Source organism: Suncus etruscus, chromosome 15, assembly GCF_024139225.1.
Source record: "Suncus etruscus isolate mSunEtr1 chromosome 15, mSunEtr1.pri.cur, whole genome shotgun sequence".
Classification (NCBI taxonomy): Eukaryota; Metazoa; Chordata; class Mammalia; order Eulipotyphla; family Soricidae; genus Suncus; species Suncus etruscus.
The window spans coordinates 22,590,195-22,662,010 of NC_064862.1; the positions used below are offsets into that span (position 1 = coordinate 22,590,195).

General features: G+C 44.6%; 1 protein-coding gene across 1 annotated transcript; it reads right to left on the bottom strand.

Annotated features, from left to right (window-relative positions):
- Nucleotides 1–18,670: 18,670 nt before the first annotated feature.
- Nucleotides 18,671–49,067, bottom strand: TMEM233 (transmembrane protein 233). The gene is made up of 2 exons (XM_049787777.1): nucleotides 48,873–49,067; nucleotides 18,671–18,811 (listed from the first exon to the last, which is right to left on the bottom strand). The coding sequence occupies exons 1-2, from the start codon at nucleotides 49,065–49,067 to the stop codon at nucleotides 18,671–18,673; spliced, it is 336 nt and encodes a 111-aa protein (XP_049643734.1).
- Between the last annotated feature and the right edge of the window lie 22,749 nt (nucleotides 49,068–71,816).

Genomic DNA, 71,816 nt, shown 5'->3' on the forward strand with positions numbered 1-71,816 from the left:
AAATCTTGACATTGTTCCATGGATGTGTCTTTAGAGTCTGACCTACGGAACACTCAGATAATAGAGTTGGATTGCTCTGAAGCCACTGGTAGAATATGTCCTGGCATCTGTCAAAGGCAGATACCCAGAGAGCCCTTTCAACGAGCTACTCTTCTGGTTTAAATGAGCTTCTGCCATGGCTCTGGATTTCTCAGGAGGAGACAGAGGAAGCTCCGAACTTTATTTAGGGATTTATTTTTGGGTTTGTGGTCATACCCAGCAGTACTCAGAAGCTCCTCCCAGGCCTGTGGTCAGGTATCACATTTGGAGGTGCTCAGGGGACCAAGCAGAGTTGGTCATCAGGCGTGGGCCTTCTACTTGCACTGCTATGCTAGATGTGTTTTACTTTCCGTCCCCAGGAGGTGTTACGGGTCTGTATTAAATCACTCTTTTGTGTTGGCCCTGCAGCCATTTGGTTACCTCCACAGAAGCAGGCGCTGGCCTTTGAAGAGTTCCCTGCAAAAAGCACAGCTAGTTCCCATACCTGGGATTCTGTGTCCTGAGGAGGGAAATTGAACACTTGTCTGGGGGAGTTCCAGGAGCAGAGAGCTTGGGAAGTGGCTCAGGGAGTTGGTATTTGGTTGTCCTGGGGACAGTGGCGCCTGGACCGGAAACGGAAAAAGGATGGCAGTAGCGACTGGACCATTGCCTACCCAAGGGTTGGCAACAACTCCTTGTGACACTCGGAGGCTGGAGAGACAACATGCATAATGATATCTTTCTCCTGCCCACCCACCAAATCCATGTCAGTGAGAACAAAAAAATTAACCACTTCTATGGAAAAAAATTCTTTCCATAACTTCTCTGGGGTTAGAGGTAGGTAGGGGTGAAAGGGATTCAGTCATTCTTTGACCTCTTTGTATTTGTCAAAACTGTATTTTACCTATTTTTAAAATATTTTATATTTATATTTTATATACATTTATATTTTAGATTTATGTAAGATGACATCCAGCTATTAACCCTAAAAACTGAAGCATTCCCCATTTTTCTCTTTCCTTTAAATCTAGCACTTTGATTTGTAAAAAGCTCATCTGGATCACTCTACCCTGCCCCGCCATGGTGGATTTTGTTCTGGGATAATAAAGAAAAGTCAGTTCTGGCTCTTAGCTGAGGCAGAGAGACGTCAAGGTGAAAGCAGACTGGCTTCATGGTCCTTTCCCTACTGGCTTGGTTTGTTATTTCTTTGCCTTAACCCTGTTTCTTCAGATCTGTCTGCCTAATAAGGGGTTAGAAACATGGTGTGTCATGGATTTTTATGTTATAGATTTATATTTATTTTAGATTTAAAAAATTACTTTATTTAAACACCATTGTTTACACAATTCATGCTACAGTTATTTTTTATTCTCCCACAATTACAAAGTTGTTCATGATTGAGTTTCTACTTTACAACTTTTATAGGGTAATACCCCAGGCTTCATTATTTTGCATCTGTAAAGTGTTTTCACTTTTTTTTTTTTTATAAAAGTCTAAGTGGTAATTAATGAATGTGAACATATCATTCGAGTGAAGAGAAAAAAAAGAGAGAGATGACCCCAAACTGTCTCTTATTTTTAGAAACTCTGATCTAGGGTTACGTATCAAGATTCAGGCCTAATACTGTTTTGCTGAAGGCAGCTGTCCTGGAAGAGGCCAAAATAGTTTGCTGAGCCAGGAGCTGAGGCCAGCGATTTTACATCAGCATCTGCTTCTGCTCATAACTTGTGGGAAAAGACAGGCCGACTTCAGGAGCACCAGGTACCTCAGCTTTGCCCCATTGGTGGGGCAGGCTTTGGGCATCCCGGGATGGAGCCAGTGGCCTCTCTCTCCCTGCCAAGTGATGGCCGTGCGCCATCTTGGTTCTGCTTCTGTCAGCTGCCACCCATTCCTTCCTCATTGTTTGCATATTTGCTTGGCCAGAATGGGCCAAGAGCCCTTCAAAGGCCTCCTTCAAGTCCCAATTCAGTTTCTGGGGTTGACTAGGGAGAATGACTCATCAATGGAGAGACTGGTTTGAAAGTTAGGAAAGAATTTGAGTGGAAGCCTGAGGTAGCGATAGGCATAAAAGGGAGCTGCAGACTTGAGGTTGTTTTGTTCTGTCCTTCAGGCAAAGGTACTTAGGCTTTTTTTTTTTTTTTGTGGAAACTTTCTAGACTCTCAAGCTAGTAATGTTTTAGGCTGGGGCTGTCTTCTCCCTCAACTTCCTTAGCTGACTTTGTTTTTATTTATTTTTATATTTTTGTTTTGTGGGGGGCACACCGTCGGTACTCAGAAATCGCTCCTGGCAGGCTTGGTTGACTATATGGGATGATGGGATCGAACCCAGTCAGGCCCGTCCTGGGTCATCCTTCGTGCAAGGCAAATGTCCTACTGCTGTGCTATTGTTCCAGCCCCTGACTTTGTTTTTAATTTATTTATTTAAACACAGTGGTTTACAAAGTTAGTTGTAAGACAGTTGTTTCTGGCATTCGATGTTCCAACACTGATCCCTCCACCAGTGTAATATCCCCACCATCATTGTCCCCAGCTTCCCACTCACCCTTCAAGATTACCCTCTTGGCTGGCACAGAATTTATTTTATATTGCTTGTTACAAGTAAATGATAAGAGAATTAGTTTTTTTTTTTTTACATTTTTTTTTTGTTGTTGTGGTTTTTGGGTCACACCCGGCAGTGCTCAGGGGTTATTCCTGGCTCCAGGCTCAGAAATTGCTCCTGGCAGGCACGGGGGACCATATGGGACACCGGGATTCGAACCGATGACCTCCTGCATGAAAGGCAAACGCCTTACCTCCCTGCTATCTCTCCGGCCCCGAGAATTAGTTTTTTTTAAAACCTTTCTCTCTTTCTTTCTCTCTCTCTCTCTCTCTCTCTCTCTCTCTCTCTCTCTCTCTCTCTCTCTCTCTCTTTCTCTCTCTCTCTTTTCTTTCTTTCTTTCTTTCTTTCTTTCTTTCTTTCTTTCTTTCTTTCTTTCTTTCTTTCTTTCTTTCTTTCTTTCTTTCTTTCTTTCTTTCTTTCTTTCTTTCTTTCTTTCTTTCTTTCTTTCTTTCTTTCTTTCTTTCTTTCTTTCTTTCTTTCTTTCTTTCTTTCTTTCTTTCTTTCTTTCTTTCTTTTTTTTTTTTTTTTTTAGTTTTTGGGTCACACCCGGCAGTGCTCAGGGGTTACTCCTGGCTGTCTGCTCAGAAATAGCTCCTGGCAGGCACGGGGGACCATATGGGACACCGGGATTCGAACCAACCACCTTTGGTCCTGGATCGGCTGCTTGCAAGGCAAACACCGCTGTGCTATCTCTCCGGGCCCTCTTTCTTTCTTTCTTTCTTTCTTTCTTTCTTTCTTTCTTTCTTTCTTTCTTTCTTTCTTTCTTTCTTTCTTTCTTTCTTTCTTTCTTTCTTTCTTTCTTTCTTTCTTTCTTTCTTTCTTTCTTTCTTTCTTTCTTTCTTTCTTTCTTTCTTTCTTTCTTTCTTTCTTTCTTTCTTTCTCTCTCTCTCTCTCTCTCTCTCTCTCTCTCTCTCTTTCTTTCTTTCTTTCTTTCTTTCTTTCTTTCTTTCTTTCTTTCTTTCTTTCTTTCTTTCTTTCTTTCTTTCTTTCTTTCTTTCTTTCTTTCTTTCTTCTTCCTTTCTTTTCTTTCTTTCTTTTTTTTTTTTTGTGGTTTTTGGGTCATACCCGGAAGTGCTCAGGGGTTATTCCTGGCTCCAGGCTCAGAAATTGCTCCTGGTAGGCAGAGGGGACCATATGGGACGCCGGAATTCGAACTGATGACCTCCTGCATGAAAGGCAAACGCCTTACCTCCATGCTATCTCTTCGGCCCCCCTTCCTTTCTTTTTTTTTTCTTTCTTCTTTTTGTAACAAAGCAATTATTTTTTTTTTTAAATTTTATTGATTGATTGATTGATTGTTTTTTGGGCCACACCTAGTGGTGCTCAGGGTTTACTCATGGCACTACACTTAGAAATCGCCCCTGGCAGTATGGGGTACCATATGGAATGCCAAGAATTGAATGGGTCCCTCCCGGGTTGGGTTGGCTGCATGCAAAGCAAATGCCCTACCACTGTGCTATCTCTCCAGCCCACTGAGTACAAAATTCAACCGGTGGGAGAGGGTGGAGTAAGATCCAAGTGGACTTTTATTTTTATTTTATTTTATTTTATTTTATTTTATTTTATTTTATTTTATTTTTGGGTTTTGGGCCACATGCAGCAGCGCTCAGGGGTTACTCCTGGCTCTGCACTCAGAAATGGCTCCTGGCAGGCTCAGGGGACATATGCGAAGCTGGGAATAGAACCCCGGTCTGTCCCAGGTCAACCACACGCAAGGCAAAAGCCCTAATGCTGTACTATCACTCTGCCACCTAGATGGACTTTTACATATCAAAGGGCTAGGCTGAAAGGAAAGAGGAAATTGGGGGAATGCTTTTGTTTTGGGCTAGTAGCTGGGTGTCATTTTGCATTTACTAACAAATCAGACTCTGCCAGGTTTCTGCTGCCTTCCAGGGACCCCATGCTATGACATTCAGGGGACCTCCATTTCTAGTATCTTCACGAAGGGCGTTGCAGGTGGTTTATTGGGGTATTCCTGCCCCTCAAAGAAAGATCCTTCTTGTAGGCTGGGCCTGGAGACTGAAAGCTGGGAACACAGAATACCTGTTCATCCACAGGTTTACTTCAAATCACTATTTGTGTGTGTGTGTGTGTGTGTGTGTGTGTGTGTGTGTGTGTGTGTGTGTGCGCGTGTGTGTGTGTGTGTGTGATATTTGGGCTGCACTCAGGGACAGCACCCGGGGGTTACTCCTCGCTCTTTGCTCAGAAATCAGGCTCTTGGGACCATGTAGGATGCCAGGGATCGAACCCAGGTCTACCATATGTGGGCACAAAGTCTCTGCTGTGCTATTACTCCGGCCCTTCAAACCACTTTTATTTAGCCTCTCAGCAATATATTCCACTGAATCTGGTTTGTTAATTCTAAGCACAAACAGACAAAGATCAAGATGTCAGAAACAGAAACTGGAGTCTGAGAAACTGGAATAATGATACTGGGAGCACTGGATGGATTCATATCCCCAATTCTGTGTTGGCTCATGACAGACTTTGGGGTGAGAGGACAAAAGGAAACTTCTGTGCAGTGATGTTTTTTTCTTTCTTTTTAAAATGTGTCCAGAGTGACAATCCAACAGGGAGGGTGCTGGCATTGCCACCCATACAGCAGAATCGGGTTCAATCCTCAGTATATCAGATGGTCTCTGGAGCCCACCGGGGGTAATTCCTGAGCACAGAATCAGGTGTATTGTAAGCCCTGAGCACAGGTGGGTGTGGCCTCACCAAAATTAACCAACAAGAGTTTTTAGGAGAAGGATGTGGGTCCTGCCAGGTGGCGCTCATGCCACACTCCTAGCTCTGTACTCAGGAATCAGTTTGGGCAGTGCTCAGGGGACCATAGATGGCTTCAGGGATTGGACCAGTCTTGGCCACACAAGGCAAGACCCTTATTCATGTACTGTTCCTTCTACCCCTAGGGACTTTTTTTCTATAGTGTTTAATTGGTTTTATTTGGGGGTGGGTGGGTTTTGGTGCCATACCTGATGGCACTCAGGGGATACTCCTGGCTCAGTGCTCAGAAATCACTCCTGACAGTCTCAGGGGACTGTATGGGATGCCAGGGATTAAACTTGGGTTGGGGGGTCGGAGAGATAGCATGGAGGTAAGGGGTTTACCTTGCATGCAGAAGGACAGTGGTTGAATCCCGGCATCCCATATGGACCCCCGAGCCTGCCAGGAGCGATTTCTGAGTGTAGGGCCAGGAGTAACCCCTGAGTGCTGCTGAGTGTGACCCAAAAACAAAAAACAAAACAAAACAAAACAAACAAAAAAATAAAACTGGGTTGGCAACTTGCAAGGTAAACACTCTACCCACTGTGCTATTGCTCTGGAACCATCAATGGTTTTTTTTTTTTTTTTAAATAAAAGCCTGGGGTTCATAATAATCCAGAAACATGCATCACAGGGGTGTTGAGTGTCCAATTTTCCTCCAGGATCACCCATATCATTCTTTTATCAGGCTCAGCAGTAAATAGGGAGGAATTCTTTTTATTGGGGAGGGGGGTACACCAAGCGATGCTCAGGGGTTACTCCTGGCTCTGCACTCAGGAATCACTCTTGGTGGTACTCAGGGGACCACATTGGATGCTGGGTTGGCTGTGTTCAAGGCAAGAGCCTTACCACTGTGCTATCTCTCCATCCTGCAGGCAGGAAGTCCTAACCCAGTATTTTTTTTTTTTTCTAAACCAGTATATTTATATGAAGAAATTTGAGTCTCAGAGAGGTTAAGAAATCTGCTCATAGGGCCGGAGAGATAGCACAGCGGTGTTTACCTTGCAAGCAGCCCATCCAGGACCTAAGGTGCTTGGTTTGAATCCCGATGTCCCATATGGTCCCTCATGCCTGCCAGGAGCTATTTCTGAGCAGATAGCCAGGAGTAACACCTGAGCACCGCTGGGTGTGGCCCCAAAACAAAACAAAACAAAACAAACAAACAAACAAAAAAGAAATCTGCTCATGTTTCTGCCAACTACCATTCCCAGATACCTTGAGGGATGTGAATAGCAAGAGGCAAAAATCAGGTCTCCTCAATATTCTGATATTTCTTTTTTTTTCAAACTTCCCCCTGATATTTCGATATTTCTTAAAGAACTGAAACTCAGAGGTAATAGTGATTAATTATTAGCAAACAATCATAAATAACTGAAAATTTATGGTTGATAGCTTGTCATATTTGAAAATCAGAGAGTTATTCTATTTTTTTTTTTTTTTGGTTTTTGGGCCACACCCTGTGACGCTCAGGGGTTACTCCTGGCTATGCGCTCAGAAGTTGCTCCTGGCTTCTTGGGGGACCATATGGGATGCCGGGGATCGAACCGCGGTCCGTCCTAGGCTAGCGCAGGCAAGGCAGGCACCTTACCTCCAGCGCCACCACCCGGCCCCAGAGTTATTCTATTTTATACATAGTGTTGGAGGCTACTTGGAATGACAAACAACATGATTTTAGGCAGAAATGGCATAATTATGCTCAAACATGTCAGAAAGTTTATGCTCTTCGTTCTTGCAAAACTTCAGTTAAATCAAACAGAAAGTTGGAGGGATCCTGGGAAGTCAGAGGGACTCTCAGGGATTAGCTTTTACTCATGTTTATTTATGAGGAAGAACGTAATTTAGACTTAGATCTTTCAGCAACCAGAATTTAAATTAAAACTCAAAAAATCAAGTAAATGGTATTATTGTAGACATAGAGATATGCCAAAAATAAAGAGGGAGAGCAAAAACCTTTTTTAAAAAAAGAAAAGAAATTTTCTTTAAAAATCATCTTACCTAGCTAGAGGAAGAAGAAAAGGAAGAAAAGAGAGAAAGGAAGGAAAGATGAAAGTTTGGAAAGAAGGAAGGCAGGAAAGAAGGGAGGAAGGAAAGAAGGAGGGAAGGAGAGCCCGGAGAGGTAGCACAGCGGCATTTGCCTTGCAAGCAGCCGATCCAGGACCAAAGGTGGTTGGTTCGAAACCCGGTGTCCCATATGGTCCCCCGTGCCTGCCAGGAGCTATTCTGAGCAGACAGCCAGGAGTAACCCCTGAGCAATGCCAGGTGTGGCCCAAAAACCAAAAAAAAAAAGAAAAAGAAGGAGGGAAGGAAGGGAAGAAAGAAGGGCGGAAGGAAAGAAGGAAGGAAGGAAGAAAGGAAGGACAGAACAGAAAGAGCAAAAGACCAGAAAGACAGATATTAGAATTAATTGTTCTGCCTGATTCTTCTTTGCTCCTTGTTCATTCCCTTAGGTAGGATCTCTGCTTAGGAAATTTCACTATGGTTGTGTTCTTCCAGAATATTCCTTTTTTTTTTTTCTTTTTTGGGGAAGTCGCAGGGGTTAGCACATCCGGAATGCAATGGATAAGCCTTGTCCTGGGGAAACCACCTTGATGATCATGGTATCTCCCCTGCTAGCTTAGTATCCAGAATATTCCTGAAGTGACTCAGTTGTAGATACATATCACCCATGGCATAAATTTCTTGATAGTTCTTTCCAAATCTATTTAACTATTCTTAAGTTTATTTGAACAGAAAATTATATTATATGACAAAAGCCATAAATAGAAGATAATTGGTGAATACATTGAGAACAAAAACCAAGTTACTCAATTCTTTCTGTACAGAAGACTTTGAACTTGAGGCCCGCTCTTTCTTTGTTAAAAGGTGGGAAGACATCAGGATATAAGAAGGACCTACATGCACTAAACAGAGACTTTTCTAGATATCACCAGGATTGGAATCGAACAGAAAACATTAGGAAGCATTAGTAGGGAAGGGGGCTCAGGCCAGAAGAGCAATTGGCTTGCTTGCGCAAGACCCATACTTGAACCCTGATACTGCAAGGGAAAATAAAAAGCACATTCTGTGATTCTGCATCTTTTTTGGGGGCCACGCTCAGCTGTACTCAGGGCTTACTCCTGGCTCTACACTCACTGACCTTTGCTAGTGGACTTGGAGAACACTATGAAATGCCTAGGATAGAACCCCAGTCAGCCATATGCAAGGCAAACACCCTACCTGCTGTGCTATTGCTCCAGTCCCAAAGTTCTGCATCTTTTTATAAAATATATATTTTAAACTTTATTAATTCATTGATTGATTGATTTGTTTCTAGGTCACACCCAGTGGCGCTCAGAATTTACTTCTGGCTCTGAATTCAGAAATCGCCCCGGCAGGCTGGGTAGGGGGACCATATGGGGTGGTGGGAATCGAACTGGGTCCCTCCCCAGTCAGCCACATGCAAGGCAAATGCCCTACTACTGTGCTACCTCTCCGGTTCCAGATTCTGCATCTTTAAGCTGTGTCTGTGAAACCACCCCCAAAATGCACACTCTGCATTTCTGCAAACACTGGGTGTTCTGGCAGGCAGAATAATGACTTCATCAAACAAATTCATAGGGCAGAAATCTAAATGGGTAATATTTTTGGGTGACAACAAGGAAAAGCAAGGATCTTGCCTGAGACTTTGCTTTAAAAAAATAAAAGGAATAAAAGGAAAAAAGAAAAGATAGAGTTTGAGGAAAACCATATCTCTTAAACACAGACAAATTCTTCCTAGGGCTGAGATAAGGAAGGTTCTGGAACACCAAGATCTGACTGCTCAGAACCTGCCCAGAATGACTTTTAGCTCTCCAGGTCCTGAGGAAAAAGTTGGGAAGTTACTTTCCTTTGGGCTTCTGGTGAGTCAGTAAACTCTGGGGTGACATAGGGGGAAGTCAGACACTTTGCAGGCCAACATAAGAATTTGACTCTACTAGACAACTGTAAACAAACAGGCTGCAGAAATCTGCACTCAACATGCCAACGGCAGAGTTTCTGCTTCTTTTTATAACCCTCCTTCTCCTGGGCCTGCTCTCTCCCTTTTCTCCCCCCAGCCCCCAAAATGGAAAAGTTCCCAACATGAACCAGAATGGGCTTCTTAAAGGCTCAGCTCGGGTGCAAACCCTGGGCAAGGCTCTTTGTTTAACGCGAGGACTCGGGCACTGCAATTTGTGTTAATGGAACCATATTCAAGTGATTCAATATTCAACCATATTCCAGGAGCCATTTGTGTGGAGATCTACTAATTTTTTTTCTTCTCTTAAAAAGAAGGAAAAGACAAACAAGCAACGACTGGCAGATCTGTCGGAGTTGTTTGCTGGATTTTGCATTTTGAACTTTTGCATTTTGAGTTCATTGGCCAGGGTCCTGCCTCTGGAGAGAGAGTCCTTCCTGGAGGAAATGGGGACATCAGGTGCCGTCAGCATCGGGTGCTCCATGTCTTGGGAGGTGCTGGGATGCCGCCATCCTCTGTGCTGGATCGATTGCTGGCTCTCAGGGGCTGGGATGGGAGCACAAAGCAATAGTGAGTAAGGTATTAGGGTATAAGGTATTAGGGCATCCATCCCTGCCCTCTGCACACACCTCATACTTTTTTTTGTTTGCTTTGGTTTTGGGGCCACATCCAACAGTGCTCCTGGCTCTGCCCTCAGGCTTTGTGACTATATGGGATGCCAGGGATCAAACCCGGTTAGGCCTCTTGCAAGGCAAATGCCCTCTGCTCTGTGCTATTGCTCTGGTCGCTAATACTGGTTCTTTGCCCCTTTTTCCACTGTTTACACTCTGGGGAACAGGAAACAAGTGATGATATGCTAACAGGACTGTGCACTTTGTCTTTTTTAGGCTTTTCTTATTTTGGGGTTTTTGGCCCTCAGAGGTTACTCCTGGCTCTACGCTCAGAAATCACTCCTGGTAGGCTCAGGAGACCATATGGGATGACTGGGATTGAACCCAGGTCCTTCTCAGGCCTGCAGCATGCAAGGCAAGTGCCCTACCATTGTGCTATCACTCCAGCCCCCCCCCCCTTTTTTTTTTTGGTTTTTGGGCCACACCCGGCGTTGCTCAGGGGTTACTCCTGGCTGTCTGCTCAGAAATAGCTCCTGGCAGGCACGGGGGACTATATGGGACACCGGGATTTGAACCAACCACCTTTGGTCCTGGATCGGCTACTTGCAAGGCAAAGGCTGCTGTGCTATCTCTCTGGGCTCCAGCCCCTTTTTTCAGAAACTTCATTTGGTCATGATTGGGACATCGAACAAGGGATAGCTTTTGGGGTCTCCAATACTGTCCTAAGAGGTGTTTTGGAGGCTGTGTGATGCTGGGGAGTGAATATGGGGCCCCATGTATGCCAGAAATGAGCTTCTGTCTTTGATTTACCTCCCTAACCCTGAAAAATGTTATTTTTGTTTGTTTTGGACCATACCTGGTGGTGCTCAGGGTTTGTTTACTCTTGGTTCTCCACTCAGGGATCACTCCTGGTGGTGCTCAGGGGACCATACAGGATGCCAGGGATTGAACCCTGGTCAGCTGTGTGCAAGGCAAACACCCGATCTACTGTACTATCACTGGCCCAACGCTACATTTTTTGCATCTAATCCCAGGGAATTTCTCACAGGTGACACTGAGACCAGTTTTGTGAACTGTCCCATTAGATTTGTCACCATCCGGCCAGGGAGGGGCTTTGTGAGACAAGAGTTTTATTTTGGGGGGGGGTGTCACACCAGCAATGCTCAAGCAAGATACTTTTTTTTTGGTTTCGGTTTTTGGGTCACACCCAGCAGTGCTCAGGGGTTACCCCTGGCTCTACGCTCAGAAATCGCCCCTGTCAGGCTCAGGGACCATATGGATGCTGCGATCTGGAACCACCATCCTTCTGCATGGAAGGCAAATGCCCTACTTTCACACTATCTCTCCAGCCCCACCAAGATACTTTGTTTGTTTTTGTTTGGGGGTCATACCTAAAAGTGCTCAGGAATCATCTCTGACAGTGCTCAGGGAACCTTATGGGATGCCTAGGATCGAACTTAGGTTGGTTGTGTGCAATGCAGGGGGATGACTTTGTATTTGGGAGAGCAAATTCTATTTCTGGTTTCATCCCTGGGACTGCACAGTGCCCTGTGCATAGTTGGGCATACTCCATCTCCCCCAAAAAGGGACTAGCTGGAGCTGGGGTGAAGCTCAAGGTACTGAAAGCACAAGCCAACAGCCATGTAGCTTGTGGTTTCATCAGTTGTGGGTCACAACTTCATGTGGAGTCATCTAACTTTTTATTTTATTGCATTTGCTTTTGGGCCACACCCAGCAGTGCTCAGTGGTTGCTCCTGGATCTGCACTCTGAAATCACTTCTGGCAGGGTTGGGGGACCATATGGGATGTCAGGAATTGAACCTGGGTTCGTCATGGGTTGGCCTCATGCAAGGCAAATGCCCCACTGCTGTGCTGCCTCTCCAGTCAGTTGCTAACTTTTATCTTTAAAAAAAAATTAATGAAGGGCCTGAGTTATAGGACAGAGGGTAGGTAGGGTTCTAGACTTGCACTTGGCTGACCAGGTTCAATCCTTGACATCCTGTATGGTCCCCTGGATCCCTCCAGGAGTAATTCCTGAGTGCAGAGCCAGAGTAATCCCTGAGCATCATAGTGTGGTCCAAAACTCCCCTAAAAAAGGGGGGTGGGCAGAGAGATAGCATGGGGGTAGAGCATTTGCCTTGCATGCAGAAGGATGGTGGTTCGAATCCTGGCATCCCATATGTTCCCCGGAGCCTGCCAGGGGTGATTTCTGAGTGCAGAGTCAGGAGTAACCCCTGAGCACTGCCAGGTGTGACACAAAAGCAAAAAAAAAAAAAAAGATTGTTTTTGTGGCTGGAGAGATAGTACTGGGTAAGGCACTTACTTGCCTTACATGTAGTCAATCTGGGTTAAATCCTGGACATCTCATATGGCCCCCAAGCACTTCAAGGAGTGATTCCTGAGGGCAGAGCCAGGAATTAGCCCTGAACATGGTGGGTGTGGCCCCCCAAAATCCAAAGAAATTAATTTTGGTTATGTTTTAGTTTTGGGACATACCAGAAGATCTCAGAGCTCATTCCTGTCTCTATGCTCAGGGATCACTTCTGGTGAGGTTCAGGAGAACGCATGTAACATTAGGTATTGAACCCAGGAAGGCTGCTTGTGAGGCAAATGCCCTACCCACTGGTATTGTGGTCCTGGTCCCTCTGCTTGGATATCCTATAAAATCAGGATTTAATGAGGCCTTTCTGTGGATTCTAGAGAGATGACAAAGAACTAAGTTTTTTCTAAGAAAAGGAAACATCCTGGAATTCTGTCTTTTGCCAGGCAGATGGGATTGGCTAGAGTTTTCTGGAAAATAATAAAGACTCATTTCAGGTAGGACTTGACAGTCTTTTAAAGGCATTTGTTGGGCCTGGAGAAATAGCACAGCGGCGTTTGCCTTACAAGCAGCCGATCCAGGACCTAAGGTGGTTGGTTCGAATCCCGGTGTCCCATATGGCCCCCCATGCCTGCCAGGAGCTATTTCTGAGCAGACAGCCAGGAGTAACACCTGAGCACCTCCGAGTGTGGCCCAAAAACCAAATAAATAAATAAATAAATAAATAAATAAATAAATAAATAAATGCATTTGGTTTCTTTGGGCTATTATTATTATTATTATTATTATTATTATTGTTATTGTTATTTTTGGTTTTTGGTTTTTGGGTCACACCCGGCAGTGCTCAGGAGTCACTCCTGGCTCCATGCTCAGAAATCGCTCCTGGCAGGCTCGGGGGACCATGTGGGATGCCGGGATTTGAACCACCATTCTTCTGCATGAAAGGCAAACGCCTTACCTCCATGCTATCTCTCCGGTCCCTCTTTGGGCCATTATTATTTAAAAATGAAATTGGAACGAGGTGCCAGAGTGATAGCCCAGCAGTAGGACATTTCCCTTGCATGTGGCTGACCCTGGATGGACCTGAGTTCGATCCCCGGCATCCCATATGGTCCCCCAAGCCTGCCAGAAACAAGTTCTGAATGCAGAGCCAAGAGTAATCCCTGAGCATCACCGGGTGTGACCCCAAAACAAAACAAAAAGAAGCGGGGAAAAAAATAAGAAATTTGGAACAAACTCTCCCATCTTAAAGGAGTTTGGGTTGAAGCTACAGGCTGTGGGGTTTGTGAGCAGACACCTTTTGGGTTATTATAAAGGAGTAGCCCTGTGTGTGTCTCCTTAGCAGGGAATATGACTCTTTGGCAAAACCTTGGAGGAGACACACGAGGGTAAGTTTGCTGATGCCAATGGAAATGGGCCACTTGTTTGCAAATGGTTTCTAGTTCCAGGTACTTCCTCTTGGATTAGGGAGGGAGGAAGTTGGTCAGAACTTGGATCAAAAGTGTTTCCTGTGAGGCTGAAGAGATAGCACAGCGGTAAAGCATTTGCCTTGCATGCAGCCAACCCAGGATGGACCCGGGTTTGATTCCCAGCATCCCATATGGTCCTCCGAGCCTGCCAGGACCAATTTCCGAGCTCAGAGCCAGGTGTAACCCTGAGCGCTGCCGGATGTGACCCCTCCCCCCCCCCCAAAAAAAACAAAAACAAAAACGAAAAACCCAGACTGGACTAAGGGAGCTGGAAAATGCAGATTATCGGGCCCCACTTAGCATGAGTGGGAATCCTTTGAGGTGAGACTTGAACGTCAACTTCTCAAAGACTTCCCCAGGGTATTAGGCTGGAGTGATGGCACAGTGGGTAAGGTGCTAGTTTTGCATACATCCAATTGGGTTTGACTCATGGCACGATATATTGCCCCCCGAGACCTGCCAGGAGTAATTACTGAGCATGGAAATAGAGGTAAGCCCTGAGCACTACCATATGCAGCCCCCCACAATTATCCTGGGAATTATTACTATTATTTTGTTTATTTTATTTTTAAACATTTATTTATTTATTTAGGTTTTTGGGTTATACCCAGTGGTGTTCAGGGGTTACTCCTGGCTATATGCTCAGAAAACACTCCTGGCTTGGGTGACCATGTGAGATGCTGGGAATCAAACCCAGGTTTCATCCTGAGTTGGCCATGTGTAAGGCAAAGGCCCTACTGCTGTGCCCTACTCTGGCCCTGATTTTATTGACTTTTGTTTGGGGTCTAGGGGTCACTCTTTTTGTGCTGCTTTGGGGTTGTTCCTGTCTCTGTGCTCAGGAAAGACCTGTTGGCGGTCCTCACGGGATTATCTGTGCTGCCAGGAATCAAACAACAGTCATGGGTATCACAGTTAACATGCATGGCAAACATCTGACTCATGAATTTAGCCTCTCCAGGGAACTCTTACTCAATGCAGTTTGAGCACCTTAACAGTAACACATTTCTTTTTCATTCCTTCCAGGGCTGGGATTTTTTTTTTTTTTTGGGTGGGTGGGGGAAGGCATGCTCAGGGCTCATTCCTGATTCCTGACTCTGCCTTGAGGATCAGTTCTGGAGGCACTCAAGTGACCATATGAGATGCCGGGATCAAATCGGAGTTGACATGTTCAAGGCAAATGCTCTCCCTGCTGAATGATCACTGTGGTCCCTGAGATATTTTTTTCTCCAAAAGATTACTGAGAAATGGGTTTTCTTTTTGGTCTTGACAGAGGATAGACCTTTTTATTCATTTATTTATTTATTTATTCATTTATTTATTTATTTATTTATTTTTTGGTTTTTGGGCCACACCCATTTGATGCTCAGGAGTTACTCCTGGCTATGCGCTCAGAAATCGCCCCTGGCTTGGGGGACCATATGGGACACCGGGGGATCGAACCGCTGTCCGTCCTATGATAGCGCTTGCAAGGCAGACACCTTACTTCTAGCGCCACCTTCCCGGCCCCTATTCATTTATTTTTTTACTTTTTTTTTTTTTTTGGTTTTTGGGTCACACCCGGCGGTGCTCAGGGGTTACTCCTGGCTGTCTGCTCAGAAATAGCTCCTGGCAGGCACGGGGGACCATATGGGACACCGGGATTTGAACCAACCACCTTTGGTCCTGGATTGGCTGCTTGCAAGGCAAACGCCACTGTGCTATCTCTCCGGGCCCTACTTTTTTTTTTTAACTTTGTTGATTGATTGGTTGCTTTTTGGGCCACATCTGGTGGTGCTCAGGGGTCACTCCTGGCTCTGCACTCAGAAATCGCCTCTGGGGGCCGGGAAGGTGGCGCTACAGGTTAGGTGTCTGCCTTGCAAGCGGATGGACCTCTGTTCAATCCCCCGGTGTCCCATATGGTCCCCCCAAGCCAGGGGCGATTTCTGAGCGCATAGCCAGGAGTAACCCCTGAGCTTCAAACGGGTGTGGCCCAAAAACCAAAAAAAAAAAAAAATAGAAATCGCCTCTGGCAATCTGGGGGACCATATGGGATTCCTGGAATTGAACCAGGTCTCTACTGGGTTGGCCACATGCAAGGCAAACGCCCTACTGCTGTTATCTCTCTGGCCCCAAGATAGAACTATCTCTCTCTTTCTTTCTTTCTTTCTTTCTTTCTTTCTTTCTTTCTTTCTTTCTTTCTTTCTTTCTTTCTTTCTTTCTTTCTTTCTTTCTTTCTTTCTTTCTTTCTTTCTTTCTTTCTTTCTTTCTTTCTTTCTTTCTTTCTTTCTTTCTTTCTTTCTTTCTTTCTTTCTTTCTTTCTTTCTTTCTTTCTTTCTTTCTTTCTTTCTTTCTTTCTTTCTTTCTTTCTTTCTTTCTTTCTTTCTTTCTTTCTTTCTTCTTTCTCTCTTTCTCTCTCTCTCTCTCTCTCTCTTTCTCTCTTTCTCTCTTTCTTTCTTTCTTTCTTTCTTTCTTTCTTTCTTTCTTTCTTTCTTTCTTTCTTTCTTTCTCTCTCTCTCTCTCTCTCTTTCTTTCTTTCTTTCTTTCTTTCTTTCTTTCTTTCTTTCTTTCTTTCTTTCTTTCTTTCTTTCTTTCTTTCTTTCTTTCTTTCTTTCCTTTCTTTCCTTTCCATCTTTCCTTTCTTTCCTTTCCTTCTTTCCTTCTTTCCTTCTTTCCTTCCTTCCTTCCTTCCTTCTTTCCTTCTTTCTTTCTTTCTTTCTTTCTTTCTTTCTTTCTTTCTTTCTTTCTTTCTTTCTTTCTTTCTTTCTTTCTTTCTTTCTTTCTTTCTTTCTTTCTTTCTTTCTTTCTTTCTTTCTTTCTTTCTTTCTTTCTTTCTTTCTTTCTTTCTTTCTTTCTTTCTTTCTTTCTTTCTTCCCTCCTTCCCTCCTTCCCTCCCTCCCTCCTTCCTTCCTTCCTTCCCTCCTTCCCTCCTTCCCTCCTTCCCTCCCTCCCTCCCTCCCTCCCCCCTTCCTTCCTTCTTTCCTTCCTTCCTTCCTTCCTTCCTTCCTTCCTTCCTTCCTTCCTTCCTTCCTTCCTTCCTTCCTTCCTTCCTTCCTTTCTTTCTTTTCTTTCTTTCTTGGTTTTTGGGCCACGCCCGGTGATGCTTAGGGGTTACTCCTGGCTCTGCATTCAGAAATAGCCCCTGGCTTGGGGGATTGTCTGTTCTAGGCTAGCATGCGTGTGGCAGATGCCTTACGCCCTGTGCCACCATTCCGACCCTAAGAACTTTTTAAATTAAAAAAATTTTTTGGCTTTTGGGACATATATACAGTAGTGTTCAGGGGCTACTCTTGGCTGTGTGCTCAGGAAGTATTCCTGGCAGTCTCAGGGGACTTTATAGGATGCCCAAGAACCTGGGTCAGTTGTGTGCAAGGCAAATGCCCTCCCCATTGTACTATCACTTCAGGCCCCCAGTTCCCTCCATTTTTTAAACTCTCTTACATTTAGGGGAAACCACATGACTGATCTTAGCCACTAATTGTGAACTTATGTGATTTTTTGTCTCTCCTGGACCAAACCAGTGAAAACCCTTGTGCAATACCTTTCTCTCTCTGTGCTTTAGCTTGAGGCCACCTCATGTTCTAGATGTAGGAAGATTACAGCCTCTGGGGTGGGACCAAGTAACTGTTTTTGTAAATAAAGTCCTATTTTTTAACATGGACATGCCCTTTCACTTACATAATTCATATGGTTGTTTCTTTTCTAGAATGGCAGAGTTAAGTAGTTTTTCTGAAAAGGTGGTCAAGGCCGGAGTGGTGGTGCAGTGACAGTGTATTTGTCTTGTAAATGGCTAACATAGACTCGGCAGGTTCAATCCCCCCGCGTCCTATATGGTCCCCCAAGCCAGGAGCGATTTCTGAGTGCAGAGCCAGGCGTAACCCTTGAGCATCACCTGGTGTGACCAAAAACCAAAAAAAAAAAAAAAGTTTACTCAGTCCTAGCTGGGTTTCAGATTGACAGGGACTGGCAGGAAACCTACATAGCCTATGTAAAACAGAAAAGAAAAGCACCAAATTGCTTTTATTTGGGGTAGTTTACTGCCAGAGTGTAACTAAAAAATGAATAGATTCTTGTTTTGTTTTGTTTTGTTTTGGGGCGCCACATTCAGCAGCGCTCAGGGGTTACTCCTGGATCTGCACTCAGAAATTGCTCCTGGCAGGCTCTGGGGACCATATGGGATGGCAGGGATGGAACTCAAGTCTGTCCCAGAACAACCTACTGCTGTGTTATCACTCTGGCCCACTAATAGATTCTTGGGACTGGAGAGATAGTCCAGCATGTAGAACTCTTGCCTTGTACACAGTCAGTTTGGGTTAGGTTCCTGGAACCTTCTATAGTTCTTCGAGTACCGCTAGTAGTGATTCCTGATTGTAGAGCCAGGAGTGAACCCTGAGCACCACCAAACAAAAACAACTTGCCTCCCCCAAGAAAGAAAAGAACAGAAAGTAGGATCTAGGTCCAGGGTGTAGCTCAGAGGTTGAGTGCAAAGTGCAAAGCAAAGTCTTTTAGGAGAGCCAAAGATGGGCTGGAGAAAGAGCACAGCGGTAGGGCATTTGCCTTGCATGTGGCTAACCAGGACGGACTCTCGGTATCCCATATGGTCCTCTGAGCCTGCCAGGAGTGATTTCTGAGCACAGAGCCAGGAGTAGCCCCTGAATATCACTGGATGTGGCACCAAAACCAAAGTCAAAACAAAACAAAACAAAACAAAAAGTCTTTAGGGGCCAGAGCAATAATAGCATAGTGAGGAGGGCATTTTCCTTGCATGCAGCTGACCTGGGTTCAATCACCAGTATTCCCATATGCTCCCCTGAACCTGCCAGGAGTGATTCCTGAGCACAGTCCTGAATGTCACCAGGTATGGCCAGAACAGCAAAATTCCAAACTCAGTCCCCCCCTCAAAAGCATTCATATTTGTGAGGGAATAAAAAAGCTCACTTAATTTTTCATGAAGTGAACTACGCAAGAGACGCCAATGATGACGAGGCCAATGATGATTGAGGCGATGGCAATCCACTTGGCATTCCGCCCCAGCTGTCTGGATCCTTCCACGTCCCCATTGTTGTAGCTGTTCAGAGACTGGAGGGCACAAGGGAAGAGCTGGTGAGGACAGGAAGCTGCCAAGGACTAGAACCTCCTCCTTGCAGGGGGCCACCTAGTTCTCCCCTCCGCCTATCAGCCTTCCTGGCTTCTCCCTCTGCATTTCTTCTTCTTTGATTTTTGGGCCATATCCAGCAGTGTTTGGGGTTTGTTCCTGGCTCGGTGCCAGGAATCATTCTAGGGGTTACTCAGGGACCTTCTGGGTACAGAGTCAGCATACCAATCCTTTAGGCCTGCACTTAAAATCCTTTTTTTTTTTTTTAAAATTTTTGGGTCACACCTGGAAGTGCTCTGTGGTTACTCCTGGTTCTGTGCTCAGGAATCACTCCTGGCAGGCTCAGGACTGGGATGCCGAGGATTAAACCCGGGTCATCCACATGCAAGAAAAATGTCCTACCCACTGTTGTTAATGCTCTGGTCCCTTGAGGCTCCATTATTATTATTATTATTAATTATTATTATTAATTTTGTGCTTTTTTTGGGGGGGGTCACAACCCCTGGCAGCGCTCAGGGGTTACTTCTGGCTCTAAGCTCAGAAATCGCTCCTGGCAGGTACGGGGGACCATATGAAATGCTGGGATTTGAACCACCGACCTTCTGCATGAGAGGTAAATGCTTTACCTTCATACTATCTCTCCGGCCCCATTTTTGTGCTTGTTTTTTGGGACATTCTTGGCTCTGCTCAGGGATCACTCCTGGCAGTACTAAGGGGACCATATGGGATGCCTTCTAATCCACTCTTTTTGGAAAACAATATGGATATTCCTCAAGAAACTGGAAATTGAGCTTCCTTATGATCCAGCATACCACTCCTAGGGATATACTCTAGGAACACACCAACACAACATAGTAATGCCCTCTGCACTCCTATATTCGTTGCAGCACTATTTACAATAACCAGAAGCTGAAACAACCCAGATGCCTGGCAACAGATGAGTGGCTAAAGAAACTGTGGTACATCTACACAATAGTATTCTATGCAGCTGTTAGGAAAAATGAAGTCATGAAAATTGCTTATATATGGTTGGACATGAAGATTATTATGCTGAGTGAAATGAGTCAGAGGGAGAGGGATAAACAGAATAATATCACTCATATGTGGGATATAAAGAAAATAAAAGACAGTGAGGTGACGCTATCTAGAGACAATAGAGACAAGGACCAGGAGGATCAAGTCATGGTAGGAAGCTTGCCACAAGAGTGGAGAGAGCAATTAGAGTAGAAGAGGGTCCGCCATGAAAGTGATAGTTGGGACTGATCGCTCTGGACAAGAACTGGGTACTGCAGGGGGATAAAGTGACATGCAAGGCATCCCTTTATTAATAGTAGTGTAAACCACAGTGTCAAAAAATGAAAGAGAGAGAGAGAGAGAGAGAGAGAGAGAGAGAGAGAGAGAGAGAGAAGTAAATGCCTGCCCCAGAAGCAGGAGGGGGAGGGGGGTGGGAGGGAAGAGGGCATCAGGGAAGGTGAGAGGGAAACTGGGGACAATGATGGTGGGAAATGTGTACTGGTGAAGGTTGTTGTACATTGTATGACTGTAACTCAATCATGAACAACTTTATCTGTGAAAAAAGAAAACTATATTATAAACAACCTTATAACCATGGTGTTTAAATAAAATAAAGTAGTTGCATGCAAGGCAAGTGGCAAACTTGCTGTACTGTCTCTGTGGTCCCAAGCCCTATTTTTTTTAGAAGCTTAATTGATCATTTGGGCAGTGTTTTGAGCAGTGTTTGGGGTGCCTGGGGACCCCTCTCAGTGAGACTCAGTCAACAGGGCCAGATGGTTCAATGCCAGGGTCCAAGGATGAGATATGGCACTTGGGATGCTCCAGACCCACAGTCAGGGGAGTGCAGGGCCTATGACAGGCTAGACTTCAAACTCTGGTCCTGACACATGGAAACTAGAAGCCCCAACTGCTGAATTCCTTCTGCAGGGACAGAACTTCCCTTCTTAGCAAGCCTGGGTACTGTTGGATTTTTCCATGTATTTCCCCTAAGCTTCTCAAGATCAAACATTCAATTCATGCAGATATCCTTTTATTGTTTTGTTTTGGGTATTTTGGGAATGCACCCAGGAGTCCTCAGGGCTGACTCCTGGCTCTGTGCTCAGGGATTTCTCCTAGTGGACTCTGGGGACCATCTGCGATGCTGGAATCAAACCCAGGTCAGCTGCATGCAGTGTCAGTTCCCTACCCACTGTACTATTCTCCCTGCTCCCTCAAGCAACTATTCTTTTTTTTTTTTGGTTTTTGGGCCACAACCGGCATTGCTCAGGGGTTACTTCTGGCTGTCTGCTCAGAAATAGCTCCTGGCAGGCACGGGGGACCATATGGGACACCGGGATTTGAACCAACCACCTTTGGTCCTGGTCGGCTGCTTGCAAGGCAAACACCGCTGTGCTATCTCTCCGGGCCCAAGCAACTATTCTTAATGCTCCACAGATCATCACTTTAAGATCCATTGTGAGGGACTGGAGTGATAGCACAGCAGTGGGGCATTTGCCTTGTACTAGGCTTACCCAGGATGGACCTGGGTTCGATCCTCAGAGTCCCATATGGTCCCCCGAGCCAGGTGCAATTTCTGAGTGCATAGCCAGGAGTAACCCCTGAGTGTCACTGGGTGTGGCTCAAAAACAAACCAAAAGAGAGAAGGATCCATCGTGAAGAAGTGCAAGACAGACCATGAGTCTAAAACTCACAGACTGCAGAGTCCAAATTCCATGCCTGAGCAACTGCAAGAACTTGAGCAAGTTGCCACATCCTCTGAGCTTCAGTGTAGCCAACTTTTCAAGTGGGGGGCAATTATTTGCAGGACCTTCTCCACACCGAAGGAATTGATGAGTTGATCAGTGCATTGGGCCAACACATGTAGCTTTGGCTGTGACTTGCAGCCTTGTTTCTCCTTGTTATTCTTTTAAAGACACCACCTTTGGTACAGCTGCATTTTCTGGACTACTTCTCAGAATTACACCTGGCCAATCTCTACCCCAGGGGTCCTCAAGTTTTTTAAATGCCAGTTCACTGTCTCTTAGACCATTCATTGGAGGGCTGGACTAGAGTTAAAATACACACACACACACAAACACACACACCCATGAACAAATTCCTATGTACAGATCTTATTTAGAAATTAAAAAACAAAAGGAAAACAGATACAATATTTAAAATGAAGAAAAAGTAAAGATAAGGAGCCAGAGTGATGGTGCAGCAGTAGGGGGTTTGCTTTGCACACGGCTGACTCAGTATGGACCTGGGTTCAATGCCCCCGGTATCCCATATGGTCTCTCAAGCCAGGAGCAATTTCTGAGCACATAGCCAGGAGTAATCCCTGAGCATCACCCGTGTGGCCCCAAAACCAAACCAAAACAAAAAATAAAAGTAAAGTTAAATCAACAAACTTACCAGTGAGGTTTTTTTTTCTTTGTTTTTTTGGGCCACACCCAGTGGTGCTCAGGGGTTACTCCAGACACTCAGAAAGCACCTCTGGCAGGCTCAGGGGACCATATAGGATGCCAGGAATAGAATCTGGGACTGTCCTGGGTCAGCCATGTGCAAGGTAAATGTCCTACTGTAGTCTTATTACTTTAACCCCAAGGTTAAATATCTGAACCCCTGGACTATATTTCCCTGGCCCTCCATATGAAGTGTAGAGAAACTTCACTAAGTCAGTCCATAGATAGATCTTTAGAATGCCAAATTCTATCCTCATGATCCAATTTACAATGATAGAAATCCAAAACTTTCCAAGTAGATTATTATTCTAGAGTTTCTGCTTTGTAAATCCAGCTCCAAGATGAATCAGTGACAGACTTGTATTGCTGTAAAAAGAGGAAAAATGAAACTCTTTCCCCAAAACATTGTCAACTTTCAGCTTTCTGGATGAAAACCTTTTAATATTTTTAGTTGGCAGGCACACAGAAAAGGGAAAAGCCATCCTGTGCCTTGTTGAAGAGTACAGCTCATTGGGGCTTCGCCCTTGAGCACAGGGAGATGAAGGCTGGTTTCTGGGCCACTGAAGTGACTTGCAGCAGGTCAGCAGAGCCAAGCTGGTGGCAGGCTGAGGGAGATTTAAATGCAGAACATGGGCCAAATTTGCCAAACCTTTATGCCTTGCTGCTGGTCGCCATCTTGGATGTAATGCTTCTCTCTGCAGACTGTTATCCCTTTGTGTCTAGTAAGATGTATTGAGTCTGTTCAATGTTGGTTGATGAAAAGAATCTCAAAGCCAACAGTGCTCTCTTCTGCAGTAACATCTCTGTGACTCCTGGCTTTGTGTTCAGGAATCACTCCTGATGGGTGTGGGGGACCATATTGGGCACTGGAGATTGAATCTGGGTTGGCTGTGTGCAAGGCAAGAATTATCATTCAACCCCATGATAGTAGTACTCTTCTTATTAATTTTTTGTGCCACACCCAGCAGTGCTCAGTGGTTATTCCTGGCTATGCGCTTGAAAATTACTTCTGGTAGGCCCAGGAGACCATAAGGAATGCCAGAAATTGAACCTGGATTGGCTATGTGCAAGGCAAACACTCTACGCACTGTGCTATCACTCAGCCCTTATTATTATTATTATTTTATATTTATTTATTTATTTTGTTTTTGGGTCACACCTGGCAGTGCTCAGGGGTTATTCCTGGCTCTCTGCTCAGAAATCGCTCCTGGCAGGCTCAGGGGACCACTCAATATGAAATGCCAGGATTCAAACCACCGTCCTTTTGCATGCAAAGCAAATGCCTTACTCCATGCTATCTCTCTGGCCCTTTAATATTATTATTATTATTATTATTATTGTTATTATTATTGTTTTGTTTTTGGGTCACAGCTGGCAGAGCTCAGGGGTTACTCCTGGCTGTATGCTCAGAAATTGCTCCTGGCAGGCTGAGGAAACCATATGGGATACTGGGATTCGAACCACCGACCTTCTGCATGCAAGGCAAATGCCTTACCTCCATGCTATCTCTCTGGCCCCATTATTTTTTTAATCACAAATTAATTCGCCATGTAATTGGGAGTCACACCTGGCAGTGCTTAGGGCTATCTCCTAATTCTGTGCTCCGGGACAGTCTTGGTGGTATTTGGGAGATCAAATGTGGTGTCACGGACAGAATCAATAGTAGCAAGACAGAAAGGATCTTAAACCCTGTACTATCTCTCTAGCCCCTTAAATACATTTTTTTTGTTTTTGTTTTTGAGTCACACCCAATGGCATTCAGGGGTTACTCTTTTTTTGGGGGGGGTCACACCCGGCCAAAGCTCAGGGGTTACTCCTGGCACTATGCTCAGAAATTGCTCCTGGCAGGCTCAGGGGACCATATGGGATGCTGGGATTCGAACCACCATCTTCCTGCAAGCAAGGCAACCGCCTTATCTCCATGCTATCTCTCCGGCCTCAAGGGTTACTCTTTTTTTTTTTTTTTTGGTTTTTGGGCCACACCCGGTGACGCTCAGGGGTTACTCCTGGCTATGCGCTCAGAAGTTGCTCCTGGCTTGGGGGACCATATGGGACGCCGGGGGATCGAACCGCGGTCCGTCTCCTAGGCTGGCGCAGGTAAGGCAGGCACCTTACCTCGAGCGCCACCGCCCGGCCCCTCAAGGGTTACTCTTGACTTTTCACTCAGAAATTGCTCCTAGCAGGCACAGGGGACCACATGGGATGCCGGGATTTGAATCACCATCTCTCCTGGATTGGCTGCATACAAGGCAAACACCCTACCGCTGTGCTATTTCTCTGGTCCCAACCCTTAAATAAAAAATTTTTAATATATAAAGCATTCAAATGTTTAGAAACATATACAATAAGTTGGGTTTTTTGGTTGTTGTTGTTTAGTTTTGGGACCATACTCAGGGGGGGTTACTCCTGGCTCTGCACTCAGGAAACATTTTGGCCAGCTCAGGGGACTATATGAGATGCCAGGGATTGAACCTGGGTAGGCCATGTGCAAGGCAAATGCCCTACCGGCTCAGGCCCCATAATAAGTAGTTTTCTTACTAAATTCAGTAAGTTTTTTTTTTTTTTTTTTTTTGGTTTTTGGGCCACACCTAGTGATGCTCAGGGGTTACTTTTTTTTTTTTTTTTTTGGTTTTTGGGTCACACCCGGTAGTGCTCAGGGGTTACTCCTGGCTGTCTGCTCAGAAATAGCTCCTGGCAGGCATGGGGGACCATATGGGACACCGGGATTCGAACCAACCACCTTTGGTCCTGGATCGGTTGCTTGCAAGGCAAACACCGCTGTGCTATCTCTCCGGGCCCTCAGGGGTTAGTTTTGATTTTAATATCAGAGATCACTCTTGGAGATGCTGAAATAAAATGGGATCCTCTGAGTGCAAGGTCCTCTGCCTTACCCACGGTGGCAGTGTTTTGTCTTTATAGTGGTCTGTAGTCACTTGAGTGATTGTGCTGTGCCAAAAAGACACTTCAGTGATGTGAAGTTTGCTGCTATTTCACCACAGGCTGCAGTGGACATTTTCTTTCTTTTTTTTTTTTTTGGTTTTTGGGCCACACCCGGCGGTGCTCAGGGGTTACTCCTGGCTGTCTGCTCAGAAATAGCTCCTGGCAAGCACGGGGGACCATATGGGACACCGGGATTTGAACCAACCACCTTTGGTCCTGGATCGGCTGCTTGCAAGGCAAACGCCGCTGTGCTATCTCTCCGACACCAGGGGTTACTCCTGGCTGTCTGCTCAGAAATAGCTCCTGGCAAGCACGGGGGACCATATGGGACACCGGGATTTGAACCAACCACCTTTGGTCCTGGATCGGCTGCTTGCAAGGCAAACGCCGCTGTGCTATCTCTCCGGGCCCCTGCAGTGAACATTTTCATCACAGACTTATTCCCAGCTTAATATTGTTGCTGTAAAGATTCACAGAGAGTGAATTGCTAGGTCAAAGGGATCTGTATTCACATCTGGAGATGTGATTTTTTTGTTGTTGTTGTTTTGTTTTTTGGGTCACACTCGGCAGTGCTCAGGGATTACTCCTGGCTCTGCACTCAGAAATTGCTCCTGGCAGGCTGGGGAGACCCTATAGGATGCCAGGGATCGAACCCAGGTCTGTCCTGGGTCTGTTGTGTGCAAGGCAAACTCCTTTCCACTGTGCTATCACTTTTGGAAATGTGAATATTGAGTCAAATTGCTCTGCAAGAAAAGGAACACTCATCGGCATAGCCACTCACAGCCTTGAGGTGGCTTTTCCTATGCAGCCTACTTGCATTCCATGTTATCAATCTTGCTATTCTGATAGGTGGAAAAGAATTTCAAAGTGTCATTTCTTAGATTAACAGTGAGGTTGAGTGTCACGTTACAGCTTATTTACCCAAAACAAAGATCATCCCTGGTTTCTTTGTGTGTTTGTTTACAACCTGAATTTACCCCCCAAACAGAGATGGTCTTGCTTGTAAACCTGGGTGGGACTGGCTCAGGATAGCCTGGGCTATCTGCCCTTACTCTGTCTTTATTGCACCACCTGGGGGTGCTCTCTGGACTCAATATAAATGGCAGTTCTGGCAGGCAGGTAGAAGACTGTCAGACTAGACATGTTTCATCCTCAGCCTGGTCTGGATTATTTCATGCGTGAGTGACCCTGATTCAGATTTGTTCACCTGGGGTTAGAAATACAGTGCGTGGGGGTGATTTCACAGTTGAGTTGTCTCAGATCTCAAACTAAATGTCTTGAGAGACCCTCTCATACCACGTCATTTAAAGCTGTCCTTTGTGACCACTCTTGAACCTGGATATCTGTTGAATCAATAAATTAATATATGGATGGTCAGTTATATTCATTCTGGGTGAATGTACATATACCCTTGTGCATTTTTTAGTGGTTTGTCTTTTTATTGATTTGTGGGAACTTTTGACATATTATAGATCAATACTGTATAAGTGATCTATAATAGAAACAAAAATGTATATATTTAACCTTATTCCATATAGTTATTGTACTATATCATTTAATTAATGACTTAAAATTTTCCAGTACAAAAATTTTTTCCAGTACATTTGTACCAATCACTATAAACTCAAACTTTATTGTATCCACATTATCTAAACTTTATAGTTTGAACATTAAAATAAATGAAATAAATGTAAATTAAAAAATTTTTTTTTTGGTTTTTGGGCCACACCCGGCGGTGCTCAGGGGTTACTCCTGGCTGTCTGCTCCTGGCAGGCACGGGGGACCATATGGGACACCGGGATTCGAACCAACCACCTTTGGTCCTGGATCGGCAGCTTGCAAGGCAAACGCCGTTGTGCTATCTCTCCGGGCCCTTAAAAATATTTTTAATAGGGGCTGGAGAGATAGCATGGAGGTAAGGCGTTTGCCTTTCATGCAAGAGGTCATCGGTTCGAATCCCAGCGTCCCATATGGTCCCCCGTGCCTGCCAGGAGCAATTTCTGAGCATGGAGCCAGGAGTAACCCCTGAGCACTGCCGGGTGTGACCCAAAAACCACAAAAAAAAAAATATTTTTAATCAAAAAATTTTGGAATCACACCGAATGATGTTCAAGCCTTAATGGGCTTTCTTAGGAGTCACTCCCAGTGGGGCCAGGGGGTTGTATGGGGTGTTGGGGATAGAATCTTGGTTGGCTGCATACAAGGCATGTATTCTACCTGCTGTACTATCACTCTGACCCCATTTTATTACTTTTTGTTTGTTTTGTATTTTTTTTTTTTGCTTCTTGGGCCATGATGCTCAGGGGTTGCTCCTGGCTATGTGCTCAGAAATCGCTCCTGACTTGGGGAATCATATGGGATGCGGGGGATTGAACCGAGGTCCGTCCTAGGCTAGTGCCAGCAAGGCAGACACCTTACAGCTCTGTGCCTCAGCTTCGCCCCCCCCTTAAAATATTTTTAAAAGGTAGAACTATGTTGATAAAACTAATTTTACTTATATCTATTATATCTACCCATCATATCCAAAAACCTCTGCCACTGCTTATGTCAAGTAGTCAGTAGTCAGATTTGGGAGGAGAGATAGTACAGTGATTCATTTTTCTTGGATGTGGCTGAACCACAGTGGGTCCCCCAAACCCTCCAGGAGTGATCCCTGAGTGCAGAGGCAGGCATAACCTTGAGCACCACTGGGTAGACCCTGACTCAATGCAACAGTAATACAATAATACAACAATACTGAACAATGCAACAAATGTTATACTCTATTGTTTCAAAGCTTTTGGGGCCAGAGAGATAGTAGAACAGGTAAGGTGTTTGCCTTGTATGAGGCTAATCCGAATATGACCCCTTAGCTTGCCACACGTGATTTCTGAGTGCAGAGCTAAGAGTAACCCCTGAGCACTTTCAGGTATGGCTCCCCCAGCCCCAGAAAAAAGTGAAAAAAAAATAGATTTTTAACAAAAGCGTTCAGGGATGGAGCAATTGCACAATGGGTAGGGCGTTTGCTTTGCACATGGTTGACTGGGTTGGATTCCCAGCATCCCATATGCTCCTCTGAGCCTTCCAGGAGTGATTCCTGAGTGCAGAACCAGTAGTAATGCCTGAGCACTTCTTGGTGTGCCCCCCAAAACTGCCCTCTCAAAAACAAACAAGCAAGCAATAAAGCTATCCCCCCCAAATAAAAACCTTAATTTTCTTTTGTGTGTACGTGTGTGTGTGTGTTTGTGTGTGTGTGTGCCATATCTGGCAGCACTCAGGAGTTACTCCTGGCTCTGTGCTCAGAAATCTCTCCTAGCACTCTTGGGGGATCATATAGAATGCCAGGGATCAGGGGCTGGAGAGATAGCATAGCGGTAGGGCGTTGCCTTGCATGTAGCCGACCTAGGACGGTGGTTTGAATCTTGGCATCCCATATGGTCCCCCATGCCTGCCAGGGGCAATTTCTGAACACAGAACCAGGAGTAACCCCTGAGCGCCACCGAGTGTGAACCAAAACCCCCCCACCCCCCCCAAAAAAAAAGAATGCAGGAGATCAAACCTGGGTCCATTCCAGGTCAGCAGTGTGCTAGGCATGAGCCCTACAGCTGTGATATTGCTCCGGCCCCAAAAACCTAAATTTTGGGTGTAGCCGAGGGCTCATGAGAAGGTACAAAGGTAACTCCTGCATTCCTTCAAGGACTGCAGACTTCAGAGGGTTCAACTGATTATGCTGAGTAGAGAAGGTAGTAGTAGGCCCACCTGCCTTACCTTCTAGGCCTGTGTCTCTAATGACACTCTTTATTCACTCTTTATTTTATTTATTATTTATTTATTTGTTTGTTTTTGGGTCACACCTGGTGTGCTCAGGGTTTCCTCCTGGCTCTGCATTCAGAAAACACTCCTGGGGGCCGGGCGGTGGCGCTGGAGGTAAGGTGCCTGCCTTGCCTGCGCTAGCCTAGGACGGACCGCGGTTCAATCCCCCGGCGTCCCATATGGTCCCCCAAGAAGCCAAGAGCAACTTCTGAGCGCATAGCCAGGAATAACCCCTGAGCGTCACAGGGTGTGGCCCAAAAAACCAAAAAAAAAAAAAAAAAGAAAACACTCCTGGCAGGCTCCGGGGACCATATAGGATGCTGGAGATCAAACCCAGGTCAGCCATGTGCAAGGCAAATGCCCTACCCACTGTGCTATGGGGTAGGGTGGGTGAGTGCAGAGTTGTAGAAAATTTTTTGATTTTGGGCCACACCTGATTGTGCTCAGGGATTACTCCTGGCTCTGCATGCAGGGCTCTCTTTCTTTCTTTCTTTCTTTCTTTCTTTCTTTCTTTCTTTCTTTCTTTCTTTCTTTCTTTCTTTCTTTCTTTCTTTCTTTCTTTCTTTCTTTCTTTCTTTCTTTCTTTCTTTCTTTCTTTCTTTCTTTCTTCTTTCTTTCTTTCTTTCTTTCTTTCTTTCTTTCCTTTCTTTCTTTCTTTCTTTTCTTTCTTTCTTTCTTTCTTTCTTTCTTTCTTTCTTTCTTTCTTTCTTCTTTCTCTCTCTCTCTCTCTCTCTCTCTCTCCTTCCTTCCTTCTTCCTTCCTTCCTATCCTTCCTTCCTTCCTTCCTTCCTTCCTTCCTTCCTTCCTTCCTCCTTCCTTCCTTCCTTCCTTCCTTCCTTCCTTCCTTCCTTCCTTCCTTCCTTCCTTCCTTCCTTTCTTTCTTCCTTTCTTCCTTTCTTCCTTTCTTCCTTTCTTCCTTCCTTCCTTTCTTCCTTCCTTCTTTTGATTTTGGGCCACACCTGATTGTGCTCAGGGATTACTCCTGGCTCTGCATGCAGGGCTCACTCTCTTTCTTTCTTTCTTTCTTTCTTTCTTTCTTTCTTTCTTTCTTTCTTTCTTTCTTTCTTTCTTTCTTTCTTTCTTTCTTTCTTTCTTTCTTTCTTTCTTTCTTCCTTCCTTCCTTCCTTCCTTCCTTCCTTCCTTCCTTCCTTCCTTCCTTCCCTTCCTTCCTTCCCTTCCTTCCTTCCTTCCTTCCTTCCTTCCTTCCTTCCTTCCTTCCTTCCTTCCTTCCTTCCTTCTTTTTTTTTTTTGCCACACCCGGTGACGCTCAGGGGTTACTCCTGGCTATGCGCACAGAAGTTGCTCCTGGCTTCTTGGGGGACCATATGGGACGCCGGGGGATCGAACCAGGTCCGTCCTAGGCTAGCCCAGGCAAGGCAGGTACCTTACCTCCAGCGCCACCGCCCGGCCCCTCTTTCTTTCTTTCTTTCTTTCTTTCTTTCTTTCTTTCTTTCTTTCTTTCTTTCTTTCTTTCTTTCTTTCTTTCTTTCTTTCTTTCTTCTTTCTTTCTTTCTTTCTTTCTTTCTTTCTTCTTTCTTTCTTTCTTCTTTCTTTCTTTCTTCTTTCTTTCTTTCTTTCTTCTTTCTTTCTTCTTCCTTTCTTTCTTCCTTCCCTTCCTTCCTTCCTTCCTTCCTTCTTTCCTTCCTTCCTTCCCCTTCCTTCCTTCCTTTCTTTCTTTCTTTCTTTCTTTCTTTTCTTTCTTTCTTTCTTTCTTTCTTTCTTTCTTTCTTTCTTTCTTTCTTTCTTTCTTTCTTTCTTTCTTTCTTTCTTTCTTTTCTTTCTCTCTCTCTCTCTCTCTCTCTCTCTCCCTCCCCTCCCTCCCTCCCTTCCCTCTCCTTCCTTCCTCCTCCCTCCCTTCCTTCCCTCTCCCTCCCTCCCTCCCTCCCTCCCCTCCCTCCCCCCCCCCCCCTCCCTCCTCCCTCCCTCCCCCCCTCCCTCCTCCCTCCCTCCCCCCCTCCCTTCCTCCCTCCCCCCTCCCTCCCTCCCTCCCCTCCCTCCCTTCCTTCCTCCTCCCTCCCTCCCTCCCTCCCTCCCTCCCTTCCTTCCTTCCTTCCTTCCTTCCTTCCTTCCTTCCTTCCTTCCTTCCTTTCTCTCTCTCTCTCTCTCCCTCCCTCCCTCCCTCCCTCCCTCCTTCCCTCCCTCCCTCGCTTCCTTCCTTCCTTCCTTCCTTCCTTCCTTCCTTCCTTCCTTCCTTCCTTCCTTCCTTCCTTCCTTCCTTCCTTCCTTCCTTCCTTCCTTCCTTCCTTCCTTCCTTCCTTCCTTCCTTCCTTCCTCTCTCTCTTTCTTGGCCACATCTGGTATCACTCAGGGTTTACTCCTGGCTCTGTGCTCAGAAATCACCTCTGGCAGGCACAGGGGACCATATTGGGACATCTGGATTTGAACCACCATCTGTCCCGAATCAGCTGCATTCAAGGCAAACGCTTTACCACTGTGCTATCTCTCTGGCCCCTGTGGCTTGTCTTTTCACTTCTCTTTGTGGCACTTGAGCACTGTGAGCTCCAATCTAGGTGGAGTCCTGCACGCCTCCTTTCTGAGTCCCATTCCTGCCTTTGAAGCTGGAGAGCACATCACAGTTTGCTCACAGAAGATGCTCTAGAGAAGGGATCTGCATTGTCCCTCTGGTCTACCCCTGGGAGGCCAGTGAACTGCTCTTTAGCGTGGAGCACACAAGCATGCTCAGGACATTGGACCATGAGGTACTCAGGAGTTCTGAGGAAAGGGGGCACGTTCCCCCTTTGCTTTGAGCGATTCTCTCAGCAGCTGGGAAGTGGCAAATATGCTCTCACGACCTGTCATGCTGTCCTGGGAATTAGATTGCAGGACTGATTCATCTACTAGCTGCAAGTTTGATTGTTTTTGTTTGTTTGTTTTGGCTATATTCAGTTGCTCAGGGATTACTCTGGCTCTGCACATGGGAATCATTCCTGGCAGGCCCTGGGGACCCTATGGGATGCTAGGGATTGAATCTGAGTCAGTCGTGTGCAAGATAAGTGCCCAACTGTACTTTTACTCTGTATTTTGTTTTGTTTTTCAGGGGAGTTGCTAGTGTCCCTGAATGGATCAAGAATATAAGATCTCGGTGCACATAGAATGTTGTTTGTCTCCCTCCAATTATTTGTTTTAAATATTTATTTATTTATTTTGTTTTTGGGCCACACCTGGAGCACTCAGGAATTCCTCCTGGCTCTGCACTCAGAAATCATTCCTGGCAGGCTTGGGGAACCATATGGGATGCCGGGAATAGAACCCAGGTCTATCCTGGGTTGGCTGCATGCAAGGCAAACGCCCTACTGCTGTGTTATCTTTCCAGCCTCACCCCCAAATTCTTAATTTGCTACAAATATTTTTTCTATAATGACAAAATTCTTTAGCGATGGGAGGCCAGAGAGATAATACAGGGGTTGCAAATGGGCACCCTGGTTGGACCCCTTGTAGATACCACATAGTCCCCTGAGCATCCATCACTGGGTGTGGTGCTGAGTAGCACCAGGGTGCTAGGAAACCCCCAGTGGTGCCGGTTCCTAGCAGTGTTCACTTTGAGCTTCAGGCCCTGTTGGACTAGAATCAGCAGGAGTGAACCATGGGGTCCTCAGAGCATTGGATGAAGACCCCTCCCTAAAATAAACTCCCCTCCTGAAAAAAACATGAGTTAGATGGCCAGAGCACGTGCTCTCTATGTGGGAGCCCCCAATTTTATTACCAGTATAGCTTAGTCCTTCCCCATGAGCACAGAGCTGGGAATAAATAGTTCATGAATACCATCAAGTCGGGCTGAAGAAAAAAATCTTTGAAGGAAGAATACTGCTAATTCTCTACTATTCCCTGTGATAAAAGAAACTATTATCATTTTCTTGATTCTCAAGGCTGGAAAACTTCCTCTATTTTACTTTTTCACATTTATAACCAGAATGGCAAATATATCTAAGCAGTTACTGTTTAGGTACCTTACTTCCTACTTATTAACTTAATTGGATAGTTTAATTCATAATTCTGGAATTATTGTATAATACTGAGTTTTCTGCGTCTATTGACATTTGGTTAATTAAATTTAAAAAATCTATTAGTAGGGCCCGGAGAGATAGCACAGCGGTGCTAGCCTTGCAAGCAGTCGATCCAGGACCTAAGGTGGTTGGTTCGAATCCCGGTGTCCCATATGGTCCCCCGTGCCTGCCAGGAGCTATTTCTGAGCAGACAGCCAGGAGTAACCTCTGAGCACCACCGGGTGTGGCCCAAAAACAAAAACAAAAACAAAAACAAAATTTATTAGTAAAAAGCTCTTTGTATAGATCCTACGTGCTTCCTAAGTTTATTTCTGATATTTCTTTATTTAGGTCATACCCAGCAATGCTCAGGGCTTACTCCTGGCTCCGCTCAGGAATCACTTCTGGTGGGGATCAGAACGCAGTGTCTGTTAATGAATCAGTCAGCCACATGCAAGGGAAAGGCCTCTACCCCAGTATTCTATTTCTGGTCAACTTCTGGTATTTAAATTTGCCTGTTGGCTACTGCTTATGTGTCAACACATAATTTCTTAATAAATAATAATAATAATAATGTTAAATAAGAAATAAATGATTTCTTCCTTTGTGAACATGAAAATCCTCATTTTAAAACATTTTAAAATGTGTTTTCTTTCCTCCAAATTTTTTTTTCCTTTCAGACTCAACCTCATTTTCTCTACCACTTTATTTTTAGTTCCTACTGCCTTGTTTCTGCTTCTCCTTTACAAAAAAAATGCATACATACACACACAGACACTTACATAAACATCAACACCCACATAGACACACACGCCTCCAATCACACACACACCCTCCATTCACACAGTCATAGACTCACATACACTTGTTGCTCACACTTCTATACTTATATCACTGCCAAATGCAATCTGAGGTTCTTTTGTCTGGGTATAAAAAAAATCTCTCTCTACAGGGGCCGAAAGGATAGCACAGTGGTCAGGCATTTGCCTCGCATGCGGCTGACCTGGAACAGACCTGGGTTCTATCCCCAACATCCCATATGATTCCCCCAGTCTGCCAGGAGCGATTTCTGAGCTCAGAGCCAAGAGGAACACTTGAGTGCCTCTGGGTGTGGCCCAACCCCTTCCACCCCAAATCTTTTTCTATAGAAAAGATGGTCCAGGGCTGTCTTAGATCTCACCCTCCTACAAAGAGAGATATCCCACCAAAAAATAGTTTGGTGCAAAGCTGAGTTCTTAAATGACTTTGAGGTTTCTTGTTTAGATTCCTGCTTACTCCTGAATTTGTGCTGGGAATCCCCAGACAGCCTTGTGGTCACAGGGCCCCTTTTCCTGGCTCTCTCATTCACTCAGTCAAGCTTCTCTGTCTCCTTCTGGTGATTGGGGGCCGTTTCTCTCCGTAAGTGTCTTCAAGGACAAGGGAGAACTGCCCTTTTGCCCGTCTATCATTAAAACTAAAAAGGTTAGAAGGGATTTCTGCCAGGCTTAATTGGGAGGATTATTTGATACTCCTTATAGGGCTGGAAGGGGCCTATTAAGGAGAAAGCATTCAGACATGGGGTTGTGCATTCTCCAAGGGCAAAGAGGAGCTTTTGGAGGCTCCAGGAGGCTGGGTGAGCTGCTGGGAACAAGGATTTCTTGTCTTCTGGTCCTCTGGTCTGCTTACTGAACTTCCTGTCCTCCTGGATAAATAGAGAGAGCAGTTTTCTTGCATCTCCTGCTGGAAATTGTTTTTTCTTTTTAATTTTTTGGGGTGTTACACCCAGCAGCGCTTAGGGGCTACTCCTGACTCTGCACTCAGAAATAACTTCTGGCAGGCTGGGATTCGAACTACCATTCTTTCTCGATCTGCTGCATGCTAGGCAAACACCTTACCGCTGTGCTATCTCTCTGGTCCACTGCTGGGAATTTTTAAGGACTAAGTAAAATCAAGTCTCTAGGATCCTAATTTGAGAAGTAAAGACATATGGACAGATGTATAAAAAATAGCCATTCCTCTATCTCAAACAAAGAACATATGAAAAATGGAGCTAGCAGAAGATATATTAAATAAGGAGGAAATTAAGTTTAGGAAAAGGGTAACATGTTGCAAAGGAAAAAGGAAATGGGCCAGAGCCATGGCACAGTGATAGGGCATTTGCCTTGCATGCAGCCAATCTAGGACGGACCCAGGTTTGATTCCCGGCATCCCACATGGTCCCCTGAGTCTGCCAGGAGTGCTTTCTGAGCACAGAGCCAGGAGTAACCCCTGAGCGCTACCGGTGTGGCCCCAAAACCTAAATAAATCAATGCTTTTTTTTTTTTTTTAAAGAATAAAGGAAACAGAAAGACAACTTTCTGAATTTCGCCTCTAGAAAGGAGAGGATGAGTGAGGAAGGACATCAGGAAAAACTTGACTAGAGGAACTCTCTCATTTATTGATTTAGTGAAAGGTAAAAGAAATAAAATATTTTTTCTCTGCAGCTTCCCTAGGACTCGCCCTTAATGCCCCGGACCCCACCCCTTCCTAAATCCCAAGAACTCGCCCTTGACCAAAAGATACATCTTAACTGCTGCGATCCTTGTGACTTGTGGTTATCTAAATCTTGCAAAAATGTAACTGAGGGTGGTCAAATGGACCACCCTCCCTGAAATGGACCACCCTACTGTAACTTTCCACTGTAAAAGCTATATAAAAGCTTGTTAAATCTGGTTCGAGGCTCTCATCCTCTGGTTTATGCTAGGCCACTTTTGGAGCCCCGCCATATGCTGGCATAATAAAACCAAACCCCTTGCTTTTGCATGGTCTCTGCCTCTTGGAGTCATTAGAGGGGTGCCTGTGGAATTCCTGACCTTATCATTAGATTTTAGGGCATTACCCAGAGGTGCTCTGGCTTTAGGAGAATTCACTTTAAAATATTGATTTATTTATTTTTGGGTTTGGATCATACAAGTGACTGTTCTCAGAGCTTACTCCTGTCTATGAGCTCAGGGATCACTTCTGACAGGGTTTTGGGGGACTCTTTGGGGTGTCAGAGATGCAATACAGGTCAGCCAGGTGCAAGGCAAATTCCTTACCTGTGGTCCCAGTAACCCATTTAAAACACCCACATTGGGGAGTCAGAGAGTGAACTCAGTGATCTAATAAACACAAATTTTGCATGCAGGAGGCCAGGGCTCAGGCCTTCCCCTGCATGGTCTCCCTGAGTGCTTTTAAAAGTGACCCCTGAGCAACAAGCAAGCTTGAAGTAGTTTGTGAGCACCACTGAGTGTGGACCCCCAAAGTCAAACCACCACTATCTGTGTTGGTTTCGAAGATACCATTCCTGGAAGACCAGGGTGCTGGGTTTCTAGGACCAGACAATGACACAATACCTTTGATCCAAAAAAACCCTAAACACCTACGTAGGTGACAGGGAGATTGATTAAGTGTAAGGGACCCACATCTTAGATCCACAAGGGGCAGGTTTGATTCCCATCACCATGTAGTTTCCTCAAGAATCTTCTGTCACCCTGGAGACTGCAAGCTGGGCTGGTCATGAGCTGTACCACAGACTGAGAGAGACATGGTTGGTTGAAAGTCATGGGCAGGGACTCCCAGGATCCAGGAGAACTGCTTATGGGGAATCCCTACCCCCATGCAAGAGAAGCTATGGTTTTTTTGTTTTGTTTTGTTTTGTTTTTGGTTGTTGTTTGGTTTTGGCGTTTGGGCCACAACTGGCAGAAATCAGAGTTACTCCTGTCTCTGCACCCAGAAATTATTCCTGGCAGACTCAGGAGACCACATAGGATGCAAGGGATTGAACCTGGTTCGGCCTCATGCAAGGCAAGTGCTCTCTACCCATTGTACTATCATTCTGGCTCCCCAAAATCTTTGTTTAGAAAAAGGGGAAAGGTGGGTCTTTAGGGCAAGAATTTTAAGGATGAGCTGGTTTTGGTGTATTTATAGTAAATTCTTCTGCTTTTTTGGCCACATAACTGATTTGTCATGTGGCAGTTATGCTGTATAAAAAAGATGAAACTATAAAATAATAAAAGTTGATCATTATGGATTCATGATGTAATGTTGGACATAACTTCTTTATGATATAAAAGAAATCTCCTATGAGACTTTTCAGCTAGCCCTGGAATGAAAATGAGCAGACAAATGAAGCAAACTGCTGTTTCCTGTCATTCTTTATATGTAACTGATATGTATGTTGTGCATATCTGATCAATGTTTAAATGCTCCATTATCCTCAAAGTCCCTCTATTTCACCAAATCATCCACATCCAGATTCTGTGCCCAACCCTATAGATTCTCCATGATCAAATAGCCACAGAGTCCACTATTTTTAAGAAATGCATGGTTGGTACATATACACAATGGAATATTATGCAGCTGTCAGGAGAGATGAAGTCATGAAATTTTCCTATACATGGATGTACACGGAATCTATCATGCTGAGTGAAATAAGTCAGAGAGAGAGAGAAAAACGCAGAATGGTCTCACTCATCTATGGGTTTTAAGAAAAATGAAAGACATTCTTGCAATAATTTTCAGACACAAAAGAGAAAAGAGCTGGAAGTTCCAGCTCACCTCAGGAAGCTCACCACAAAGAGTGATGAGTTTAGTTAGAGAAATAACTACATTTTGAACTGTCCTAATAATGAGAATGTAAGAGGGAAATGGAAAGCCTGTCTAGAGTACAGGCAGGGGTCGGGTGGGGAGGAGGGAGATTTGGGACATTGGTGATAGGAATGTTGCACTGGTGATGGGGGGTGTTCTTTACATGACTGAAACCCAAACACAATCATGTATGTAATCAAGGTGTTTAAATAAAATATTAAAAAAAAAAGAAATTGCTCCTGGCAGGGGACCATACAGGATGCTGAGATTCGAACAAAAAAAAAAAAAAAAAAAGAAAGAAAGAAATGCATGCTTTGGGGGCTGGAGTGATAGCACAGTGGTAGGGTGTTTGTCTTGCAAGTGGCCCACCCAGGACGGACCTTGGTTAGATTCCCAGCATCCTATATGGTCCCCAATCCTGCCAGGAGCAATTTCTGAGCACAGAGCCAGGAGTAACCCCTAAGCACTGCTGGGTGTGACCCCGAAACTAAATGAAAACAAAACAAAAAAAGAAATGCATGCTTGGGGCCAGAGCAATAGCACAGCAGACTGTTTGCCTTGCACACACACACAGACCCGGGTTTGATCCCCAGCATCCCATATGGTCTCCTGAGCCTATCAGGATTAATTTTTGAGTGCAGAGACAGGAGTAAGTCTTGAGTGCCTCCCCCACTATCAAAAAATAGATGCATCATAATTGGGAATCACAAAGACATTTCTTCACGGTGGGTGTGGAGTAGAAGTTGGATGTTTATTTTGCCTCCTGCTTCTCCTAAAGTTTGAATCAATGAATAAGGCCAGAGAATCAGTGCCTTTATCCAAATTAGCTAATGGACAGCAGACTGATAATGAATGCACACCTACCAGTCACCTCCTTTAGATTTTTCTAGCTTGAACAGTTTTGCTTTTGATAGGTAGAAGGAATGATTTTGCAGAATGATAGGTTCTTTTCTAGCAAGTCTGTCTCTGCTGAAACCAAGTTGACAACCAGTTCTTCGTACAGGTGTAGAAATGGTAAAAATACTTGTGGCAAAGAACTTAGGGAAATGCTGTCGACATGAATGGAAGGTCTGTAAGAAGACCAATAAAAAAGGCTCAATAATATATTCAAATGTGAAAGGATTAAATTTCCTTTTTTTTTTTTTTTTTTTTTGGTTTTTGGGCCACACCTGTTTGACGCTCAGGGGTTACTCCTGGCTATGTGCTCAGAAATCCCTGGCTTGGGAGGACCATATGGAACGCCGGGGGATCGAATGTGGTCCGTTCTATGCTAGCGCTTGCAAGGTAGACACCTTACCTCTAGCGCCACCTTCCTGGCCCCTTAAATTTCTTTTAGTATTTCCAAAGCCCATTTATTGGCATAGGGCCGCAGGAGGCAAAGTCGGGGTGATCCTTGAGTGCAAAGTCAGTAGTAAGCCTTGAACATGACCAAACAACTAAAACAAAACAAAGCAAAAAAAGATTCCTCTAGGGCAGGGCCACAAAATGTTGTATGAAGGGCCATTTGCGGCCTTCGGGCCTCGAGTTTGAGACCCCTGGCATAGAGCTTTTATTTGTTTTGTTTGTTTTGTTTTGGCTACACATGGCAATGCTCAGGAGTTACTCATGGCTCTGAGCTCAGAATCACTCCTGGCAGGCTCAGGGGACCTAATGGGATGCTGGGAATTGAACTAGGGTCTGTCCAGGGTTGGATGTGTGATGCAAGGCAAATGCCCTACCACTCTGCTATCTCTCCAGCCCCTGGCATAGAGCCTTAAGGAGCCAATGATCCTGGCCCCACACTTAATAAATGCCCATGGTGAATAGTACCATTCAATCAAGATCCCCAACTATCGTGGTTGGCTTAACCATGGTGTTTTAAGAAACTCCAATGGAGAAGAAACAGTTCAGTCTTGCTTACCTAAGCATGTGACTTCTGTTTCATTCCCTTACACTCTGCCTGCTTTGGGGTAAAACTTCACATCAGCAGGATCAGTTGTCTGAGAGACAGGCTTTTGGAAACTTGGCTTATTTTATTGTTTATTAAACATAACAAATAAAAATAAATAAATTTGGGCTGGAGAATAGGGCATTTGTTTTGCATGCAGCTAATCCGGGATTGATCCCCAGCCTCTCATATGGTTACCCTGTGAGTTTTTTCTTGGTGGGAGGGGAGGGTTGGGTCACACCCCGCAGCACTCAGAGGTTTCTCCTGTCTCTGTACTTAGAAATCACTCCTGACAGGCTTGGGGGACCATATGGGATGCTGGGGATAGAACCTAGGTCCGTCTGGGATTGTTTGTGGGGAAGGCAAATGCCCTACTACTGTGCTATCACTCTGACCTCTCATATAGTTACACAGAGGGAAAGATTTTGTCAATGGTTTGGGGTCAATTCTCTCAGACTGGATTTTCTGTGGAACCATGAGCCTATTACTGGTTCGGAAAGGGCTTTTCATATTAGATAATATATACATATTACATAGTAGAGGTCTCTATTCTATGCTCTTCCCTTTCTCTGGACTCCAGGTCTCTATCTTGCTTGATGTCCTTTCTTGTTTTGAGAGGCATATTACGATAGAGAATTAAGTACTATGATCACTATTATTTATTTATTTATTTATTTATTTATTTATTTATTTATTTATTTATTTATTTATTTACTTTTTGCCACACCCAGCAGTACTCAGGGGTTACTCCTGGTTCTGTGCTCAGAAATTACTCCTGGCAGTGCTTGGAGGACCATATGGGCTGCTGGGAATTGAACCAGGTTGATTGCGTGCAAGGCAAATGCCTTACCTACTGATTATCACTCTGGCCCCCCAGGAATATTTTTTCTTCTACTTATTCCAATGTGGTAAAAATACACAGCAGTGGCTGGAGAGAGAGAGTTCAGAGATGAAGACACATAGCTTACATTCATTCATTCACTCACTCATTCATTCTTTTTTTTTTTTTTTTTTTTTTTTTGGTTTTTGGGCCACACCCGGCGGTGCTCAGGGGTTACTCCTGGCTGTCTGCTCAGAAATAGCTCCTGGCAGGCACGGGGGACCATATGGGACAACCAACCACCTTTGGTCCTGGATCGGCTGCTTGCAAGGCAAATGCCGCTGTGCTATCTCTCCCGGTCCTCATTCATTCATTCTAACAATCCCTTTATTTTAATTGTCTCCCGTAAGTTCAAAGACCATAGTTGGGTCCCCATCTTAACAGGACACTCCCACCTCACAAGGTACACACATCACCCTGTTAAAGTCTGAAATGTAGGGCCAGAGAGGTAGCATGGAAGTAAGGCATTTGCCTTTCATGCAGAAGATCACTGGTTCGAATCCCGGCATCCCATATGGTTCCACCAGCCTTCCAGGAGCGATTTCTGAGCATGGAGCCAGGAGAGCCCCTGAGCACTGCCAGCACTGTTTTTGACCCAAAAACAAAAACAAAAAGTCTGAAATGTATTATACTAATATACGAATGTAATTGTTATTATAAAAATTGCTTGATTTGCCTAGATTAATTGCAGTCATGACAAGTCAGGCCCTGCCAGACCTTGAGCCTGAGCAAGGAACACAGATAAGCATACGTGACCAGAAAAAGGTAGGTCCTGTCTTTTTGGTAAAAGCATTTTTGTACAACTGTGCTCACATATTTATCTATGCTATACATTAAAATTGGCCCTGACATAAAACAATATAGATCAGACATGAAAGAGAGGAGGGAGCTATGGTTTGTTCACATGAACTAAAGGCAGAATGAGAAAGATATCTGTGATTAAAGTTAGAAAGAACCGTTGTCTCACATGTCAAGTAAGACTGTTATATTGTCCACATAGAGGGAATGGGAAAGGACATCGGTGGTTAAAGTAAGAAGGAACTATTGTGGGCCCGGAGAGATAGCACAGCGGCGTTTGCCTTGCAAGCAGCCGATCCAGGATCAAAGGTGGTTGGTTCAAATCCCGGTGTCCCATATGGTCCCCCGTGCCTGCCAGGAGCTGTTTCTGAGCAGACAGCCAGGAGGAACCCCTGAGCGTCCCCGGGTGTGGCCCAACCCCCCCAAAAAAAAAACAAAAACAAAGAAGGAACTATTGTTTCAAAAGTTAAGTAAAAATGTTGCATTGTCTTTAAATGATTAAATGATTGCTGTATGGAAAATCTCAGAAATCCCATAAAAGCTGGACACTATGAATGTTCAGGATCCACACACTATGCCTTCATTATGTTGGACCCTTGGGCACCCAGGTATTATTATTATTATTATTAATAATAATAATAAAAATAAAAAGGGACAGAGAGATAGCATGGAGGTAAGGGTGTTTGCCTTGCATACAAAAGGATGGTGGTTCGAATCTCAGCATCCCATATGGTCCCCTGAGCCTGCTAGGAGTGACTTCTGAGTGTAGAGCCAGGAGTAACCCCTGAGCACTGCCAGGTGTGACCCCAAAAACCAAATAAATAAATAAATAAAATAAAAATAAAAATAAAAATAAAATCCCAATGTGACTTGCGTCACAAATTGGCAGTCTCTGTCTCTCTGGGTTTTGTGGTGACGGGTAACTCTAATTTTTTTTTTTTTTTACTTTTCTTTTTGGCCACACACGGTGACGCTTAGGGGTTACTCCTGGCTATGCTCCTGGCTTGGGAGACTATAAGGGATGCTGGTGATAGAACCGAGGTCCTTCCTAGGTTAGCTTGTGCAAGGCAAACACCCTATGACTTGTGCCACCACTTCAGCCCCTAGGATAACTCTAATTCTAACTCTAACAACCCTCCCACCCCAACTCACTCAGACTAAAAAAATGTCAACACATGATTAAACCTTATGAGTATGTCTTCAGGATGTGGGAGGTGCCTGGCCACCAAGGGACGATAAATCATTTAGATATGAGGAGAACATAAACACCCCCAAAAGTGGGCCCCAGTAAGAATATTTTTTCTTATCATCAATATATATATATATATATATTTTTTTTTTTTTTTGGTTTTTGGGCCACACCCGGTGATGCTCAGGGGTTACTCCTGGCTATGTGCTCAGAAGTCGCTCCTGGCTTGGGGGACCATATGGGACGCCGGGGGATCGAACCTCGGTCCATCCAAGGCTAGCGTAGGCAAGGCAGGCACCTTACCTCTAGCGCCACCGCCCGGCCCCTATCATCAATATTTTAATAAAACAATATTAAGCTCAGCCTGGACCAATAGTAGAGTGAGTAGCTTGTTTGCTTTACATGCAGCTGACCCAAATTCATTTCCTGGTAAGACAGAGGGTCCCCAAGCCCATCAGGAGTGATCCCTGAACTCAGAGCCAGGAGTTAACCCTAAGTATAGCTGGAGGTGGCCTCTAAAGAAAAACAAAAATTATACCCCAATAGAAAACTAAAAAAATTATTTGAGGACTGTGGTGCCATCCCTAAGTGGCTTCAGAAGGGTGTAGAAAAAAACAGGTGGGAACAATAATCCACAATAAACTTAGTCTTTCTTGTTCTGTGCTAATGTTTATTATTGGCTATAGTAATGATTTTGTCCAGGGACACATTTTTTAAATTTTTATTTATTATTATTATTTGAGGGGGGGTCACACCCAGCAGTGTTCAGGGAATACTCCTGGCTCTACGCTCAGAAATCATCCCTGGAAGGCACCGGGGACCATATGGGATGCCAGGATTTGAGCCACAGTCATTCTGCCTGGAAGGCAGATGCCTCACCTCCAGGCTATCTCTCTGCCCCCCCAGGGACACATTTACAGGTCAACTTTACTCTGATCAAATTTGCCAGTTTCAATAAAATCCTAAAAAAAATGCCCCTGGAAAAGATATGGCTTGTTTCCCTAAAATAAGCACATCTTTTTTCTCCCCTTTCTCTTTATTTTCTTCTTTTTAAATTTCTTTTAAACTTTATTTACTTATTGCTTAATTGATTGATTGATTGGTTTTTGGGTTATACCCAGCTGTGCTCAGGGGCTACTCCTGGCTCTGCACTCAAAATCACCCTTAGCAGGCTCAGAGGACCAAATGGGATGCCGGGAATTGAACCGAATCCCTCCTGGGTTTGCCACGTGCAAGGCAAATGCCCTACCAGTGTGCTATCTCTCCAGCCCCTCTCTTTCTCTCTTTCTCTCTTTCTCTCTTTCTCTCTCTCTCTCTCTCTTTCTTTCTTTCTTTCTTTCTTTCTTTCTTTCTTTCTTTCTTTCTTTCTTTCTTTCTTTCTTCCTTTCTTCCTTTCTTTCTTTCTTTCTTTCTTTCTTTCTTTCTTTCTTTCTTTCTTTCTTTCTTTCTTTCTTCCTTCCTCCTTCCTTCTTCCTTCCTTCCTTCCTTACTTCCTTCCTTCACTTCCTTCCTTCCTTCCTTCCATCCTTCCCTTCCTTCCTTCCTTCCCTCCTTCCTTCCTCCTTCCTTCCTTCCTTCCTTCCTTCCTTCCTTCCTTCCTTCCTTCCTTCCTTTCTTTCTTTCTTTCTTTCTTTCTTTCTTTCTTTCTTTCTTTCTTTCTTTCTTTCTCTTCTTTTTGGGAGGGGGTGAGGGCACATCCACTGATGCTTAGGGCTTTCTATTGGCTCTATACTCAAGAATTACTCCTGGATGGATTCAGGGAACCATATAAGATGCCAGGGATCATCAAGCCCAGGTTGGGAGCACACAAGGCAAGTGCCCTGCTCACTGGACTAGTGCCTTAGTCCCTCCTCATCTTTATTTTCTCTCCCTCCTTCACCTGCTCCTTTTTCATCACTATTTTCAGAATCTACTGGGTTTGTCTCTTTTCTAGACAATGAGATAGAATTGATGATTTCTTTGTTCAAAACAGCACATGTGTGGGTGCTGTCTTAACCGAGAAACCAAGCCCCAGAAAAATTAAGAGAATTACATAAAATCACAAAATTAGAAAATGGTTGAAAGTATTTGACCCTTCCTGATTAGTGGCTAGATAAGTTCTGTAGGTCAGGATAAAAGAAGGTATATCCATTATCCAGTGACAAGTCATTGACTTTAGAGCCATACTTAAGAGTAAACAAGTTTGGGCCACCACCACAAACCACCACCACCACCACCACCACCACCACCACCACCACCACCACCACCCACCACTCCAGCAAAAAAAACACTAACCAAAAAAAAAAAAAAAACAAGTTTGGGGGCCTGAGAGGTGGTACAAGTGGTAAGGTGTCTGCCTTGCCCGAGCTAGCCTAGGATGAACTGCCATTCCATCCCCCGGCGTCCCATATGGTCCCCCAAGCCAGGAGTGATTTCTGAATGCAGAGCTAGGAGTAACCCCTGAGTGTCATCGGGTGTGGCCCCAAAACAAAAACAAACAAATAAACAAACAAAAAGAGTAAACAAGTCGATTCAGCTGTGAAAGTAATGGTCCCATGGATTCATTAAGAATGGAAACTAGGGGCTGGAGAGATAGCACAGCAGCGTTTGCCTTGCAAGCAGACAACCCAGGACCTAAGGTTTGAATTTGGCGTCCCATATGGTCCCTCGTGCCTGCCAGGAGTTATTTCTGAGCAGATAGCCAGGAGTAACCCCTGAGTGACACTGGTGTTCCCCCTCCCCCCCCCCAAAAAAGAATGGAAACTAAAACAAAAATATAATGAATGCAAACTGTGGGCCAGAGGATAGTACGGTACAAGACAAGTAAGGCTTGCATACAGCTGTCCCAGGTTCAATCTCTGACATCCCATATGGTACCCTAAACACTGCCAGGAATGATTCCTGAGCGCAGGGTCAGGAGTAATCCCTGAATATTACCAAACCAAAACTAAACAAACAAACAAACAAGCAAACAAAATAAATAAAGAATGGAGACTGAGAACGAGTTACTTTAAATCTTGTCAGTATTTCTCATATGGACAGGTTTATGCAATTTTCCATCTTACAGTATTACTTAATTGGGGCCATGATGATGTCAGTGCTAGGCCAGTCTTTCATTATTTCTCATAGCTGTTTCTAACAACTGCCATAGTGGCCCCAAAATATTCCATCCCAGCACCCCCAAAATATCCACTTGGTTTGTGATAGAGCCCAAGATGGCACATGACTAGCATAGGTACCATCTCCTGGACTCCCAAACAGGCATCAATCTGACCCTCCTTACAACTGGAGAGATAGTCTAGTGGGTAAGTCACTTGCCTTGCATGTGGCCAACCCAGGTTCCACCTTCAACATCCTATATCAGGGGTCCTCAAACTTTTTAAACAGGGGACCAGTTCACTGTCCCTCAGACCATTGGAGGGTCTGACTATAGTAAAAACAAAACTTATGAACAAATTCTTATGCACACTGCATATATCTTATTTTGCAACGAAGAAACAACACAGATACAAATACAATATGTGGCCCGCGGGCCATAGTTTGAGGACCACTGCATGCCCACCACTACCATCTGCAGCCTACTGGGAGTGAATCCTGACTGCAGGTCCAGGAGAAACCCCCGAACACTGAGCATCACTGGGTGTGGCACCCCCAAACAACAACAACAATAAATAAAAAAACATTTGATTGGGGCTGGATAGCACAAAGGTAGGGCATTTGCCTTGCAGCAGTCAACCCAGGATGCCCTGGGTTTGATTCCCAGCATCCCAAATTTCTGAGCCCAGAGCCAGGAGTAACCCCTGACCACTGCCAGTTGTGGCCCCCAAACAAAACAAAACAAACAAAATAATATCTGGTTTTCCCCAAACCACACTAAGAGGAATCTCTGGTGTCCAGCCCTCACCTCCAGTTTGTCTCAGACCCATGGGGCCCCCACCCTCTCCAGGCAGGTTTCTCAGTGGCCCTGGGAAGGGGTGGACAGAGCGAGCACGAGGGATGGCAGGACCCAGTGCCAGCCGGACACCCAGTGGCCACCTGAGACTGTGCTAGTTGCATCCTTGCCAGCCTCATTGCTTAAAGGCCAACATTGGGCATCTCCAGAAAGGAAGGAAGGAAGGGAAGGAGGGAGGGAGGGAGGAAGGGAACTGTCTGTTGGCACCTCGGGACCGGATCTTCCAGCTTTTGGGGATACCCTGGCTCTTTGCTAAGGGCAAAGAGCACCAGGAGGTAGCCAGGCTGATCCTGGAGCTCTGAGTACCTTTTACTCATAGGCCTTCCCAATACCCACCATATTCTCTTTTGGAAGACAGTCCTCCTTTCCACCCCCCACATAGGAAGTATATTAATAAGTAAAAGAACAGATAAGTGCTTTAGGCCAGAAATGCAGCGGGGAAAAGGGAGCAGAGCATAGTGTGTGTGTTTTTTTGAGCCTGGGGTGGAGGGGTCTAGCCAGGCAATTGCTCAAGTGCTGAGCTTCATCCTGGGGTTTGAGATGGCTTCAAGCAGTGACCTTGGGAATAACAACAACAACAACAACAACAACAATAATAAATAATGCAATGCAGGTTCAGAAAATCAAGCATTTTTGTTTGAGTTTGTTTTGGGGGCTTCCCCTGGCGGTGCTTAGGGTTTACTTCTGGCTTTGTGCTCAGGAATTATTCCTGGCAGGCTGGGGAGGGAATATATGGGATGCTGGGGATCAAATCCAGGCTGGTCACAATTAAGGCAAAGTGCCTCTTCCTTGCTGTGCTAATGCTTAGCTCCAGGCCCAAGCATTTTCCACTTTTTTTTTTTTTGGTTTTTGTGCCACACACCGGCGGTGCTCAGGGGTTACTCCTGGCTGTCAGCTCAGAAATAGCTCCTGGCAGGCACAGGGGACCATATGGGACACCGGGATTCGAACCAACCACCTTTGGTCCTGGATCGGCTGCTTGCAAGGCAAACGCCGCTGTGCTATCTCTCCGGGCCCGCATTTTCCACTTATTATCACATTAACACAACTCCCTAAGAAATGACGCTATGATTATTTCCATCTCACACTGGGATGCTGAGGTGATGAGACAGGCAGTGATTTCCAGACTAGGCAGCTAGGCTCTCTCTCTCTGTGTGTGTGTGTGTGTGTGTGTGTGTGTGTGTGTGTGTGCGCGTGTGTGTGTGTGCGCGCGCATGTGTTGGGAACCAGGATTTCCACCTAGGCAAGTGAAACTTCTTCAGTTAAGGGACAGAAAACCTCCAAGTGGGTGAGGGAACAGACAAGTCCAGTGTGGGCACAACCACATCCCAGTGATCTTAGTAAATAACTTCCAGAGGATTCGATGCCACCCATGGGCGAGTGTGGGCACAGAGTGTTTGGGGACATGCTAAGATGTCTTTTGCTGCTCTGTACCCAGAGTCGGGCTCAGTGGCGCAGAAATTACATCTCAAAGCTGCAGGTGAGGCAGGCCTGCGGGGGCCTGAGTGCTCTGCAAGGGTTGACCCGAGATAATGGGGGCAGAGCTCACCCCTTCCGGGGCCCCCCTTCCAGCCAGCTGCTCCTGTCAATCAGGGGAGAACCTCTTGGCTCTCCTCGCCCGCCCTCCTGGGGGGTTCGCACTGGAGGAGTCCCTAGCCGGACTGCCTGGGATGTGAACTCCTCTAAAAGAGCAGACTGGAAGCTCCAGCAGCCTCTTGGAGAGTGAGAGAGAGGGAGCGAGCGAGCGAGACAGAAAGAGAGAGAGAGAGAGAGAGAGAGAGAGAGAGAGAGAGAGAGAGAGAGAGAGAGACAGACAGACAGACAGACAGACAGAAAGACAGACAGACAGACAGACAGACAGAGACACAGATTGAGAGACAGAGAGATTGAGATTGAGAGAGAGATTGAGAGAGGGAAAGAGATTGAGATTGAGAGAGATTGAGAGATTGAGAGAGACACATACAGAAGCAAAACAGGGTGCCCGGGACCCCTTAGAGAGGATGCTTTTTTGGGGGAGTGGGTGTGTGTGTGCCAGGATGAGAAGTGGCCAGGGCAGGGAGCATCCAAGAGATTCCTCAAAGAGGCTGCAGGAGGAAGGATCCAGGAGAGGGATGAGAGTGGGTAAAAGCCAGCAAGAACTGTGGCAAATCCTCCAAGTGGCCAAGCGCAAGACTCAACCAGGATCAAGGACAGGGCGAGGGAAATCACTTGTGGCCTTGAGCTCGAGGGGGACCCAGATAAAGGGACGAGAAAACCTAGCTGGGACGCCCCCTCCCCGGGAATGTCAGGGGAGACAGAAAGCTCCCTAGAAAAGAACTCTAGGGGGGCTGGAGAGCACGCGTCCCGAGGGCGCATTGGAGAAAGGCTGTGCGTATTGGAGACGCCGGGTGCGCTCAAGGCGCAGAGCAGGCTGCTAAATTAGAGTTCGCAGTCTGGGGGTTCAGGGTGCAGGACAATCTCCGGGCTAAGAGGCAGGTGGTGGTTGTGGGGATCTGTGGTGGGGGTTGGGGGGTGGTAGGTCTCCCCTCTCCAGCCACCACCCGGGGTGGGACAAGCTCACCATGACGGAGAAGACGAAGGCCACGATGTTGACAGGGTACGAGGGGCAGAAGCAGGACAGGATGGCCAGCCACAGGTAGTTGTCGGGCCTGGGCAGGCTCTCCTCCTCTGCCTTGGCATCGTCGGGGTCGGTGGCCTCGAGGCTGCTGATGTCCAGAGCGCTCTTGCAGTGGGAGCCGGGCGCGTCCTGAGACATGGGCGAGGCCGGACAAGGCGGGCAGACGAGCGGTGGGTGCCTGCCTGCCTGCCGGAGGAGCTCTGGTGGCCAGCCCGGTGGCCAGGCAAGGAAAAGCCGGCCGGGGCGCAGGGCCAGGGAGACGTGACCTCACCACCCACCCCCTGCGTCCTGGCCAGAGAGTGAGTGCCAGAGCGCACAGCCTGACAGGGAGCCTGGCACCGGAGAGGGAGAGGACAGGCAGGCAGGCGGGAGCTCAGCGCCTGGGAGGGTAGAGAGGGGGAGGGAGCCCGGCTAAGAAGGAGGGAAAGCGTAAGGGAGAAAGGGGTCCCCTTGGGTAGCTCCACAGGGACCTGAATACAGAAAGTCTGGACCAGATGGGCTGGTCCGCATTTAAGAGACTCAGGGATGCTTAAGGGCCCTTTAAGTGAGCTAAGGCGATGAGATACTGACTTGAAGAAAACCTGTCCTCCTCCTCCTCCTCCTCCTCCTCCTCCTCCTCCTCCTCCTCCCCCTCCCCCCCACCTTTCTTCTCCCTTCTTTTTCTCCTCTTCCTCCTCCTTTTTCCTCTCTCTCTCCTTCTCCTCCTCCTTTTCCCTCTACTTTCTTCTTTTTCTTTCTTCTTTTCTTTTTTCTTTTCTTTTCTTTTCTTTTCTTTTTTTCTCTTTTCCTTTTTTTCTTTTTCTTTTTTTGTTTGTTTTTTTGGGTCACACCCTGCAGCGCTCAGGGGTTACTCCTGGCTCTAGGCTCAGAAATCGCTCCTGGCAGGCTCAGGGGACCATATGGGATGCTGGGATTCTAACCATCGTCCTTCAGCATGCAAGGCAAATGCCCTACCTCCATGCTATCTCTCCAGCTCCCTGTTCTTTTCTTTTTATTCTTTCTTCTTCCTCTTTTCTCCTTCCTCTTCTTTTTATTCGTTTCTTTTTCCTCTTCTTTTTTTGTTTCATTTCCTAGTGGTGGTGGTGTCTTCTTCCTCTTCCTTCTCCTTCTCCCTTTCTTTCTCCCTCTTCTCCTCCTCCTCCTCTTTCCCTTCATTTGTTAGTTTTTGGGCCACACCCCGTGACACTCAGGGGTTACTCCTGGCTATGCACTCAGAAATTGCTCCTGGCTTGGGAGGACCATATGGGACACCAGGGGATCGAACTGCTGTCCATCCTTGGCTGGCATGCACAAGGCCTTACCACTTGCACCACTGCTCATTCTCCCCCTCCTCCTCTTTATCATCATCATTCTTCTTCTTCTTCTTCTTCTTCTTCTTCTTCTTCTTCTTCTTCTTCTTCTTCTTATTATTATTATTATTATTATTATTATTATTATTGTTGTTGTTGTTGTTATTTTTGGGTTTGGGGCCACACCAGCTGTGCTCAGGGGTTACTCCTGGCTCTGCACTCAAAAGTCACTCCTGGTAGGCTCAGGAGACCCTATGGGATGCTGAGAATCCAATTTAGATCCTTACTGGATAGGCCGTGTGCAAGGCACCTTGCTGCAGTGTTATCACTCCAGCCCCAGTAATTATTATCATTATTTTTAATTAAAAAGTCACTAAATTTGATTTGGGGCCTCATGTGGCAGTTCTCAGGTGCCGGGTTAGGGGTTCCTCCTGGTGTTTTGGGGGAAGGTTGGAGCAGGGGTGAAGGACCATTAGGGATCAAACTCTGGGCTTCCTGCTTGTGCTCCAGTCCTTTAAGTTATTTTTTCTTCTTTTTTTGATATTTGGGCCACACACAGTGACACTCAGGGGTTACTCCTGCCTCTGCACTCAGAAATTACTCCTGGCATGCTCAGAGGATCATATGGGATGCCGAGAATCAAACTTGGCTAGGTTGCATGCAAGGCAAAACACCCTCCCCACTGTGCTAGTGCTCTGGCCCTCTGCTGTTTTCTCAGACCCTGAGCTCATGCATTTCAGAAGACACAGAAGGAACCTTTAACTCCATGCAACTGGCCATAGATTTATATTCTGTTTAAGGGTTCACTTCCCCTACCTCATCCTGGGACTCAGACCTCAAGTACTGACTGAACTCCCCACTTCTCACTATTTCTCCCTCCAAGAAGCTCAGGGTGGGAGCACAAAGGAGCCTTTGCATAGGAGTTGGGGACATGTAGATAGCATCTGGGGTCAACTTAGGTGCCCTCCCCCATTCCCAAAACATGGGGCCAGGGACTCTTTTACTTGTCATGTTTCCAGGGTTGGGGAGAAATGCAGGGAGACCAGGGTAAGGAACCCTGCTGGACTTTGGGCCAGGAATTGACAATTGTCCCATTAGTATTCAAATAATTGACGGTAAGCCAGATGGACCCAGATCCAAATGCAGAGCATGCTGGGAATTTGTCACCTCTGCTCAGGACAATCTTCCCTTCCTTGCTGACATGAAGTTCCTGCCTCATAAAAACTTGAAGATGGTGAATTGCATAAAAAGCCAGGGAGTCAAAGCATCCACTCAAATGGCTATGCAGACGGGTAGCAGCCTATGTAGACAGTCTCAGGCTCATTAGTCAGCTGGGATTCCAGAGAAATCAATCCTGAGGCATCAATTCCCAAACAGTGACTCATCATCGCAGTAGGGTCAGGCCCAAAAAGTAGCTGGTCGTATCGTCACCCCCCAAAGATGAATCAGCTGCTTGGTTTTCTCGAACATGACACGGTGGTGACCTCATGAGGATGCATTAATCTGCAGAGTTCCTGAGAGAAGGAGAGAGAGAGTTGTTGGTGGGGTTTGTTAGAGCTTGAACAAATGGGGATTTTGGGGGGCACAGGGATAATTCATGTTACACTAAGTAATATTTGGACTTCTCCTAGCTTTGTCTTTGGAAGTCACTCAGGAGATATTATGGTGCCAAGAACTGATGGATTTCATTCCACCTTGGGCAAGCATAACCCCTATCCTAACTAGGTGCATTATTAGCTCTCTGGCTAGCTAAAGGCATTTTTGATGTCTAAGAAATCTGCTATTTTAGAACCCCTTCTAGTATATTTCTGGTATTTTTGTTTTGTTTTGTTTTGGGGCCACACCGGGTGGTGCTCTGGAGTCACTGAGCTCTGCGCTCAGAAATCACTCCTGGCAGCGCTCAGGGGACCATCTGGGATGCTTTAGATCAAACCTGGGATAACTGCATGAAATGCTCGACTTGTTGGATTATGATTCCGGCCTCCTTTCTAGTGATGTTGGTGAACCTAAGCATCTCCTCAAATCCTAAGCGTCTCCCCTTTTGAGAAAATACTTTTTTGTGTGTTACTCCTCCCCCAATTCCATATGCTATAACATCATCTGGATGGTCAGACCCACCCAGAGCTGGGAGGGGTCTAAAGTTGGAATAAAGGTGTTGTCTAGGAGGGAAAAGAAGAAAGGCAAGCAAGGGATCATGGGGGACAGCAAGCAAGAGGCTGCATGAAAAGTTTAAGCTTAGAAGTCATGTGGAGAAATGCACATGGCGGTTAGGGCTGTGAAATAAAGCTGGCTGGCTCCTGAAACTTCCTTGGACTGCTAATCTCTCCACCGTTATCCTGCAACCTTCACACCTACCAGGCAAGGGTCTACAAGTACCATGCTGAGAAAGGCCTCACCCCCAACCTAGGACTCTATATTTTATTTTGCTTAATTAATTTATTTTTTGAAGTTTGGTTTTTGGGTCATCACACACGGTGACACTCAGGGGTTATTCTTGGCTATGTGCTCAGAAATCGCTCCTGGCTTGGGGGACCATATGGGGATCTAACCGGGATCAATCCTAGTTAGCTAGTGCAAGCAAACATCCTACCACTTGTGCCACTGCTCCAGCTCCCTCCTTCTATATTTTATATTTAAACAACACTTATGGATCTCTCGTTTGGAGATTCCTCCCAGGCTCTTCAAGTATTCACTACCTGTCAAAGCTAGAAAGGGTTTTCTCTGAGAACATACCTTAAAGAGTTCTCCCCTTGACTTAGCATTTGCCCTGCCTGGCCATCTCCTTTCCACCATCTACCCTCCACCATCTGATTCCCCAGTAGAAGTTTCAAGAACACAATACCTTTCTTTCTGTTTGGTTCATGTGGGGTCCCAGTGCCCAGAACAATCCCTGGCTCTTAGTACTAAAAAATATTTGTTGAGGAGCTGGAGTGATAGCACAATGGTAGGGCATTTGCCTTGCATGTGGCCTACCCAGGATAGACCCAGGTTCAATCCCTGGAATCCCATATAGCCCCCAACCCTGAGTCAGTCAGGAGTGATTCCTGAGTGCAAAGCCAGGAGTAACCCCTGAGTACAGCCTGGTGTGCCCCCCCCCAAATAAAACAAAAAAAATGTTGAATAAATAAGCTGTGAGTTGAAGTTTAGAAGTTAAGATCATTCTTTCATTCAGCCTTTATACCCTATTGATTCCATCTCAAATGTGACTGTTTCCAGTTCTTTACATCATCCTCATGACCAATGCTCAAATCAGATCTCTCATTAGGGCTTATATTCCTGGCTCTGCACTCAGGAATCATTCTTGAAAGGCTCTAGAGAATCATATGGGATGCCAGGGCTCAAACTTGAGTCATCTGAATGCTATCATCTGTGCTATCTCTTCGGGCCCTTAAATGGGATTTTTTTTTCTGTTTCAAGGACACAAACAATAATGTTCACTATCCTCTTATGGCACCCAGAGAATTATAAAAGAAAGTTTTTATTGAATCAACATAGTCTATCCTCTCTTCCAGGAAAACCTGTTAACCTGTTGTTCAACACTAGAACATTCTGGAATCATCAAGCATTTGCTGAGCACATGCAGTGAATTTTGTGGATACATCATCTTTTTTTTGTTTATTTTTTTGTTTATTTTTTTTGGTCACACCCAGTGACACTCAGGGGTTACTCCTGACTTTGTGCTCAGAAATCGCTCCTGGCTTGGGGGACCATATGGGATGCAGGGGGATCGAACTGCAGTTCGTCCTAGGTCAACCATGTGCAAGGCAAATGCCCTACTTTTGCGCTATAGATATGGCCCCTGGATACATCATCTTACTTAAAGCCTACAATGTCTTATATAAAAGGTAGGCGAAGAAGTATCCTTTTTAATGTTTTTTTTAGAAAAAGTCGCATCAGATTAAAGGTCTGTGTAAGCTTTTATAGCTAAGTGGGATGTTGGGATTTGAACCAGGTTTAAGGTACTGATACATCGAGCCAGAAAGGAGGTCTAGAAAAACATCTCTAAAGTTTGCTGGAGTTATTCCATTTTGCTCAGGGAAAATGGATTAACAGCTTGTGGACTGGCCTAAAATGTAGCAGTGAAATTGCAGTCACTTGAAATATTTAGAATTAAATTGAAAAGAAAGTGCCTACACCAGAAAGTGTAATGTATATGGTGCGGGTTCTTGAGGGATACATTAGATCACTCAGTAAGGGTTGCTTAGCCCTAATGTCCTGAGCATCACTAATTTTCTCTTAAGAGGTCAGTTTATTGCTTTTTGAATGAGGGACTGAGTGCTTTGGAATAGGGCAGTCCCTTCCCGCTTTAAAATGAGAAGAGAAAGAAAGAGACGTCTTAATAGCAGATCGAGGGGAGAGAAAAGGCTTACTGGAGATTTCTGGATCTTGATGTAACAACTGACCTTTGACAAAGTTTCTATTTCCAATAAAAGTTATGCCAGTTAATTCTAAAAGGGTTGGAAAATGAGGGAAAGCATCAATAGAGATACGGCCAGAGAGATTATATAGTGAATAGGGCAACTATCTTGCACAAAACTGACTTGATTTGTGTGTATGTGTGTGTGTGTGTGTGTGTGTGTGTGTGTGTGTTTTGGGGTCATGCCCAGTGGTGTTCAGGGATTACTCCTGGCTCTGTGCTCAGAAATCGCTCCTAGCATGGTTGGGGATCATATGGGATGCTGTATATAGAACCCGGGTCTATCTCGGTCTGCAGCACACAAGGCAAACACCCTACTGCTATGCTGTCACTCTGGCCCCACCATGCTGACTTGAGTTTGATCTTTTGCATTCCATGGGCTGCACCCTTAACCTTCCAGGAGTGATTCCTGAGTGCAAAGCCAAGAGTAATCCCTGGGGGGGGAAAAAAAAAAGAGTAATCCCTGAGTATTAAGTTTGTGCCCCCCAACCAAAGATAAATAAAAAAAAGATGTATTACTTATATCCAATCATCAATTAGAAACTCCTGAAAAAATGAGGGGTTGGGTTCAGGGACATTTGCCTTGCATATGGCCAACATGGGTTCAATTCCCAACACCTTATATGGTCCCCAGACCTTAGCTTCAATAATTTCTGAGTGCAGACCTAGGAGTAACCCCTGCTCACTGCCAGGTGTGACCTCAAAGCCCCCCAAGAGGGGTTATTTTCTTCTAGTTCTATTTCTCTATAAATAGTTTTCTCCACAATAAAATCAGATTGTATAGTTCTGTTTTCTGTATGTTACACTCTGTTACCTGTCAATATTCTTTGCAAATATCTTCATAGTTCGCATTAATTAAATGGAATTATTTTATTGTGGAATTATTCTTTGGCCATTAGGTTCAAGTTCTTTTGGTTTGCTTTTGTTGCATACATATGGAAAATGCTACCAAAACACACATACTTGTACACCCTTGTCATTCTTTGTTTCTTTTTTCTCTGTGGCTTCTGACAGACTAGCTGGTTTGCATTTGAAAGGGCAGAGAAAACAGAGATTGCCTGAGTTAAGTTGTATTAGAAGCTATGTGTTTATAAAATTGTGGGGCCAGAGTGATAGCACAGCGGGGAGGACATTTGCCTTGCACACCTATGGCCCAGGTTCAATCTCTGGCATCTCCTATGACCCCTCTGAGCCTTCCAGGAGTAAATTTCTGAGCACAGAGCCAGGAGTAACTCCTGAGTACTGTCAGGTGTGTATCCCCAATACAAACAAACAAACAAAAAATATGTGTCAAAGAATAACTTTAAATTTCGGTAAAGAACATGGTTAAATCAGTAGAATCCAGAAAGGAGGTTATTTAAATGAGATGAAATGACAGATTTATAGAGCCACTTCTCAATGCCAAATAGATTCCTGCATATATGATATGATGATGATGATAATTCTGAATTTGTGTCGGGAATTAATACTTTCATCTTCAATGAGGAGGATTCCAGAATAAAAGGAGAGCGACAGGAAGGAAGAAGAGGAGAGAGAGGAGGAAAGACAGAAGAAGAAAGGGGAGGGGAAAGAGACAAATAGGGAGACAGAGATAGATTTTTGCTGATCTGCAAGACAAAGATTCCAGAGTTTTAGGAATGCTAAGAGGTCAAATATATTTGCTGCCAACTTTCACATTAGCTGCAAGAACCAGCCTTTAGCAGTCATAAAGTAGCAGCCATGGTCTCATGGGCTTGCTTCAAAACAACAGTGACTGTTTGGCTAATATTATTAGAATATCATTTACCTTGACAGTTTCCACCAACTTTGATCTTCTCACACAAAGGAAAAAATATGTAGAATAAGGGAGAGGGAGTGTGAGAAGAAAACAGAACTGCTCAATTTTTCAAACCCACCTCTTTCTTTTTATAAGATATTTTTAAAATTAAATTTTATTTATTTATTTGTTTTTGGATTTTGGGCCACACCTGGGGGTGTTCAGGGGTTACTTCTGGCTCTGCACTCAGAAATCACTCCTGGCAGGGTTGGGGACAATATGGGATGCTGGAGACCCAACCCAAGTCTGTCCCGGGTTGATTGCATGCAAAGGAAATACCCTACTGCTGTGCTATCTCTGTCCTCAAACCCACGTCTTTCAACAAAATCATTTCAGAAGACATAAAGCACAGCCTGAACATGCTATCCTAAAAATACAATATATGTATATATGTATATATATATATATATTTTTTTTTTTTGAGGGGAGGAGAGCCACACCCGGTGGTGCTCAGGGGTTGGTTACTCCTGGCTCTGTTCTCAGAAATTACTTCTAGTGGTGCTCTTGGGACCCTATGGGATGCTAGAAATTGAACTTGAGTAGGCCTCTTGCAAGGCAAACACCCTCCCCACTGTGCTATTGCTCTGGCCCCCTCTTTCTGGTTCTTGTGTCCATTCAGATCTGTTTCCATTCTTGGAATCAATATGTATGTATGAATTTGTATCTTTGTCTTAACAGCTTAAGTTTCCAAAACTTCTCACATTGTGTATTTCTCTGTTGAATAACTTTAGTGACTTAACAATTCGATGATAATTTTACCTGTTTGCTTTTGTTGAATAATTGGGAGTTCTGTTATTTTTATGTTAAAAACAAAGGGAAAATAAATGTAATGACTTTGGGGGCACCCCTGGCAATTTTTATGGGTTACTCTTAGCTCTGAAAAAAGAAATTACATGGGGCTGGAGCAGTGGCACGAGCCGTAAGGTAAGGCCTCTGCCTTGCGTGCACTAGCCTAGGATGGACCGCAGTCTGATCCCTGGCATACCATATGGTCCCCCAAGCCAAGAGCGATTTCTGAGCGCAGAACCAGGAGTAAACCCTGAGCACTGCTGAGTGTGACCCCCACCCCCCCCAAAAAAAAAGAAGAAAAAAAAGATAAAAGAAAAAAGGAATTACTCCTGGCAGCCTAATGGGACCATATAGAGTGCCAAAGATTGATGTAAATACCCTACCCAAGTAGCTTCTTTCAAGTAGCATTTTTATTTTTGATATTTTGGGCCATACCTGGCACTGCTCAGGGTTTACTCCTGGCTCTGTACTCAGAAGTTAATCCTGGTAGGCTTGGGGGAACTATATGGGATGCTGTGAATAGAACTTGGGTTGGCCGTATACAAGGCAAATGCCCTACCTGCTATGCTACCTCTCGGGCCCCACAAGTAGCATTTCTTTTTTTTTTTCTTTTTTCTTTTTTTGGTTTTTGGGCCACACCCGGTGATGCTCAGGGGTTATTCCTGGCTCTGCGCTCAGAAATCGCTCCTGGCTTGGGGGATCATATGGGACGCTGGGGGACTGAACCGTGGTTCATTCTAGGCTAGCACACATAAGGCAGACACCTTACATCCTGCGCCACTGCTCTGGCCCCTCAAATAGCGTTTCTGTTTTTACAAACTCATAATCGGTGGCACTTCTGAGCTATAGACCAGACCTTGAATGATTATAGCCTAAAAAACTAAAATACAACAAAACAAACTGTTATTTGTCCTTCCACTGGTTTTGGTGACTATGTATGTCACAAGTACCATGCCAAACAAAATAAAACAAAACAAAACAAACAACTCAACAGACATTAAAAATAGGCCAGAGCAATAGTAAAGTGGGTAGGGCTTTGCCTTGCATGCAGGCAGATGTTCGATCCCCAACATCCCATATGACCCTCCCACCCCATGCACAGCCAGGAAGTAATTCCTGAATGCAGAGCCAGGAGTGAACCCTGAGAAATGCTGGGTGTGACCCAATCCTTTCCCTGAAAACACCCCAAACCAAATATGTTAACTGCATTATTTATATGACTTAAACATGTACTTCATGTGGAAGTACTTCAGGTGGGGATTCCCATATGCATTTGCAGAAGCAAATTTTTCTGGTGGGGTGGGGAAAACACACACTTGTTGGCTTGTTTTGTTTTGAATCTTCTGCCCTTGGCAAACTAGAAGCCAACTGGAAAAATTAAAGGCGAAGCTTGAAGTCAAAAAGAGCATGGAGGTAGGGTGTTTGCCTTGCATGCAGAAGGACAGTGGTTTGAATCCCTGCATCCCATATGGTCCCCTGTGCCTGTCAGGAGCGATTTCTGAGCATAGAGCCAGGAATAATCCCTGAGTGCTGCCGAGTGTGACCCAAAACCCAAAAACCAAAAAAAAAAAAAAAAAGAAAAAAAAAAAGGAGAGGCTTATCTAGAACCATCATTTCATTATTCATGTTCTTGCAAAAAGAAAAAGTAAAAAAGGGGCCCGGAGAGATAGCACAGCGGCGTTTGCCTTGCAAGCAGCCGATCCAGGACCAAAGGTGGTTGGTTCGAATCCCGGTGTCCCATATGGTCCCCCGTGCCTGCCAGGAGCTATTTCTGAGCAGACAGCCAGGAGTAACCCCTGAGCAATGCTGGGTGTGGCCCAAAAACAAACAAAAAAAAAGTAAAAAAGAAAAAGAACACAGAAATTGCACCTTCTTATTTAGTAAGCCCATCAAGTTCGTGGAAGGAGCGAGCACGCTTGCAGCGAGAACTCCCAAAAGTCTTGCTACCATCTGCACAGCAGCTCGGATGAGCTCAGACTCTGGTGAGGCAGCAGAATGACCATTTTTAATGGCTTTCGAAGAGCTTCCTGGGAAGACTGCACATTAGCCAAGATTTGGAAGCCGTTTTTATGAATAAGCAGGAAGAGTTAAAATGCCGTGTCCTTTAATTATCCCTGAAACACTGGGATTTCCATCAGGACCCAGCAAAAGAAAACAAAACAAGACAAAACAAAACAAAATTATAAAAACCCTCTCGGACTCCTGGGGAAATCCTGTGCATTAAGGGCGAGAAACCAGCTCCTAAATCATTTTGGGCCACTGAAAGTACAGCAGGTCAGGGAAGAAACTTTATTATTTTCCTTAGTTGTTTAACATTCAGACCCACCATTCAGAGAGCTCATGGAACCCCTGACTACTTCCCTTTCTATTTCTCTGTCTACCTCCATCAACTGTCACCTCTCCCTGACACTCCCATCTCTTCTCTTCTTTCTGTGCTTTTGATCTTTTCCACAAAGTGAATATAATGATTTGCTTTGGTTTGATGTTGTGTGCTCAGAGATGCTGTTTGTTTTCTTTCTCTTTTGCATCCCTCCACCTCACTCGCTTTTTACAAAAACCCAGAATAAAGTAGCTCAGTTTCAGGCCCTGGGATGACTTAGTTTGTGATGCACTTTCAACCCTGAAGCATTGGTTGATACCACCTGTGATCTGTTCCTTCCAGCAACCTCAGTTAGAGAAGAACAGAGTTTGGTCAAGGAAGATTATCTCAAATATGGGGGTTAATTATTTTAGTAGGATTATTCTTCCTTTTGAATGTTTTCTGCCAGAGACAAAGTAAGTCAGGAAGTCAGGTTGAAAAAAAAAATCTATCCTCCCCAAAACAAAGACAAGCTATAAAAATATAAAGACAGTTCCCAGAACAACTAGGAATTCTTTCCAAAAGGGGTGAATGTATTTTTAGCCTTGGGTTCAAACCCTGACATCTTGGATTAAAAAAAAAAAAAAAAACCCTGGGGCTAGAGCGGTGGTGCAACGGTAGGGTGTTTGTCTTGCACTCGGCTGACATAGGATGGACTATGGTTAGATCCCTCCCCCCCCCCCCCCCCCCCGCGTCCCATATGGTCCCCCGAGCCAAGAGCGATTTCTGAGCCCAGAGCCAAGAGTAACCCCTGAGCGTCATTGGGTGTGCCCCCGCCAAAAAAAAAAAAACTTCCCTTGTGTTTGAGATGGCGCCAACCTGACTCTGGCCCCAAATAATATTGGGAAACCAGAAATGAGCCGGGCTGGAAGGTCAATCTACAAAGGTCCTGAGTGTTCCTGAGATCCTGTGTGATTTAGGAAGGGCTTCAAGTTCACAGTCATGGTCATCATCAAGGTGATAATGGTGGCTGGACTATGTGGTTGAACACAATCTGGGTGGCCCATGCTGCGATGAATCAAAACAGCGACCACTACACCCCAAACGTGTTGCTTGAGGGACCTTGTTTAAGTCACCCAGTCTTTCCTAACTTTGTTTTTTGCGCCTGTGAAATGGAGACCACAGTGCCAGTCATAACAGGATTTTGGGGAATGAAAGGAAACAGCCAGTTTGATGAGCTCAGCAGGCCCTGTGGCAGAAGGGGTGTGAGGTACTGGGGGTTCCAAAAAAAACACCCCAAAGTCTTAGTTGTCAAGGGGAGATAAGTTGAGGCCAGAGAGATAGCACCGAGGTAAGGCATTTGCCTTGCATGCGGCTGACCTGGGAGTGACCCAGTTTGATTCCTGGCATCCCATATGGTTCTCCAGCCTGCCCTGAGTGCTGCTGGGTGTGGCCCCCAAACCAATCAATCAAGTTAAAAAGTGGGGGGGGGGATAAATTAAAACCATTAGGATGCTTAAATAGAATCTGTAGAATAGCTGTGATGCAAATCTAAACTTTGTTTAGGGGTGTGGTAGCTATACACCCTGGCTTTGCTTAGAGGCTGGTTCTGAATCTGGAACCCCTGTGGGCTGAGCATTGAACCACAGACTTGGCAAGTGCCTTAAGGTGAACCCCCAAATCTAAACACACCTACCGGCTCACCCACTCCCACACACATGCAGAATGGTCTTTCTAAATTTGAAGTTGCTTGGGGGGATATTCAGCTTAAAATAAATTTAGAACTTATCTCTCTATACACTTAAGGAACTTTTGACACTGGGAGCAGCCCATAGAATTTTGTTTCATCCTTCTAAATTTCTGGTTCTTAATTTTGCCCTTGCTCTTTCTTCCAGCTGGAATAAGATAGTTCTGATCTTCACATGCTCTTCAGTTATCTTTCTCTCTTTTCTCATATCAATATTATTATTTACTTAGGCATGATCTTCTCCACTTGTATATACATTTCATGGAAACAAAATCTTCCTTCACTGTGGTACCCGAGGCCTTTGAATAGAGCCTAGCATAAAGTAAATACTCCTTAAATGTTGATCAAATGAAATTATATTGAATTAATAATAATCAGAAAAATACATGGATGAATAATTTGACATATGGATGTCAAGATATAATTGCACTTGAAGTAGTCAGGTTATTTAGAATGCTCTTAAGACTCAACGAGACCACTGAGATGAATAAATAACTTTTGTTTGTTTGTTTGGGCCACACCCAGCAGCGCTCAGGGGTTACTTCTGGCTCAGACCTCACTCTTGGCTCGGGAGATTATACGGGATGCTGAGAATCGAACTCATGTCTATCCTGGGTCAGCCATATGCAAGACAAAAGACACACACAGGCAGCACTCACAAATGCCTTACCACTGTGCTACCACTAGATTTCCCCCCTCCCATTTTAAGAGACAATTTTAGAGATTAATTTAGGTTTATTATTCTGATATCCATATTTTTACTAAGTGGGGGAGGCATTTGGGGGCCACTTCTAGTGGTTGTCAGGGATCTCTTCTGGCTGTGCTCATGCTCAGGGAATCATTATGCTGAGCTAGAGATGGAACCCAGGTTGGCCATGTGCAAGGTACACCCTACACCCTGTACTATCTCTCCAGCCCCTGGTATTCATGTTTTAACCACCATGTCCAGAGTAATAAAATTTGTGGATTATTGAATGCAAAGATATAGATGAAGACATTGGAACTACCTATTTGAAATTAGGATTCTGGCTATATGAATGGTTGTATTGACCTAAAAAAAAGGAAATAAAATATATTTAAGTCTGAGGGCAGCCAGACTCTTCTCTTACCAGGCCTTCTATTATATATATTCCAAGGAATTCCAGCTAGTATCATTAGGAAAATATCATGCTTCCTTTATCCATTCATACATTGAGGGACATCTAGGTGGCTTCCATGTTTTGGTCATTGTGGACAATGCTTAAATGGACATAGAAGTATTGACAAAACATGATTCCAGTGGTTGGTATCTGGAAAATGCCTGTTTGTAGCCCATATTGTCAAGGATAGTGGTTTTGAGCAGACAATCTTAGCTTGCTGCTTATCTTAGCTGTGTATTAAAAAAAGTGTCACTTTCGTTTTGGTTGGCTCTTAGTACTACTGGCAAGGGGGGGACTTTCCCTTTCTTTTAAAAATGACTATCATTGGGGCCAGGAAGGTGGTGCTAGAGGTAAGGTGTCTGCCTTGCAAGTGCTAGCATAGGACAGACCGCGGTTCGATCCCCTGGCGTCCCATATGGTCCTCCCAAGCCAGGAGCGATTTCTGAGCGCATAGCCAGGAGTAACCCCTGAGCATCAAACGGGTGTGGCCCAAAAACCAAAAAAAAAAAAATGACTATCATTTTTGTCTTGGGCTGCTTTTCAGTTTGCTATTTATAATACTTCCAGGATGGACACTAAAATCTTTATTCTGGCTGAAATTTCTTGGGCTTTCAGTCCCACGGGGCCATGATTGTTAAAATTAATGTTAGAAAACAACAGTCATTATAATTTCATTTATTACCTGTTTACCTCTCTGTTCTCTTTGACTTAGATTAAGTATCTGCAGGGACATCTTCTGTGTCACTTAGAAGTTTTTCGTATATTTCTTTCCATGCGATAGTACACAAGGTAGTGCTTTGCCTTGCATATGGCAGACCCTGGTTTCATTCTTGGCATCCTATATCCCTGAGCCTGGCAGGAGTGATTCCTGAGTGTAGAACAAGGAGTAACCTCTGAGTATCGCCAGGTGTGGTCCCCTTGCCATCAAATTCCCATATATTTCTTTCCATAATTTATGTGGCTCTAGGTAATTTCCTTTTTTTTTTCCACACCTGGCAGCACTCAGGGGTTACTCCTGGCTCTACGCTCAGGAATCACTCCTGGCAGGCTCGAGGGACCATATGGGATGCCAGGATTTGAACCACCATCCTTCTGGATGTGCTATCTCTCTTCTGCTGTGCTATCTCTCCGGCCCCTCTAGGTAATTTCTTTAAAATTTTTGAGTTTATAAATTTTCTAATTAGCAAAATTGAAATGGCTTGTTTGGGGGGTTTAAATGTCCAAATTAAAAAAATTTTAATAAAGTAGATCTACTTTTTTATTCTGTAAAATTTTCTGATCATGGATTCTTTCTTTCTTTTTTTTTTTTGGTTTTTGGGCCACACCCAGCGTTGCTCAGGGGTTATTCCTGGCTGTCTGCTCAGAAATAGCTCCTGGCAGGCACGGGGGACCATATGGGACACCGGGATTCGAACCAACCACCTTTGGTCCTGGATCGGCTGCTTGCAAGGCAAACGCCGCTGTGCTACCTCTCCGGGCCCGTGGATTATTTCTTATCCTGATTTTTCCTTAATTTTTTATTGACATATTTAAAAGTTTTAATTTTTGGTTATTTATTCGTTTGGGGTCATACCCAGCAGTGCTCAGGGATTACTTTTAACTTTGTGCTATGGGAGATGCTTCTTAGTGGAGCTTGAGGGATTGAATATGGTGCTAGAGATCAAACTGGAGTTCACCAGAAAGAAATTTCCTTAGCCTCCATATTATTTCTCTGCCTCTCAGTATAAATTTTTAAATGAGTATACAAAAAATAAGTGGAGTTTTAGGAATACAAAGGTCCAGAAATTCTAACTCTTGTATAGATTTGTGCAGTTCCCAGAATCTGTAGCAGCTTCTGAAGAACTTTCTGGAAAACTCTTTGATGCCATGATTAGCAATCAACCCCTTCTTTCACTCTCTGCACTAGCTCCTAACCACTGCTATCTTCTCACCTCCCAAGGGAAAAACTGTCAGCTCACACTTTAGATCAGCTGAACATTCTAGGAACATTCTGGAATAGCCATCAACCAATGAGATTCAGGAAATGCTGGACCAGTAGCTTAATTTCTTGCCCATTAGGTAAAAAGACTCTGAGCCATGTCAGCAACCAACCCAACCAGAGGTTGAAAGAACTCAGTCTCAGACCCCTCAGGACCTGAGAATTAATTCCCTGGATGGGAGAAAGAGGAGTGAGGTACAGCGGAGATGAGCTCTTTCCACTGCCACTGTGTTTAATGGGTCAGAAACTCCAGGTAGTGGGTGAAGTGAGCTTGAAAGGATTTTAAGTGGTTTCACTTTGTACTCACTACAGAAAGAAGCATACTTCAGAACACCAAGTTCCTCTTTCATAGCTTGGGGGGAAGCAAAACTTCTACAAAAGCGACCAATTCTTTTATTGGGGGGGCACACCACCAGTGCCCAGGCATTACTCTGATTCTGAACTCAGAAATTACATCTGGAAGAATTGGGGGGCTATATGAGATGCTGAGGAAGAAAGAAACCCAGGTCAGGTGCATGCAAGGCAAAAGCCTTCCCCTCTGTGCTATGGCTCTGGCCCCCAGAGACAAATTCTTGGGGTCATTTGAACAACTGGATCCTGGGATGGCTAAAATATCTGCCTGTGCATTTTTAACCCATCCATCCATCCATCCATCCATCCATCCATCCATCCATCCATCCATCCATCCATCCATCCATCCATCCATCCGTTTATTAACCACACTCAGCAATACTCAAAACTCTCTCCTGGCTCTGCACTCAGGTCTTATTTCTGGTTGTTCTTGGGGTGACCTTATAGGATGCCAGAGATTGAACTCAGATCAGCACATATAAGGCAAGCACCATACCTGCTGTACTATTACTTTAGCTCTTTTTGGCTTATTTTTTTGGGGGGGGGTCACCCCGAGCGATGCTCAGGGGTTACTCCTGGCTAGGTTAGCCGAGGTCAAGGCAAATGCCCTTCTGCATGCATCACTGCTCCAGCCCCGTTTTAGCTTATTTTTGATATTTCTTATATAAGCCAGTAAAATTTCCTTTTGCTGAAATTATGTAGGATTGTCCCTCTTTACCCTCTCCACACTTGTCATGTTTTTAATTTATTTAATATGTTTTTTGGGGAGGAAAGAATTTCTAGGAATCTAAACCAGGGGCTCACACATGGAAGTCATGTCTTCCATTTGGGGGGTCATAATAATAAAATGAGTTGAATGAAATCTTTGATCTGCCTAGAAAGGCTGGTCACTCCGAGAATGAGATGGTTGTAATTAGACTTGTCCAGATAACAAGCCAGCCTGGCAATCTCAGACAAAGGGACATCTTGCCTGTTTAAGTCTAGCCTCCCTTTCCTCTCTTTCCCATCCCATCTCATGGAAGTTCATTATGAATCCAACAAAGGCAGAACTGCTCTCACAATTATGGGTGGATGTAGATAGATAAACAACAGCCTTGAAGCTATGGGAATGATTTTTCTGCTTTTCTTGTCAGGACCCTCCCTACCAGGTTGTGTGTGTTGTGGCCCCATAGGTTTGTCTAAGCTTATGCTCTCCCTAGCAGGAATTTTTCTGCTTAAACCTGAAATTCCCTAGCAGGATGTATCTCTGCCTCCAACAAAACTTTCCCTAGGAGACTGCTTTTGGCTTGGCTATATGTTTGCAGCACTGGTAATCTTGCCCCCCAATTTGCTTTACTCAGATCTTAGGGTCTGCATTTTATTTTTTTTAATAATAATACCTTTATTTAAGCACCATGATTAAAATATGTTTGTAGTTGGATTTCAGTTATAAAAAAGAACACCCCCCTTCACCAGTGTAACATTTCCACCACTAATGCCCCCCATCTCCCTCCTCCCTCACAATAGAAATATTGCTATTTCTATTTCTCTCACTCATTACCATTGTCATGATAGTTGCTAGTGTAGTTATTTCCCTAACTGCACTCACCACTCTTTGTGGTAAGCTTCATCTTGTGGGCTGGTCCTTTCAGCCCTCATCTCTATTGTCTTTGAATATTATTACAATACTGTATTTTATTTTTCTTAAATTCCACAGATGAGTGAGACTATTATGTGTGTGTCTCTCTCTTTCTGACTTATTTCACTCAGCATAATAGTTTTCATGTCCATCCATGTATAGGAAAATGTCATGATTTCATCTTTCTTGATGGCTGCATAGTATTCCATTGTGTATGCGTACCACAGTTTCTTTAGCTATTCATCTATTGAAGGGCATTTGGGTTGTTTCCAGATTCTGGCTATTGTAAATAGTGCTGCAACAAATATAAGTTGTGCATAAGGTATTTTTGTATTGTGTTTTTGCGTTCCTAGAGTATATGTCTAGGAGTGGTATAGCTGGATCATGTGGGAGTTCAATTTCCAGTTTTTGGGTGAATCTCTATATTGTTTTCCAGAAAGGCTGGACTAGATGGCAGTCCCACCAGCAGTGAATAAGAGTTCCTTTCTCTCCACATCATTGCCAATACTGATTGTTCTTTTTTTTTTTTTTTTTGTGATGTGTGCCTGTATCTATGGCATGAGATGGTACCTCATTGTTGTTTTGATTTGCATCTCCCTGATGATTAGCGATGTGGAGCATTTTTTATGTGCCTTTTGGCCATTGTAATTTTTCTTTGAGGAAGTGTCTGTTCATTTCTTCTCCCCATTTTTTGATGGGGTTAGATGTTTTTTTTTTTCTTTTAAGTTCTGTTAATATCTTGCATATCTTAGATACTAGCCTCTTATCTGACGGGTATCTGATGGGGTTAGTGTTTTTTTTTTTTTTTTGGTTTTTGGGTCTCGCTCCTGGCTTGGGGGACCATATGGGACACCGGGGGATCGAACTGCGGTCCGTCCAAGGCTAGCGCAGGCAAGGCAGGCACCTTACCTCTAGCGCCACCACCCGGCCCTGGGCTTGCATTTTTAATGTGCTTTTCCACACTCCACCACTAAGCTAAGTCCCTGTCCCTCAAGAGATTTAAATGTCTTCTTCTTCTTTTTTTTTTTTTTTATGGATCACACTTAATGGTACTCAGGGAATCATGTAGGGCAGGGAATTGAATCTAGACCTTCTGCGTGCAAAATATGCCCTTAGCCTCTTGGCCTGTTAAGATATTTCTCTCATCCTTCTAGTTTTCTTAAAAACAAAAATCATATTTATTTATTGTTTTGGGGCCACACCTGGCCATATAAATCAGAGGTTAAATGGTTTGCACTCTGGGATCACTTCTGGCAGTGTTCCAGGGACCATATGAATGTCAGCGATTGAGACAAGGTTGGCTACATACAAGGCAAGTGCCCCAACTTTCCAGCCCCCACCCCCAAAAGTCAGTTCTAAAAAGTGTGATATGGGCTAGAGAAATAGTATGGGGGCTAAGGCCCATGCTTTGCATGGATTAACCTTGGTTTGATCCCTAGTAATGTACAGTTTTTAAGTATCCCCAGGTTCAATTCTGGAGACTCCAGCACTGCTAGGTGACCCCAATAATTTCTGTATCTTAAGGCCTGAGCAACACAGTTTCTTGGACTTTTGCACTTGAACTTTAGGCCTGGAAATCACAGTGGGGTCCCAGGTATTTCTTGAACACTGCTTGGGAAGCCTTATAAAATAAAAATGAGATAGGAGCTGGTGCAATAGCACAGCTGTAGGGCATTTGCCTTGCACACGGCCTATACTGGGCAGACCCTGGTTTGATCTTGGCATCCCATAGGTCTTCCGTGTCTGCCAGGAGTGACTTCTGAGTGAAGAGCCAGGAGTAACCCTTAAGCACTGCTGGGTGTGCCCCCCCCCCAAAAGAGAGTAAATATGTGTTAAAATACATGTAACATAAAACCTGCCAGTTTGTATAACATTTTTGAGTGTATAATTAAATAGTTTAACGTTATTTTCACGTTTTTGTGAGCTCAATTCCAAAATATTTTTCTTATAAAATTGCAAATTCTACAATTCCCATGACAGTATGCTTCAAGGATGGAGAAACCCTGTATCTCTTAGGCCAAGGGAATTCCCTTTCAAATTTCCCCAATACTTACTGTGCCTATGGAAAAAAAAAGGCACAAAATCTCACCACACCAGTACTCCTTTTTCCCCCTTCTTTTTTAAATATTGTTATTTAGTAGTTGTTATTTTTTGTGTGGCTGTTGTGTATTCTGTCATTGCTTCTTCTTTTTTCTCTTTCTTCCCTTATTTTTTTTCTTTTAAATTGATATTGATATTTCCTAGATGGATTCCTCCCAGCTTTTTTTCTTTTCCAACAGATCCACTGAACTTGAATCATTTTGTCATGCCTCATAAATTAAGGGGTGGGGGGAAATAAAGTAAGTGAATGATACCAGGAGCAAACAGTCACATGAACATTAAGTGAAAATAAATAATGATTAGTCCTAAATATCAAACCCTAAGTCAATGACAACAGAATCAAGTTCTACAACAAGTTATATACAAAGGGGACAGGTTATACTAGCAGTCCAGGGGGCAAAAGAGGGAAGTATGGGATGCATGCTGGGAAAAGGGGCGAAGGGAAGTCAACACTGGTGGTGGGAAATTGCCCTAATTCACTGTCATTATGTGCTTTAAATATAACTGTGAAAGATTTGTAATTAAAAAAAAAATCCTTATTTTCTCTTCTACCAGCTTCAGAAAATAGCATTACCTGTTTGGATCAGTTTGACTACTCTAAATACTTTCTATAAGTGAGAAAATATAATTGTCTTTTTTGTTTCATTTCTTTTGGGCCATACTCTGCAGTGCTCAAGGGTTACTCCTGGTGGGTACTTGAGGGATCACATGGGATGCCGAGAATTTTAACCTGAATCAGCTGCATGCAAGGCAAATGCCCTTCTTGCTGTATTATATTTCTGTGACCCAATATTTATCTTTGTTATGGCTGATTAATTTCACTCAAACTTTGTCTGACATCCTCCAGTTTCATTCATGTTACAGAAAGCTGCATGGTTTCATCTTTCCTCTTCTCTAAGTAGTATTGCACTGGCTTGTTTTCAGATCTTGGAGATTGTAAACAAAGCTACAATGATCATAAATGTTCCTATGTCCTTTTTTGTTTGTTTTTGGGCGAAAGCCAGCATTTTTCAGGGGTTATTTTTAGCTCCCAGCAGTACTCAGAGGACCACCATATAGGGTGTCAGGGATCGAACCTGGGTCAGTCACATGCAAAGCAAGCACCTTCTCCATTGGACTATCCCTCTGGCCCCTGTAGGATACTGTCTTTTGGGATTCTTTGTGTTTTGAATGGGTGGGAGCTTAAGGCCCGGAAGTAGGATTGCAGAGTCAAAGGGAAATTTATTCTTAATTGTTTTCTTTTTTTTTCTTTTTCTTTTTTTTGGTTTTTGGTTTTTGGGCCACACCCGGTAACGCTCAGGGGTTACTCCTGGCTATGCGCTCAGAAGTTGCTCCTGGCTTGGGGGACCATATGGGACACCAGGGATCGAACCGCAGTCTGTCCAAGGCTAGCGCAGGCAAGGCAGGTGCACCTTACCTTTAGCGCCACCGCCCGGCCCCTCTTAATTGTTTTCATTCTTAATTTCTTGAAAAGTGTTCAAACCATTTACAAAAAGGGCTGCACCAAGCAACATCAAAAAGTGAATGAGAGTTCCTTTTTTGGGTCACATCTCCACCTGCTCTTCCTGTTTTTGGATTTTGGGGTCATTGACTTTTCTAAACACAATGGCAGCTCATTCGCATTGTATTCAACCTGACCAGGAAACTTTTCATTCTGCTCTTTAATAGACTTCTGAGAAGTAACCTTTTGGCTCCTCACTTCTCTAAGGCCCATGGGTCCTTTCTTAGCATACAGCAGCTTTTGGGACTGGGGCTTGCCAAATATCTTCAAAGGTCCCCAAAGAGCTCTTACTCTGGCAAATGATTTTCTATCAATAAACAGGCCAGCACTTTCTGTCCAAATAAAGTTGCCTTTGTTCCCATCTCACCTCACTCTTAGTCAAATGTTCCCAGCATGCTCAGGCTAACCTGACACACCAAACCCAACCCTAGCCCACTTAAGCAGGAAAGAAAGGTTAATAAATCCACAAAACACCCCAAGAAATCCAGAGGTATTTCAAACATAGGATCCAGTCATTTGCATGATAACACCAGGAAGTTTGTTGTCTCTATCTTGGTTTACTTCCTCCTCCATCCATTTGCATGAAACTTGAGCATATAAAGTTGTGGAAGATGGATTTGTGTCCCTCAAGATGAATTTCTCTCTAAATTTCTTACCAAAGGACACTGTTTTAACTCAGGCATATTCTACATACTGTGTTCATAACCAATTTCATGGAGGTTTGGCAATGAGACCCATTTTTGGTGACTGTAAGTTAAATGTCCAGGGGAGTGGTAACTGAGGGCAGGAGAGATAGCAATATGGCAGCCATGATAAAGTGTGTTACCCAGAAATACTTCGATGATGTAGTTTTTCTCTGAGAGTATGGCAAGATTGATCTGCTTGAGCTAGTGTTTCCCTTGGTACTTGGTGAATTGGAGAAGAGGTGCTAAGACAACTATTTCAACTCTCCCAAGTGTATGGGCTGTTCAGAACAATGAAACTACACATCTTTTTTTTTTGTTTTTGTTTTTGGGTCACACCTGGCAGCGCTCAGGGGTTACTCCTGGCTCTACACTAAGAAATTGCCCTTGGCAGGCACGGGGGACCATATGGGATGCCGGGATTCGAACCACAGTCCTTCTGCATGTAAGGCAAATGTTTTACCTCCGTACTATCTCTCCGGCCCTGAAACTACACATCCTTATGCTTAAGTCTTGGAAAGATGGATGCCATGCCACTTTCTTCTTTCTCACTCAAGAAACTCCACTGGAAACACAGACGATTAAGTATACATTTTTTTTGTTTGTTTTTGGACCACACCTGGTGGTGCTCAGGGGATACTCCTGGCTCTGTGCTCAGAAATTGCTCCTGGCAGGCTCGGGGGACCATATGGGACATGGGGAATCGAACCCAGGTCTGTCCTAGTAGGGCAAGGCAAATTCTCTACCGCTGTGCTATCTCTTAGCCCCTAAGTATACTATTATGATACTGAAACTTATTTGGCAAAATACTCCGACACATAGCAAATCCTTAAGACTATGTCATTAAAAGACTCACATGAACAAATGAATGGAATGGTGTCTATACATACATGTCTGTGGTAAAATATAATAATCTATTGATATACTTTAATGTAGCATATCATATATGTGGGGTCTAGTTCTATGTAAATAAAAGTGTTTTATACTGCACATCAAGTTATCATATCAAATTTATATACCTTACTACTATTAAATATTAAAATATAAAAGAGTCTTATAGGGCCCCTGGCCTGGGGAGGGTCAGTCTCTGGTTTGGATCAAGAGAGCAACTGAATTATGCTCAAATTTCCTATGAGTGGCATCATCAGTTTCATTCTTTC

Bases quoted from the DNA above. Each gene is read 5' to 3' on its own strand.
- TMEM233 (XM_049787777.1), bottom strand. From the start codon at position 49,067: ATGTCTCAGGACGCGCCCGGCTCCCACTGCAAGAGCGCTCTGGACATC. The intron at 18,812-48,872 runs GTGAGCTTGTCC...TGTGCCCTCCAG, and splicing joins CCTTCGTCTTCTCCGTCATG to TCTCTGAACAGCTACAACAA.